This window comes from Lissotriton helveticus, chromosome 8 (assembly GCF_964261635.1).
Source record: "Lissotriton helveticus chromosome 8, aLisHel1.1, whole genome shotgun sequence".
Taxonomy (NCBI): Eukaryota; Metazoa; Chordata; class Amphibia; order Caudata; family Salamandridae; genus Lissotriton; species Lissotriton helveticus.
This window is the reverse complement of record NC_136069.1, coordinates 1097515070-1097587158: the sequence shown is the minus strand read 5'-3', so window position 1 is coordinate 1097587158 and position 72089 is coordinate 1097515070. Positions and strand designations below refer to the sequence as shown.

At 42.0% G+C, this 72089-nt stretch overlaps 1 pseudogene; it reads left to right on the top strand.

Moving 5' to 3' along the window:
- Positions 1–34408: 34408 nt before the first annotated feature.
- On the top strand, positions 34409–70006 carry LOC144773853 (low-density lipoprotein receptor 1 pseudogene; annotated as a pseudogene).
- Positions 70007–72089: the final 2083 nt, after the last annotated feature.

Below are 72089 nucleotides of genomic sequence, written 5' to 3'. Positions count from 1 at the left end.
GGATTATTAATGCTATAATCCTAGCGGGCTCGGGGAGCATGGTGCAATGTCGAGTTTGGTATCCCTGAACTCAGGGTTTAATAACGCATCCGTTTGTGTGGATGGTTTTTGGACTCTGTGTTTGAAAATAGCACTTTTAGAAAGTAGCTATTTTCTTGTCTAACTGTCTACCGGTCTCTGCTGGTTCTGGTGTGCGTGTGACAGGAGCTGGGTGGCTCCAGAGGTCTGAATGAGTCAGTGTGGGATGAGTGGGGCATTTGCATTGAGAGTAGGGGAAGAGTAGCTCCTGATAGCCTGCCCTGCCTGATACAATGCTGGCTCTGCCGCCCTGCCGGGCGGCTGATGACTCTGTGCCTGCCTGGGACTTTCCTTGCCCACCTCCTGCCGGGCACTTGATGGCCCTGCCCCTGCCAGTGACAATGCTGGCTCCGCTCCTGCTGGGCGGCTGAAGACTCTGCCCTGCACAGTGAATTATTTACAACAAGGGGTGGTGATGGACAGAGTCTCTGAATTAAGCAGAATACTCTCACCCAGTCAAGAGATCAGGGCTAGATCCAACACCGTTTTTTAGCTCATTGCACCATCCCAGTTTCAGAACCTGGCTGTATGCAAATTAGTCTGTCCCTGGCCCAGTGCATCATGGGAACAGGGCAGACCAGACTACAAAAGCCAATTCTTACACTGGGAAGGAAACAAGCTTCCGGGGACCGGTTTCTGGCATTTCAGCCGTCTTCGGCCCGGCTTGCTTGAATCCTGATGGTGCAATGAGCAAGGGACTCACATCTGAGTATACCCTTCCACGCTTAGGGTGGACAAAATTATTTACAACAAGGGGTGGTGATGGACAGAGTCTCTGAATTAAGCAGAATACTCTCACCCAGTCAAGAGATCAGGGCTAGATCCAACACCGTTTTTTAGCTCATTGCACCATCCCAGTTTCAGAACCTGGCTGTATGCAAATTAGTCTGTCCCTGGCCCAGTGCATCATGGGAACAGGGCAGACCAGACTACAAAAGCCAATTCTTACACTGGGAAGGAAACAAGCTTCCGGGGACCGGTTTCTGGCATTTCAGCCGTCTTCGGCCCGGCATGCTTGAATCCTGATGGTGCAATGAGCAAGGGACTCACATCTGAGTATACCCTTCCACGCTTAGGGTGGACAAAATTATTTACAACAAGGGGTGGTGATGGACAGAGTCTCTGAATTAAGCAGAATACTCTCACCCAGTCAAGAGATCAGGGCTAGATCCAACACCGTTTTTTAGCTCATTGCACCATCCCAGTTTCAGAACCTGGCTGTATGCAAATTAGTCTGTCCCTGGCCCAGTGCATCATGGGAACAGGGCAGACCAGACTACAAAAGCCAATTCTTACACTGGGAAGGAAACAAGCTTCCGGGGACCGGTTTCTGGCATTTCAGCCATCTTCGGCCCGGCTTCCTTGAATCCTGATGGTGCAATGAGCAAGGGACTCACATCTGAGTATACCCTTCCACGCTTAGGGTGGACAAAATTATTTACAACAAGGGGTGGTGATGGACAGAGTCTCTGAATTAAGCAGAATACTCTCACCCAGTCAAGAGATCAGGGCTAGATCCAACACCGTTTTTTAGCTCATTGCACCATCCCAGTTTCAGAACCTGGCTGTATGCAAATTAGTCTGTCCCTGGCCCAGTGCATCATGGGAACAGGGCAGACCAGACTACAAAAGCCAATTCTTACACTGGGAAGGAAACAAGCTTCCGGGGACCGGTTTCTGGCATTTCAGGCGTCTTCGGCCCGGAAGGACAGAAATGAAAAGAACGTTAATGAAAAGAACGAAAATGAAAAGGAATCTCCCAGTAAGGCTACTGATATGAAGAAAGCAAGGATGGCCCATAGCAAAAGGAAAGAGGGATACAAGATAACAGACTTCCTAATCGCAAAAGGGTCAACAAAAAAGGGAAGTTCAAGCAGTGCAACACCATTGACGGAAAACAAAACCAAAGGTGCATCTTTAATAAAACAGCAGTCTGATCATGAAAATAGAATGGATTTATGTTAGACCTGGCATCATTGGCATGAGTCTCTCCTCCATTTTTTCTGTTTGCCTCCTCTGTTTACGATGTTTTTGCTGGTAAATGCTTTGGGCACTGTGCCACTGCTGATCAGTGCCACAGTGCAAGTGCTCCCGATGTGAAATTGCTGTATTGATTGAATTCCATGTTTGGCTTATTTGGTTTACTGTCAGTCCCTAGTAGAGTGCACCAGGAGTGCCAGGGCTTGTATATACAAATGCTGCTAGTGGGCCTGCAGCACGTGTTGTGCCACCCACAAGAGCGGCCTAGTAAAAGTATGTCTGAAGGTCTACCATTGCTAGACCACGTGCAGTCTGGTACTATCACGCAGACTGTGAAAGTACACCTACTTGCCAGTCCCTAAACCTTCCCTTAACTTCATGTTAGTCACCCCTATGGTAGGCCCAAGGGCAGGGTGCATTGTAAGCATAAGGTAGGACAAGCCTGACAAGGTTGGCATGTCCTAATAGTGAATTACAGCCATATTCGTTTTTCACTATTGTAAGGTAACCTGCTCTCCATCAGTTAGAATGGGCTGCCAGGATTATTAATGCTATAATCCTAGCGGGCTCGGGGAGCATGGTGCAATGTCGAGTTTGGTATCCCTGAACTCAGGGTTTAATAACGCATCCGTTTGTGTGGATGGTTTTTGGACTCTGTGTTTGAAAATAGCACTTTTAGAAAGTAGCTATTTTCTTGTCTAACTGTCTACCGGTCTCTGCTGGTTCTGGTGTGCGTGTGACAGGAGCTGGGTGGCTCCAGAGGTCTGAATGAGTCAGTGTGGGATGAGTGGGGCATTTGCATTGAGAGTAGGGGAAGAGTAGCTCCTGATAGCCTGCCCTGCCTGATACAATGCTGGCTCTGCCGCCCTGCCGGGCGGCTGATGACTCTGTGCCTGCCTGGGACTTTCCTTGCCCACCTCCTGCCGGGCACTTGATGGCCCTGCCCCTGCCAGTGACAATGCTGGCTCCGCTCCTGCTGGGCGGCTGAAGACTCTGCCCTGCACAGTGAATAGGCCAGGTGCTTCGGCCTAGCAACACCCACAACAAACCCAAGATGGGGGGAAATTCCCCTGCATGGACAAAGGGATATAAGAGAAGGACCCCTGAACCAAGAATTTGGATCACTTCTGACAAGGAAACCTGAACCAAGGACAAGAAGCCTGCTGATCTAAGGACTGCCTACCCCTTCTGCCAGAGTGCTGTTTGTTGGGGGAATCCTGCATTGCTTCTTTATTTTTGCCAAGGAACCAGGAGAGAGGAACTGTGTGTGTACTCTCAATCTTTGCTAAGAAAATCTCCAAGGGCTGGAAGAGTGCCAGTCTCCTGTTGAAGTCACAGGGCTAAAGGACTTCATCTGCTTAAAGTGCTGTTTGCTGGAACTTGTGAATCCAGCACCTCTGAAAGAATCCAGCAATCTCGACGCCGACGGACGCCGCCGAATCCAGCTCGACATCGTGAGTAACGGCTCCAGTGTCCCGCTTCCTCGACGCCGGCCGCCGGGCCCGATCGACGCCAGCAACAACGCCAGTGAGTAGTGAGTTCGGCTCCAGCTCCAAGTGACCTCGTGTCTGCAACGCTGCTGATCGCATCGACTTCGAGCCCTCTCGACGCCGTGAGCGCTGCTCACTCTTGCAACATCGACATCGACGACGCCGTATCCTGCTTCATCTCGTGAGCGCTGCTCCTGCCTGACTTCGGTCGACGCCGCTGCAGATCGCCCCGACTCCGAGGCCCGATCGACGCCGAAGACGCGACGCCGGACATCTTGACGCCGCTGATCATCGAGTTCTTCACTTTTCCAAGGTACTGTGTTGTGGGGGTCTGTGCGACTCCGGGCTCGACGTAGCGCTCCTCGCGGTCGACGCCGAACCTTTGGACTAACTTTGCCTCGACGTCGTGTGACTCCCGTGTGGGTTACATTGTTGCCAAGAACTGTGTTTTAGAGAAGAAGAGTTGCTTTTGATACTAAAGACTCTGTGCTAAGAAGAAACCGTACTTGAACTATTATTTTTCCTTCCAAGAGTATTTATTAAGATTGTGGTATATTTTTGTCGTTATTTGGTCTTGTGCTAAGCCTTATATAAAAATCCTTATTTTTATAATACTATTGTGTCGTGTCCATTTGTAGTGTATTCACTTTATTACTGTATGTGGTCATCAATGCTTAACGCACTGCCTCTGAGATAAGCCTGTCTGCTTTGCCAAGCTACCAAGGGGGTGAGCAGGGGTTATCTAAGTGTGTGATCCCCTTGCCCTGACTAGAAAAGGTGTGTCCCTATTTGTCAGAAGTGTATACCTCTGCCAACTAGAGACAACCGCTTCTAACATTGGTGGGTCAGCGGTGAGGATTTGAACTTTGCATTTATGACCCATGTGCAGTGATTAGTGTGCGCTACATAGTGAAAGCATACCATAGCGCAGCCACAATCTGTTTTGGTTGGATATTCTATTTTTTTTTGTTCTCCGCTTTCCTGGAACTTGATTTTTGAAACTGCCAGTTTTGACCATGAGTGATGCCGGAGTCACTGCCCCTGTTGTTGTGGAGGAATTTGATAGGAGTAAGATAAAGGATTACAAAGCACAGCAGCTGAAACACTTTTGCAAGCAATTGAAAGTCCCTACTCCAGGCCTCTCCAAGAAAGCAGAATATCTCAAAGCATTGGAGGCCTGGTTAGAGGCCAGAGATCCCTCTGATGCGGTGGTGGTACCGCCAGGGGAAGGGGAGGAGGAAGTACCAGTGAATGGTCATGTGTCCTCTCCTGGCAGCAGTGTTTCCTCCAAGGGTCTTTCTCCTGAAGAAAGAGAAGAAAGGGAGAAAGAGCGAGCTTACAACATGGAAATGGCAAAACTAAAGATAAATGGGCAGTTGGAAATAGAGAATGCAAGAGGCAGGAGAGAAGCTGATATGGAGATCAAAAGGTTAGAGTTTGAAAGAGAGAAGTTAGCTTTTGAGCGTGATACCAGGATGAGGGAGTTGGAGCTCAAAGCTAAAGAGTTAGAATTGAATCCCTCTGGTGCCAGCATCCCATCTGTGCCTGTAGAAAGTAGGTTTTATTTTCCTAAAGATGTGATCAAAGATTTTCAGAAGAATGAAGATATTGGTCAATGGTTTAAAGCATATGAGTTAGCATTGTTGGCCCACCGGGTCCCTGAGAAGGATTGGGGAGCGGGGTTGTGGGGTCGCTTTGTGAATGAGGGAAGAGATACCCTGTTAGACATGCCTGTTGAGGATAGGATGTCTTATACTCATATGAAAGATGCTTTAATGTTAAGGTATGGCCTAACCCCAGAAAAGTACAGACAGGCCTTTAGAGAATGTAAGAAGTTGCCTGGTACCACGTGGGTGGAATATGTGTCATATTTTTGCAGAGCCATGGATGGTTGGGTAAAGGGCAGCAAAGTGGAAAGTTATGATGCTCTTTATGATTTGTTTGCTTGGGAGCACTTGTCTAATAACTGTTTTCCAGAGCTGCGCCAGCACCTTATTGATAGCAAGATATCTAACCCTAGAAAACTTGCTGAAGAGGCGGACCGCTGGGTCAGTACCAGGGTCCACAAGGGTCCAGTGGGAGACTCAGCCAAAGGTGGGCAAGGTCCCCAGCAGAAGAGTGGGGGGGACAAGGGTAAACAGAGGGAGTTCCAGAAAGGGCCCCAAAGTAATCCCCAAGGGAACCAAGGGAAGGGTTCCCAGCCTCCCCCAGATAAGAAAGCAGAGGCCCCGACAGGTAGACCTGTTCCTAGGGGCCCAATGACCTGCTTCGCTTGTAAGCAGGTGGGACACCGGTTTTATGATCCCCATTGTCCCTTGAAGAACTCTAGTGCACCACCCAGTGCACCACCACGTGTCGCCCCCCGTTAGTTGGCGAGTGTAGCCCTGGGAGGGGAGGAGATGGTTGCCCATGGTGGGGAGGGTCCTGCAGAGATGTCCCTGGTCTCTCTAGGAGACATGGAATTGGTCCCTCCACCCCCTCTGCCTAGTAACACTAAGAAATATAGGCAGTGGGTGACCATTAATGGCCATAGAGTGGAAGCTCTCAGAGACACCGGAGCGAGTGTGACAGCTGTCAAGTGTCACTTGGTGTCCAGAGAGCAGGTTGTTCCCCACGCATTCTACCCTGTGATAGCTGCTGACAACTCCCGGAGAGAGTGTGAGGTAGCTCAAGTTTCCTTTGAATGGGGGGAATTTCAGGTACTCTTCAAGTTGCTGTAAGGCCCGCCATGCCTGTTGATTGTCTCCTGGGCAATGATTTGGAAGACTCCCCTTGGGCTAAGGTGGAGAGGGAGACACATTTGAAAATGTTGGGTGTGCCAGAGTGGGTGTGTGCAACCACTCGATCCATGACAGCAAGTAAGGGTGTTGATGGGGTTCTGGAGCCTGAAAGTATGGCCCAGGACCCAGCTGTGAAGAGAAGAGGCAGGGGGCGCGGGAAACCGTCCCCCGTAGTTCCCGTGGTCCAAGAGGAGGCAGACCTTGAGGGGTATGCCCTGGAACCCACAGGTGAACAAGTTGCTGAACTGGGAGACCTGCCCGAGCTGACCCACTGGCAGCAGGATGGTGGTCCCTCCAGGGAGGAATTCTGTGCAGAACAGAAAGTGTGCCCTTCTCTTGTGGGTATGAGGCAGCAGGCCTCAGCCCAAATCTCAGGTGATCAGTCAGGGTCACATTTTGTTTACTGGGAGAACGACCTCCTGTATAGCGAGCCTAAGGCTGCTGAGCCTGGGTCAGCCCGTGTGCTGGTGGTACCCCAGCGCTTCAGAGCCTTCCTACTGGGTTTGGCTCATGACGTTCCGTTAGCTGGACATCTGGGGCAGGACAAGACCTATGACAGGCTTGTCACCCATTTTTATTGGCCTCAGATGAGAAGGGATACAGATATCCATTGCAAGACCTGTCAAACTTGCCAGGCAAGTGGGAAAAGCGGGCGGAAGCAGAAGGCTCCCCTCCAACCTTTTCCCGTGGTCAGTACCCCCTTTGACCGGGTGGGGATTGACATTGTTGGGCCCCTGGACCCCAAGACAGCCCTGGGCAACAGGTTCATCCTGGTCTTGGTGGACCATGCCACACGGTACCCGGAAGCCATCCCTCTCAGAACAGTGACGGCCCCCGTGGTGGGACGGGCACTGATGGGTGTTTTCTCCCGAATGGGGTTCCCCAGGGAGGTGGTGTCAGACCGGGGCACCAACTTCATTTCCAACTATATGAAGTCTCTGTGGAAGGAGTGTGGGGTAACCTACAAGTTCACCACTCCTTACCACCCTCAAGGTAATGGGTTGGTTGAAAGATTCAACCGTACCCTTAAAGGCATGATTATGGGTCTTGAAGAACCAATGAGGCGTAAATGGGACGTCCTCTTGCCATGCCTGTTGTTTGCTTACCGTGAGGTGCCACAAAAGTCTCTAGGGTTCAGCCCCTTTGAGCTCTTGTATGGTCACCCGGTAAGAGGACCTTTGAGTCTGGTCAAAGAAAGCTGGGAGCAATCTCCCAGGAAACCTCCCCAGGATGTATACAGTTACATGCTGGCCTTTAGGAACCAGACCAGGCACTTCAGAGATCTTGCTCAGGCAAATCTGGAGGCCAGCCAGGAGGAGATGAAGCGGTGGTACGACCAGAAGGCCACTCTGGTAGAGCTTCAGCCTGGACAGAAAGTTTGGGTTATGTCCCCTGTGGAACCTTGTGCGCTCAAGGACAGATGGACTGGACCATTTAAGGTTGTGGAGAAAAAGAGCGATGTCACATACATGGTGGACTTGGAATCTCCCAGGAACCCCTTGCAGGTCCTGCATGTCAACCGTTTAAAGCCCCACTTAGAAAGGTCCGAAGTGGGCATGCTCCTAGCTACAGATGCTGGAATGGAGGAGGAGAGTGAGCCTCTTCCTGACCTCCTGTCTGCAAAAGAGCAAGATGGGTCAGTGGATGGTGTTGTCCTCTCTGACACACTGACCCCTGAACAGCAGCAGGATTGTCGCCAATTGTTGGGACAATTCCCTGATCTGTTTTCCTTGATTCCTGGTGTCACTCAGTGGTGTGTCCATGATGTGGACACCGGGGACAGCACTCCTGTGAAGCACAAGGCTTACAGAGTGACTGACAAGGTCAGAGCATACATCAAGGAGGAGGTCTCCAAAATGTTAGCCTTAGGGGTGGTTGAGTCCTCTAGCAGTCCTTGGGCCAGCCCAGTGGTCTTGGTCCCAAAGGCTGCCGCGCCTGGTGCTTCACCGGAACTTCGGTTCTGTGTGGATTACCGAGGACTCAATTCAGTCACCAAGACTGACGCGCACCCCATCCCCAGAGCTGATGAGCTCATAGATCGGTTAGGGGCTGCCCGGTACCTTAGTACGTTTGACCTAACGTCTGGGTACTGGCAGATCGCCTTGACTGATGGGGCAAAAGAGAGGTCAGCATTCTCCACACCAGATGGGCACTACCAGTTCCGGGTGATGCCCTTTGGTATGAAGAATGCCCCTGCCACCTTCCAGAGGTTGGTCAACCAGGTCTTGGCTGGACTGGAAGATTTCAGTGCCGCCTACCTGGACGACATCGCAGTGTTCAGCGCCAGCTGGGAGGAACACTTGCACCACCTCCAGGAAGTGTTGTTGGCCCTGCGCAGAGCAGGCCTCACAATCAAAGCCAGTAAGTGCCAGATTGGGCAGGGTTCAGTGGTGTACTTGGGGCACCAAGTAGGGAGCGGCAAGGGGGCCCCTCTGCAACCCAAGATTGATACCATCCTGGCATGGGCACCGCCCAAAACCCAGACTCAGGTGAGAGCCTTCTTGGGTCTCACGGGTTACTACAGGAGGTTCGTCAAGTATTATGGTAACATTGTGCACCCCTTGACTTCGCTGACTTCCAGGAAGCAGCCACGACTTGTGATCTGGACTGACGCCTGTCAGACGGCCTTTGACACCCTGAAAACTGCAATGTGCACAGCACCCATACTCCAGGCACCCGACTTTTCGAAAGAATTTGTTGTCCAGACGGACGCTTCAGAGCATGGCGTGGGGGCTGTTCTAGCTCAGGTGAATGAAGAGGGCCGAGACTTACCTGTAGCCTTCATCAGTAGGAGGTTACTTCCCAGGGAACAGAGGTGGAGTGCGATAGAGAGAGAAGCATTTGCTGTGGTCTGGGCGCTGAAGAAGCTAAGACCCTACCTGTTTGGGACTCACTTCCGGGTTCAGACAGACCACAGGCCCCTCAGATGGTTGATGCAGATGAGGGGTGAGAATCCAAAGCTGTTGAGGTGGTCCATTTCCCTACAGGGGATGGACTTCACGGTGGAACACCGCCCTGGCACAGATCACGCCAATGCTGATGTTCTGTCCAGATTTTTCCGCCTTAGTGATGAGGACTCCCTAGGGTAAGGGTAGTTCTCCCCACATTTCAGCTGGAGGGGACACGTGTTAGACCTCGCATCATTGGCATGAGTCTCTCCTCCATTTTTTCTGTTTTCCTCCTCTGTTTACGATGTTTTTGCTGGTAAATGCTTTGGGCACTGTGCCACTGCTGATCAGGGCCACAGTGCAAGTGCTCCCTATGTGAAATTGCTGTATTGATTGAATTCCATGTTTGGCTTATTTGGTTTACTGTCAGTCCCTAGTAGAGTGCACCAGGAGTGCCAGGGCTTGTAAATACAAATGCTGCTAGTGGGCCTGCAGCACGTGTTGTGCCACCCACAAGAGCGGCCTAGTAAAAGTATGTCTGAAGGTCTACCATTGCTAGACCACGTGCAGTCTGGTACTATCACGCAGACTGTGCAAGTACACCTACTTGCCAGTCCCTAAACCTTCCCTTAACTTCATGTTAGTCACCCCTATGGTAGGCCCAAGGGCAGGGTGCATTGTAAGCATAAGGTAGGACAAGCCTGACAAGGTTGGCATGTCCTAATAGTGAATTACAGCCATATTCATTTTTCACTATTGTAAGGTAACCTGCTCTCCATCAGTTAGAATGGGCTGCCAGGATTATTAATGCTATAATCCTAGCGGGCTCGGGGAGCATGGTGCAATGTCGAGTTTGGTATCCCTGAACTCAGGGTTTAATAACGCATCCGTTTGTGTGGATGGTTTTTGGACTCTGTGTTTGAAAATAGCACTTTTAGAAAGTAGCTATTTTCTTGTCTAACTGTCTACCGGTCTCTGCTGGTTCTGGTGTGCGTGTGACAGGAGCTGGGTGGCTCCAGAGGTCTGAATGAGTCAGTGTGGGATGAGTGGGGCATTTGCATTGAGAGTAGGGGAAGAGTAGCTCCTGATAGCCTGCCCTGCCTGATACAATGCTGGCTCCGCCCCCCTGCCGGGCGGCTGATGACTCTGTGCCTGCCTGGGACTTTCCTGGCCCACCTCCTGCCGGGCACTTGATGGCCCTGCCCCTGCCAGTGACAATGCTGGCTCCGCTCCTGCTGGGCGGCTGAAGACTCTGCCCTGCACAGTGAATAGGCCAGGTGCTTCGGCCTGGCAACACCCACAACAAACCCAAGATGGGGGGAAATTCCCCTGCATGGACAAAGGGATCAAAGCCAAAAAGGGGTATAAGAGAAGGACCCCTGAACCAAGAGTTTGGATCACTTCTGACAAGGAAACCTGAACCAAGGACAAGAAGCCTGCTGATCTAAGGACTGCCTACCCCTTCTGCCAGAGTGCTGTTTGTTGGGGAAATCCTGCATTGCTTCTTTATTTTTGCCAAGGAACCAGGAGAGAGGAACTGTGTGTGTACTCTCAATCTTTGCTAAAAAAATCTCCAAGGGCTGGAAGAGTGCCAGTCTCCTGTTGAAGTCACAGGGCTAAAGGACTTCATCTGCTTAAAGTGCTGTTTGCTGGAACTTGTGAATCCAGCACCTCTGAAAGAATCCAGCAATCTCGACGCCGACGGACGCCGCCGAATCCAGCTCGACATCGTGAGTAACGGCTCCAGTGTCCCGCTTCCTCGACGCCGGCCGCCGGGCCCGATCGACGCCAGCAACAACGCCAGTGAGTAGTGAGTTCGGCTCCAGCTCCAAGTGACCTCGTGTCTGCACCGCTGCTGATCGCATCGACTTCGAGCCCTCTCGACGCCGTGAGCGCTGCTCACTCTTGCAACATCGACATCGACGACGCCGTATCCTGCTTCATCTCGTGAGCGCTGCTCCTGCCTGACTTCGGTCGACGCCGCTGCAGATCGCCCCGACTCCGAGGCCCGATCGACGCCGACGCCGAAGACGCGACGCCGGACATCTCGACGCCGCTGATCATCGAGTGCTTCACTTTTCCAAGGTACTGTGTTGTGGGGGTCTGTGCGACTCCGGGCTCGACGTAGCGCTCCTCGCGGTCGACGCCGAACCTTTGGACTAACTTTGCCTCGACGTCGTGTGACTCCCGTGTGGGTTACATTGTTGCCAAGAACTGTGTTTTAGAGAAGAAGAGTTGCTTTTGATACTAAAGACTCTGTGCTAAGAAGAAACCGTACTTGAACTATTATTTTTCCTTTCAAGAGTATTTATTAAGATTGTGGTATATTTTTGTCGTTATTTGGTCTTGTGCTAAGCCTTATATAAAAATCCTTATTTTTATAATACTATTGTGTCGTGTCCATTTGTAGTGTATTCACTTTATTACTGTATGTGGTCATCAATGCTTAACGCACTGCCTCTGATATAAGCCTGTCTGCTTTGCCAAGCTACCAAGGGGGTGAGCAGGGGTTATCTAAGTGTGTGATCCCCTTGCCCTGACTAGAAAAGGTGTGTCCCTATTTATCAGAAGTGTATACCTCTGCCAACTAGAGACAACCGCTTCTAACAATTTACATTTTATAAGCAATGAAGTAGTCACAAATGACGTACAAAGCCTAGAAATTGTCGCGGACGTCTTAATTCAGAAGTGCTCAATTCAGAAATGCCCAGTAATCACGCACACAGCAATAAACTCAGCCAGGAAAATAACAACAAATGGAGTAATTCACAATCATGACTCAAGTGAAACATTCTTTTTCTTCAATCTCAGTAATTGGGAAGAACAGGGGGAGGGACTCAGTCATATTCAGCAACAGGAGCCATTAAATTCACCTGCCCAAGAAAAAGAGTTTGACCCCAAATCATTGGAACTGTTGTAAACAACTTCTCCTTTAAGCATAAGGAGGACACTAAACTGCAACAATCAACAGACCCCATCAGTTATAGTAGAGGGCGTGTCACCTCCACCTCTCCAAGTAGAAGTGATAGTCGTGTGCAAGGCTGAGAGTCCTCTAGCTTTAGACATAGGGTCACAATTAAGCTCGCTTCTGTTAATAACGGAAACATTCAAGGTCTAAGACATCTTACAACAGCTGGGGGCCCAACATCTGGAACGAAGCAATCATTCCTCCCCAATCAAATGTATTCATCCAACAAATACTGAAGATCAAGCCCCTTCCAGTACTTGGGACGTCATATTGTCAACATTAGAGACAATCTCCACAGCTATTTCTCAATAAGCGGACAAACACGATATCCAAGTAGATCTATTAAACATAATGGGATATACATTGTTGGTATTGACAAGAAGCTACAGACACTCAACGATCTGATTACGGGAGTGCAACAGTATAACTACACACAGCAAGTCATTTGCAAGTGCTCATCGGCATGTGGAAATCCACTAACAGTAACAACCATTTTGACGGACATATTGATGGAAGTGAGAGTCAAAGATACCAGCTCATCCAAAAAAGACAGGGCAGTGGAGGTTTCGCCATCGAAAACAACAGGACTAGCACAAAAAGATTCAAACAACACACAAACCTCGCAAACATCTATTTCAGAAATATCCGTATTAACAGAAACAAGTGAAATCAACACTAAGGTAAAAGACATCAACTCAAGTGGAACAAAGGATAACAAAAATATAGAAATAGTGAAGGTTGAGCCCGCGCTCTCAAAGAAAGAAAAAAAGAGGCAAAGAAAAGCTCAGAACAAAGGGAAAGCAGACGAACAAAATAAAATATGGCCGTTATTTTTGCAATATAAGAATGGCAGGTCACGTACCTTCAATAACGACATAAAATCAGATTCGGAATCTAAACCGCCACAAACAATCACCCGAGAACTCAACCCTATAGGAAAGGAGAAAACAGCTTGCTTACCTGCGACAAATGATTCTGAAAATGGATCATCGTCAGCAGCAGCCGAGCAAGAGTCATCACCTAACAGGCAAAACTCTATGGCTCATAATTGTTTGGAATCCTCTACCACCAGAAAGGAAAGGAATACTAAGTCAGAGGGACAGGAACAAAGGAGATCAGGACTCAGGGTGATTACCAAAGAAGCAGTTAGAACAAGAAGTCCTCGCAGGTCGGAAGGTGAGGACTTATCACCGCTGCAGCCGCAAAGTCCAAACATACCAAGGGAAAATGAATTAAACAAAATAGTGTAACTTCCAAACTATATTTCAAGAGGTTACTTTGACACCCTAAACAGAGGTACAATCATAAAACTGGTAAAGGAAGTACGGGAAATAGCCTATACTTATTCTTCCAACTTACTATCGATTGAATTTAAACCACATCCATCCATGGATAAGAGAGAGGTAACGTTAACAACTTGGTCTTCACCGGAAATTGCAGAGCATATAATGACTCAACAGCAAAAGTTTAAGGCTTGGGGCATTGAACTTCAAAGGATAGAGGCCCCATGCTGCCCAGGTCCGCTTCTCCCCAAAAAGAAAAGTGAGGGATCTCTACGAGAGGTGCCATAGGAGCAGTAATAAAGCACAAATCCTTCGAGAACTTAATAATTACCAGGCCTCGGGCAACAGCCCAACTTGAAAGGGGTATAGATGAATTTAACACAATCAAACAAGTGATTAAAGACAATAGGAGGGAGCGTCAAAAACTTTGTCTTAACTAGCAATCCTGACGGATCAATGTACTACAAGAAATTCTGAAAGTTATCAACATTTGCTCTTGGAATACCCACGGTCTAGAAAATCTTATAGGAAAACCCGGTGCAGTGGAATTCCTGCAAGCACACAATATCATCTTAGCCCAAGAAACGTGGTGCACAACTCCGAACAATAACATAAGCTTTGCCGGCCATCATGAGCCAGCAAAAAAAACAGCAAAATTTGGACACCCAAAGGGCGGTTTGTCCTCCTATTTCTCGACCAAATTGGATTGGACTCTAGAAAAACTAACTATAGGGACTTGTATCCAAACTGGAACAGCACAAAAGCGATGGGTCTGTAACAATATTAATACTACTTAATGTTTACATCCATCCAAGTGAGGAGACAAAAGACGAGCACATGAATATGTTGTTAGGAATAATAAAATCACTACAGAGGCTGTATTGCCAGGCACAGTTCATCATTTCAGGTGACTTTAATACTAACTTATGTATTTCCCCAGGGAATATGAATAAAAAGGGAAACAACTTCAGACGACAACTTGAATCATTAGGACTGATTCACCTCAATGGAAATACAAAAGAAGATTCACCAGCGGCAATAACCTTTTTATGTGGGTCTAAAACCTCACCTGTCCATCAGACCTTAGTGAGTGAATCTGTAGCATGCCAACCAAGAAAATTCCTAATTGTACCACGCATAGAGAGCGATCATATGCCACAAATATTGCAATTGGAGCAATTCACAGCCAGGCTGACAGTAGCAAAAAATCTTTTCTCCACGCCACAAGCCTACAATTTAAAAGACTGAAATGGAGTGGAATAGGGACTGAAAAGGTGATGGCAGAAGTATACCTCCAAGCGGGTACTAGTGAAGAAACTTCAGTGGAGTCCGCAAGCCCAGATCACCCTCAAATCAGGGAGGGTGAAAGAGTAAGAGCTTGGAACACTCTAGCAGGATCCCTAATGGAATGCTTTTCGGATAACAAGAGTCAACATTCAGCTAGGTACCAGAGGAAGCACACCCGGTCAAGCAGTCACCATCTCTGGTTCAACCATGAACTTCGCAAGCAAAAAAGCCTAATAGTGCGCAGAATAAGAGCAATCTCAAACCAGCTAAAACAGGGGGAAAACCTGACAGAAGCCTGCTTAAAAATTTAAGAAAACAGTATAAGAAAAACTGTTGAGTAGCTAAATCTAGTTATCAGGTCGCAATATGGACCAAACTCCTTATTGCTAGTAAACAACGGAATGGAAAACACTTCTGGTCTCAGATAAATTCACTGACACTCGGAAAAAAACAGACATCAAAATGCAGGGATAAACAAGGAAGCATGGGCAGCTCGCATAATGAGTTTGTACAAAGAACCAAAGTTTAAATCAACCCCAGGCAGTCCATAATCAAAAAAGGACAGTAGGAGGCACATAGAACAAAATACACAGAGTCTCCCTGGGGGCATAAATGTGAATAACAAACCAATCTCCCCAACATGTAAAAGCTCCGACAAATTAACAGAAGTTAGCGAACTAATAAAAATCATCAAAAAGCTGAACTCGGAGGACTCACCAGGACCAAATGGCATCCCAAATGGCCTTTTCAAGGGAGAAGCTTCATATTGGGCCCATTATTTTTGCCCACTCTTTAATGAATTGTTTGAAACATACGGAATCCCTGAATCCTGGAGGGGAAGTATCATCCAGCTAATTTTTAAAGGGGGAAATTCAACAATGCCGACCAACTACAGATTCATTGCTTTAATTGATGTTGAAGCAAAGTTATACGCAAGTTGCTTACTAATCCAACTAAAAAAATGTTCCGATGAAAACAACCGCATCCCGAGATCTCAAACAGTGTTTCGGGTGGGAGCAGGAACCTTAACAAACCTAACGGCATTAACATTGTTAGCCGAAAAAGCTAAATTTAAGAACACCTGCCTGTTCGCCTGTTTTGTGGACCTTAAGCAAGCTTTCGATAGTGTGCCCCGTGAACGTCTTTAGGAAAAACTGGCTAGCTGGGGAATCCCCATAAATCTGTTAAAGGCCATCAGAGAATTATATTCACGTACACGGAGCCAGGTAAAGTTAGGAGATGGCCGGTGGTTAACAAAGAAAATAAACACCCAAAATGGCCTGAAACAGGGGTGCGTGCTAGCTCCTACTCTTTTAAATCTGTACATATCTGATCTTGAAGATGCCCTTGTGGAAATCAATAGTCACCCCCCACCGATAGTTAATGAGGAAATTAGGTGCCTTCAGTACGCCGATGATTTAGTACTCCTAAGTCAAACGCAAATCGGCTTACAAAGAGGAATGAATGCTTTAGCCAAATATTTGACAGCACAAGGGCTAGAATTGAATTTATCGAAAACAAAGGTCTTACGGTTATTAGATGCCAAAAACAATGGTAGAATGAAAATTAACCCACAAATTACAGCTCATTTTAATGAAGTCAAATCCTCAAAACCTGACATATGGCTTCAATGTATTATAAAAGAAATTAAGCTGTCCATCATATGGCAACTTATTAACAGTTATGCAGGCACAGTTATGGCCAACAGTAACCTATGGCACCAAAATAATTAAAGGGTGTGAAATCCTGACCTTGAACAAAATACAAACAAAAGTTTATAAAAAAGTCTTCCATATCCAGCAAAGCGCATCGCCTGCTCAGGTGCGCCTAGAGTTTGACTTATTAAACCAGGAATTTCGCAGCAAAGGTGCATTCATAAAACTGTGCTGGAGGTTGCGTGCTTCTGCAATTGGAACCATAGATCACCTATGCTGGAAAGAAATAGAAAGACAAAAAGAAAAGAAAGTGCAAGGATCGTGAGCCTAGATATTTGGAATCTTAGCATAGGAAAAAGGCATTCAACAAACTAATCAACATCACAATAAAATGTTTGGCTCACTCAATGGATGGGAACACCCTACTGCAAAGACAGAAGGCCTGGACGGGTATTAATTCATACGGGAAAAGGAAGCCTCAGGAATATTTATCAGCCCATTTCGCACTTACCCTAAAACATCAATTTATGAGGTTGCGTCTGGGCATGTGGGAATCAAAAGACTTAATCCCAGCATGGAAGGATAAAAGGGAAAATCGAGGCTGCAGACTATGCAGATATAAAGACCAATCTATTCAACACATTTATTTGTATGCCCTATGATACTAAATGAATGGAAGGCACTATTAAAATCACTACTGAATAGCATGAATATACGCTCATACAGAGAAGCTGTAACCTCCTGGCTCGGCGGGTCCTCAATCCCATTAGTATGTTGAGGGGTGAAACTTTTAAATGTGTATTTAAAGGAAATCCTTTGAAACTCTATAGAGAGAGAAAAAGATTCTCTATACAAAACTAATGGTCAACCAGAAAATTAAGAAGAGTCAAAGGCTGTTTTTAATAATAATGATGTTAGAAAGACATGATTTTTTAAACCATCATTTACAAATGACATTTTAAATATTTGACGCATACAAGTACCTTATAGATTAATTTTGAACGATTCTGCAAATGATTTTATGCGTTTATATGTAGTAGTACTATTTAAAAATTGTTATTTGGTGTAAAGGTTTTTGTTTTTAAAAAGACCGATCACCCAAAATAAAAAAATCTTGAAAAAAAAATCAACGTAATAAACACTATCCCACTGCCTCTGACTAATGGACATTTACGTACATGCAAACTCCCCAGCTTCTAAACGGATTTGGAAATCCAAACTTTACTACTTCTCTACGAAACTCCTACTTGCCCCATCACAAATAAGGAAGACTTCTCTATTCTCCCAGTCCCCATCAAGCCAAACAGAACATCCCAACCAAATTACAGAACGATAAACCCGAACAACCTCCAAACAATAAACCCTACCTCTGAAAATCTCGAGCATTCTTTAGAGAATGCCTCAAACCAAATCTCCTGCCTCCTTCTAAACTGTAGCTCAGCCCTAAAATCGCCAACCTCATTGTAAACCTGAAAATGGACATAACCATCCCCACAGAAACTTGGCTCACTGAATCATCCTTGCCATGCCGAGACCCTCCAAATTACAACATCATAAGACTAGACAGACCTCACAAAAAGGGAGGAGGCATCACCTGCATACATCGATCCGACATCTCCATCTTGAAGTTTTACTCCGAACCCCTGGATTCTTGTGAATACCGATTGATTTCCATAAAATCTTCAGATAACCAATCCCACAAACTACATATACTCTACCATCCCCCAAGCAAGAACGCAGAATTCACTGACCATCTTGTGGAAATCATTACAACAAACTCGACCCCTCGTTCCAATGACATATTCCTTGGCGACTTCAATCTCCAATAGGAAAACCCCATAGACACGCAGGTCAATGCCCTCGAAATCTTCCTAGCATGCCTTTCCCTGATCCAAGCCATCTAGAAGCCCACTCATTCCAAAAGTACTACTCTTGACTGGATCATCTTTAAAGAAAAAATTATGGAATTTATCTTGATCAGCCCTTGTGATTGGTCAGACCATCAAAATATTATCTGGAAACATACCGCTACCTGAAGGGCGTTTGTTTTTTAAATTGCACTGAAAATTGGTTTTAAAATTGTATGAATTTGATGTATTAGAAGGAAAAGATACCAAATACCTACGTGTGGTTCTCACGGAGTGGGGCTCCCTAGCGGTCTCTACACACCCCTCTGCTTCGGTCAACCATGAAGGGTGGGGGAGGAGCCACAGGTGAGGAACCTGATTAAAAGGCAGCTCAGACGCAGGAGCGGGCACTTGGAAACATACCGCTACCTGAAGGGCGCTTTTTTTAAAATTGCACTGAAAATTGTATGAATTTAATGTATTAGAAGGAAAACATACCTAATACCTACGTGTTGTTCTCACGGCGCAGGGCTCCCTAGCGGTCTCTACACACCCCTCTGCTTCAGCGAACCACGAAGGGCGGGGGAGAAGCCACAGGTGGGGAACCTGATTAAATCGCCACCTTGTCGTGGTAGCGCAGCGACGTGCGCACAAGCCCGTCTGCGCCCGTCGGCGCCCGGAGGGGTCCAGGGGCAGGGAATTATGCCCAATGTATTAGCTACTCCGCGGAGGAATGCAGGGACATGTCCCAATTATTCACCCCACTTGGCCACGTCACGATTGTGTGATTGAGGTCACTCGGGATCTCTGAATCACAGATAGGCCACCCCGATCTACCTAAGCACACCTCACATATGCATAGGCAACCAATTACTCCTGAAATCAAAATCAATACCAGAATGTTAAGTATATAATATCTAAATACACGATTGTTAGTAAAACATCAATTAGACATTTTCTCGCTACTATCAGCCGATAAACCAGACATTCTGGGCCAGATGTAGGTCGGTCGGTAACGGCCGAAAATCGGTATTTTCGGCCGTTACCGACCGGTATTTCAGAAATGGTATGTAGGGCCCTTAATTTTACAGAATCGGTAAATTTACCGATCGGTAAATTTACCGATTCTGTAAAATACCGAATCAGTATTTTTACCGATTCAGTAAATTTGAGATGTAGGTGGGACTCTTCTGAGTCCCACAAGCCTTACAAAATCGGTATTTTACCATCAAATCCAATTTGATGGTAAAATACCGATTCCGGTGTGCATGCACATGTGTGCATGCACACCTCTGCCATATGACAGGCAGACCTGCCCTTGGGGCATGTATGCCTGCCACATGGCACCCGAGCCTGTTTTGGGGGGGCCAGAGGGTGTCAAAGTGACACCCCCTGCACCCTTGAGAAATTCGGTATTTACCGATTCTGTAATTACAGAATCGGTATTGCCCATTGATTCCGATGGGCTTCACAGCCCATAGGAATCAATAGGAAATACCGATTCGGTATTTCCAGATTCGGTAAATACAGAATCTTAAAGAATACCTACATCTCCCCCCTTCATATTTACCACTTCTTAAATACCGAATCGGTAAAATTCGGTATTTAAGAAGTGGTAAATAAGAATTACCTACATCGGGCCCTCTGTTCCTAACAGAAACATGGCTGAAATCTGACTCCACACCGGATATTCTGGCCGCACTATCCAATGATTACTACATACTTCACGTAGACCGGCTTGGCAAAATGGGTGGGGAAGTTGCAGAAATCATTCAGCATGACTATAAATTCACGACAATTACCCCTCTTGGTCTTCCTGATCTGGACAACTTGGTCATCCAGCTAGAATCTAAAGGCCAGATGTAGGTAAATCATATTTACCGACTCTTAAATACCGAATTTTACCGATTCGGTATTTAAGAGTCTGTAAATATGAAGGGGGGAGATGTAGGTATTACAGAATCGGTAAATACCGAATCTTTAAGATTCGGTATTTACCGATTCTGTAAATACCGAATCAGTATTGCCCATTGATTCCTATGGGCCTTGAAGACCATAGGAATCAATGGGCAATACCGATTCTGTAATTACAGAATCGGTAAATACCGAATTTGGCAAGGGTGCAGGGGGTGTCACTTTGACACCCTCTGGCACCCCCTAAGGGCATGTCTGTCTGTTACATGGCTAGGTGTGCATGCACACATGTGCATGCACACCTGAATTCGGTATTTTAACACCCAATTGGATTGTGTGTTAAAATACCGAATTTGTAGGGCCTTTGGGACTCAGAAGAGTCCCACCTACATCTGGGAATTACCGAATCGGTAAAAATACCGATTCGGTATTTTACAGAATCGGTAAATTTACCGAATCGGTAAATTTACCGATTCTGTAAAAATATGCCCCTACATACCAATTCGTACATACCTGTCGGTAATGGCCGAAAATACAGATTTTCGGCCGTTACCGACCGACCTACATCTGGCCCTAAATCTGGCCCATTAATCTGTGTTCAGATTTATAGGCCCCCACAGTATATGCCTCAGTTTCCTTCACAGCTGAGCAAGCAAATGGCTAATATCGCAACTAACTAAATTCTGTTAGTGGGCGACTTAAACTACTGGTCGAATGACCCACAAGGAGGGCCCCATTCCATGGAACTAACTGAACTTTTAACAAACTTGAACTTCTTTCAACATGTGACCACAGCTCACATAATAAAGGTCTCATTTTGGACCAGGTCTGGTCAACCAATATTACAGTATCTTCCCCTACGATCCTACCTTGTTTATGGTCGGACCATCACTTACTTAAACTATCAGTAACTATGCCCATTGATAAAAAGACCCCTTCGGCTGAAGGTGGCATGATCAGGGCATGGGGTTCACTAAATAAACAAGAATTTCTGAACACCCTTACCAACCAGTCTGACCTCCTAGAAGCCAATATCTCGACGTGGATATTGGCAGCTAGCGATTTACATGTTCCACAAAAAAACTTAAACACCGCTATGAGGCACACAAATGGTTCTCTACAGAACTAAGAGAGCAAAAATTAGCACTCTGCCAAAAAGAACGCATGTGGCGACGACACTAATCCAGTGAAGACAGGCATACTTACTCCCTAGCACAGAAGGAATATAAAAAAGCTATAAGTATAGCAAAGGCCTCACACTACTCTTCTAGAATTCTCAAATCATCCAACGGGTCAAGGGAAATTTTTGCTACTGTCAATGAATTATCTAACACAGACAGAATTTCACCTTCTCCCACTCTCACCCAAGATCTTTGGAATTCTTTAAATAACTTCTTTCTGGATAAAATAGCTACTATCAAAGCTGTCATTCCTAAAACAAATGCTAATGAGACCTCCCATGACCTACTTACTAACTCTCTTACCTTGGATGCCTTCCCGGCTATTAGCAATCAAGGTTTCCTGGACCGGCTGTCCAAAGCAAAATCTGGCTCCCCTTTGGACTGTTGCCTGCCATATGTCCTAAAAGACATATTTTTTGCATTACCAACTGCCGCCATAACTCTCCTTAACGAGTATTTACTTCAGGGCTATGTCCCCAATGTGTTTAAAAACGCGATCGTGGTCCCTCCCTTAAAAAAGCCTGGAGCGGACCCTTAAATTTGTTAAATTACCGTCCGATTTCCCTGCTCCCCTATCTGGCGAAATTGCAAGAAGCACATGTGGCAAAATGCTTGTCCAGCTTCATGGAACTGTTTGGTTATTTAGATTCTCACCAGGCGGGCTTTTGTCCTGACCACTCGACAGAATCAGTGATACTGGCAGCTTTGGATGACTAACACAAGAAGGCGGATGAAGATATTCCACAGGCCCTGGTACTATTAGATCAGTCAGCCGCGTTTCACACGGTCGACCATAGCATTCTGGATGACTGGGTCAGGAAGGCGGGCATCCAGGGCCCACCCTTCTGATGGATCAGTTCCTTTCTTAAAGACCACACTCAATCAGTGCGTCTGGCCACATTCATAGCCCCAAAGCTAACTACAACATGTGGGGTCCCACAAGTTTCCTCGCTTTCTCCCCTTTTGTTTAATCTATACCTCCTCCCTCTGATTCAAGCACTGAACAAAATGAATGTGACAACTTTCAACTACGCCGACGATCTTCAGTTAACCTTTACTATTGATAATTCACCTAAGTCAGTGGCTGAATTCCAGACCACCATGCTCTTTGTCCATCAATGGATGGATCAAAACCATCTAAAGCTCAACCCTAGTAAGACGGAATTACTACTTACAGGCAAGAGCAAGACATTCTGGGGCCTACAGAACTGGCCTACGGATCTTGGCTCCCCACCAATACCATCTGCCTCGGTAAAGAGCCTCGGGGTCATTATAGATAGTGACTTATCATTAAAATCCCAAGTAGGTTCAGTGGTTTCCAAATGCTTCCATCAGTTACGAAAGATTAGAAAATCAGTCGCATGCTTACTCATGCAGCACTAGTACAGGTAACAATGGCTTTGGTTTTATCGCATTTGGATTATGCTAACTCAATCTACCTAGGGCTGCCACTCTTCCTCACTAAGAGGCTTCAAATGGTCCAGAATCAGGCGGCCGGGCTGATCCATCAACAACCTAGATGGCAATCGGCCAGACCACTGCTGAAGAAACTACACTGGCTCCCGATATCTCAAAGGACAGAATTCAAGACGGAATGTTTGGTCCTCAAATCATTACACGGCAAGAGCCCCAAATTTATCAATACTCTTCTAACTGGGTACATCCCCTCCCGCAACCTTCGTTCAATGCATCTCCAGCTACTGACCACTCCTACCTGTAATCGGAAATGGCAAGGTGGACGACAGTTTGCATACTTGGCCACCAGACTTTGGAATTTATTCTCTCTGGAGCTCCGTTCCTGCACAGACCTACTCAAATTCAGGAAGTCGCTTAAAATGCGGTTGTTTATAAAGGCGTACGTATAATCTCCCTCTGTTCTCGGTATGTTCCAAACAGCGCCATGAAACCCCTGTGTGTACGTGCGCTTTATAAGCAACTTGTAACATAACATACCATAACATTTTCCAAATCCCCTCCGCTAGAAAGAAAAGTTGCTCGCAGCAACTCAAGCCTAATCACTGGATAAGAGACACGAAAAACCTCAACTGAACCAACCTAGCTTCCCACTGTGAGATAGCTCTCACTCCTCCCAATAACATGTCAGACGTTAATGACCTCACCGCTCACTAAACCTCAAGGATGACCATAGTCTTTGACCAAGTAGCCCCACCAAAACTCAAAAGAATACGGGAAAAAGAAAAAAAACTTGGTTCAATGGAGCCCTAAATGAAGAGAGATGTAAACTAAGACTAACTGAGCGGAAATGGGGACAACATCTCTCCCCCCCCTTCAACTCAAACTACTTAGGAAATCTAGAAACTCCTATACAAAAGTATTCTACAAGCAAAAAAAAGACTTCTTCAGATCGGAACTAAACAATGCCAAAAGTAGACCGAAGAAACTCTTGAAGTGCTAAAACAACAATCTAACAAATTGGCCAAAACCGCACTCTTGACTTTCAAATCACAGGTTAGTAGTGAAGAATTTTCCTCATTCTTCACAGCAAAAAACAACATCCTCCAACTAGAGCTAAGGACGGCAGCAATTAACTCAGTCACACCAAAGAACACACAAGCTGAGTTTCCTAAACAACTTGATCTACCTTTGCCCAAAAATAACTCTCACTGGTCTACCTTCAAACTTTATGATCTCAGTGTCATCACTAAAACATTAGCAACTATCAAACCCAACAACTACTTCAATGACCCAGTCCTCTCAAACTGCCTACCCCACATCTACCATAACATCTCCCCTCTCTGGACCAAAGTCATCAATGCCTCACTAGCACATGGTCACATCCCAGATTGCCTAAAAACTGGTTAAGTCACCCCTATCCTAAAAAAACACCAGCAAACACCTCTGATCCTAACAATTTCCGACCTATAATCAATTTTCCCATGCTAGCCATGGTCCTGGAAAAATGTGTTCAGCAACAACTGATCCAACACATCTCATATTTCAAACTGCTGAATGACTGCCAATCGGGTTTCAGACCCACCACAGCACAGAAACAGCCATTCTGCATAAAGTAGACGACGCCCCCCTCGCTCTCGACCATAATGAAACCTGCCTACTAGTCCTGCTTGACTTTTCATCAGCCTTCGACACGGTCAATCATGACAAAATTCTAAGAAGACTAAAAATCAGGATCGGTTTATCTGGCACAGTACTTCAATGGTTCAAATCCTTTCTGGAAAACAGAATGCAATCGTTCATGGTGAACAAAAATCTTTCCCCCTCTTCACCCCAAATACTAGGAGTACCACAAGGCTCAACCCTATCCCCCGCACTATTCAACCTCTATGTCGAACCACTCATCGAACTAATACAGCAGGCAAATATTTCTTACCATATGTACACGGACAACACTCAACTTTACATCAAGATCTCTTCCATTGAAGAGATAAAGATGATGAATCAAGCTCTTGAAAAGACCGTCCACTGGCTAACGACCAACGTACTCAAACTAAACTCGCAAAAATAGAATTTGTTTTAATCTCACCCCTAAACACTTTCTGGAGATAAAAGAGTGGACCAAGATGATCGCTGCTCTGAATTGCACGCTGACACTGGTGGACTACACCAAATTGCTTGGAATTACACTAGGTAAGAACCTTAACATGCAAACACACATCAACCTGTTGGCTAAAAATGCCCGCTTTCACCTCAGTTACCTCAGAAAAATGAAACCATTCATCGAGAACAATGACCTCAAAACTGCAGTTCAGGCCTTAGTCATCTCGAGGTTGGAGTACGGATGTACTACCTTCTCAGGGCTTCCCAAAATTTCAACAGCCCCTGTAAAAGCCTGTCTCAATGCAGCAGCAAGACTCCTAACATGATCTTGGAAATTTACCACATATCGCCACACCTGAAGGCACTCAACTGGCTACCATATGAAGCTAGAATTCACCTAAAGATGGCTTGAATTACTCATAAAGCCCTACACCACAATACCCCCTCGTACCTATCCCAAAAACGTACTTTATCTGGCGGAAACAGACACTCTAGGAGCTCCAACAATCTACTCCTGAAACCCTCTCATTTCAGCAAGAAAAAACTTCTGACAGAGCATTCTCCAGAACGGCACCAAGAATATGGAACTTGCTACCGCCATACATCAGAAAAATCTCTTCTACACCACTATTCAAAAGGGAAGCAAAATCATTCCTGATGAGCAAATTCCTCCCCTAATTCCGCACATGCCTCACTATATGGGGCCTTACTGCCACACCAGCTTCTCACTGACTTGCAAGGCACTGAACCAGCCTACAACTCCAAACTTGTTTCTTCACTCCTCTTAATGACACCTTTGACTTAATGACTTACATGTACTAGAACTTGTTCATACTGCTCCAAACAAATCATCTCCTTTTTGTTCCTGCAACCTACCGAACCTTGTTAAAATATTTTGATACTTTGTCTGCTCTGTTTTTGCAAAATGTTCTATACTTACTCTTGCTTTCTTTGTCAGTTCAGTTCATACGTCTTTATTTTGAATATTTCATCATAAAAGACACAGACATAAAAACAGCAGCATCCAAAGGTACACAACGGAAGAAATTATTTTTGTTAAAAAGCATTAAAATAGCACAATATAAACACATAATACAGTTTTATACCAAAAATGCAAAGGTGCTACTACCGTGAAACATTACTTCAAATGATGAAATATAGAAAGTAATACTCTTAAAATATCTTAAAACACAGCAGGTTGATACTAAAACAACCCCATACCTAATGGTTGGTCCTAATAATCCACATCCAACCAAGGAATTTTGCCACCGCAATTACAATACATTCCCTAGTATCAGTCCTAAGAATCCTTAGAGCCTCCAACCCCACCGAGTGCCGATGTTTTGACAAATAGGTTTAAGCCATTTTGTTTGGGGGCTGAATAGGCAGGACATACAAAAAATATATGGCCAACAGACTCCCTTTGGTCCGTACACCAAGGGCAGAATTCATCTCCCTGTCCTTTCCAATTTTTTGTAAACGTTCTTATGGGCAAGGAACCGATCCTAAACTGGTGGTATAACTTCCTATCACTCATCTTAGTGATGGTGTCCCAGTATTCTTCTAGGGACGGATCAAGTTTGTGTTCTAGGAACAGTCCTGACAGGGATGAAGTATTCATCTGTGCAATATGTTTTTGCTGGACTGAGTGCCAATATTGATCTTTAAAGGCTTTTTTCGATGGGAAAGGGTTGTTTACTGGATCGGTCCACAAATTACTTGAACCCATATCCAATAATAGCAATCTAACTTTTTTTAACCAGGGTATATTTCCCGAACCCACGATAGATCTAACATCCATAATTTCCTTGGCAAAGAGTGCCAGTTCGGGAGTAGTCCAGATCCTCCTCCATAAGGCCACCGGTTTAAAACGTGCCACATCATCAATTGAGTGGCAACCTAAATCCATTAAAAGCGTCTTCAATGGACTAGAACGAGGAAGGCCTGTTATGTTTCTTAAAAATTTATTTGAGATTTTACAATTTGGGACAGGTCTGCAAAACCCCAGAGGTCCGCGCCATACAGGATCGCTGAACTAATCCTGGAGTTATAAATCTTTAAGGCAGGACCTATTCTTTTTGTTTGTGAGGACCTCTGTTCTTTGACTAAACACCCCGATAGCTGGACAAACTTGAGCAAGAGAGTGTCGATCTGGGGCTTCTAGCTAATCTTATTCTCTAAAACAATCCCTAGATATGTCATAACGTTGGTCTGCTCAAGCAATATGCCATTCATTGTGATGTGGCCCACCACTGGTCGATTTTTTGTAAGAATCATACATTTTGTTTTTGCTACATTCACCTGTAGATCATTGATTTGGCAAAATTCCTCGAATTTGTTTAGGGCAGCCTGCAGGCCATTCTGGGTTTTAGACAATATAAGGGTGTTGTCCGCAAACATAAGTAGTGGAAACTTAGTGCCACCCAAGACTGGAGCATCTGTTGGAAAAGCTGGAAAGTACTGCACAACCCTGTTAATAAACAACAAAAACAAGGTTGGTGCTAGTACGCACCCTTGTCGCACACCCCGGGACACAGGAAATCTCTTAGTAACCTGCCCTTGCTTACCCCAGCGCACCTGCGCAAAATTATCATTATGCAGCTTGATCACTAGATCCAGGAGCTCCTACTAAGAGCCCCCCATAGCTTTGCCCTAGGAACCAAGTCGAAAGCAGAATTGAGGTCCACGAAGGCGGCGCAAATGGTACCACCTCCCAAACTAACAACTCTCCAGTAAATCAATATAAACCGGAGCACCTGCTCGATAGTACTTATGCAGGATCTAAACCCAGCCTGCAGAGGAGACAGGATATCTTCAAGTTCTATCCAGCTCTGTAGTTTAGCCAGCACCATCCTTGCAACAATTTTCTGTACAGAGTATATCAAACTTATCGGTCGATAGTTCCCCGGGGTGGAGCGGTCCCCCTTTTTGCGTATTGGCAGGATCTCTGCTCCACGCCAAGAATCTGGAATACATGCCCCCTTCACAATTGCATTGCCGAGAAAGGCAATGTATGGGACCCAATTTGTTAAGTCATGTTTAAAAAGGGCTGCTGGAATGCAGTCCATTCCCGGGGCTTTTCCACACGGAACCTTTCTTAGAGCATCCTCCACATCTTTACAATCAAACTTTAAAACTTGGCAGTTGGGCAAAGGACTTATAACCTGAATAGAGCAGATTCTTTCCAGTTCCAGCCCCCTAAACTGAGACTTAAAATACCCAACCCAGTCCTCAGGAGACACATAGTTACAGGGAACTTGAGAATTAGGAGTGTTTCCCCACTTGACTATGTGCCAAAACTTGGTCTGGTGTTTCAACCTGCTAGCTTCTAAAAGCTCCTCCCAATGTTGGTCATCCCACTCTTTCTTGGCGAGACTTTGTGCTTTACGATAGTTAATCCTAGCCTTCCTCATGTCTGGCGTATTTCCTGACCTTATAGCTGACGCCAGTAAACCATAGGATTCATGGCAGGTTTAATTATACCATGCTTTTCCAGAGGTTTGAATATTGGGCCTTTGAGGTATACTGGATTTGGAAAAATACGATTTTAACTCCAGGAAAAGTGATTCGTGGAGTGCAGTTGTCTTACCAATTATATCTTCCTGAGTCGGAAGCGATCGCAGGACACACAGAGTCCGAGACACCTCCAGATTAATCTTAACTAAGGCCTCGGAATCTTCAATTATCCTAGTCCAACGAACCCTGCACATGTCATTAGTAAGCAGGGAATCCGCAGTAGATATCTCAGTGTGATTTGTACTCCTTTCACCTCCATTTAAGTTTAAACTCAGCAAAAGTGGGTTATGATCACTCTCAGGGCGGTCAAGAATCAGCATATCATCAAGTGTAGACCAGTACTCAATCTTGATGAGAATATAATCAATACGGCTTGTAGATTTTCCATTGTCGAATGTTGCCTTCCCATTTTTGTCAGATGTGGAGCGCCCGTTTACTGCCCTAAAACCACGCTCCAAGCAGAAACCCATCCACTGCATAGCAGCTTCTGTCCACTTCTTAATTGGCTTCACATCAAGTGGAGGGATATTCCATTGTGCATCCTCCTCAACCAAGAGCATTTCCCCATCATGGTTTAGGGATTCAAATGAGCAGTTTAAGTCCCCGGCTACTATCGTGTAGCAGTCTAACCTGATGGTGTCAAAGAAGATGTCTAAATCTAGGAAGGTTGGGGATCCCCTCCCTCCCGGCTGTCCTTTTACATGCACATTTACAATGAGGATATCTGGATAATCAGGCCGTTTCAAATTTATGATGAGGATATCCGGGCTGTCTACAATTTTTTCCAATGACCTATAATTGGTAGATTGCCTAACCCAAATGGTTAGGCCCCCTGATGGTCTGCCTTTTTTACCTCTCACAGCCGCTTTGTGAAAGTTTAAGTACCCTGGGCGGTGGATGGGGTCCATGACCCACGTCTCCTGAATCATAAGGATATCATGTTCCTCCACAAATTCGATCCACTCGGCTATAGACACTTTACTCATTAAACCTGCGATATTCCAAGACATTATTTTTAACTTGTGCATTACAGTGTCTTGTATAGAGTCATTGGAGACCATAACCATTTGGGAATTCTTGGTGGCCACCCCGCCCATGTTGATACCCCCATACTCATGGTACCCAAGCCGGTCCTCCGGGAGCCCCCCACTGGATCCACAACACAGAGTTCCCCATTACTCGATATGGGGTTCCTGGTGGGCGAACCGAGGCCCTCGCTAGCCAAGAAGTTGTCTCTGACTTTAATCGCCAAACCTGAATCCGCTCCCTCCTCCCAACGATTGTTTTTTCTGATGGTACCCTTGCCCAAGTTAGGGATTACATTTGCCATACACTGATCCACTAGATGACCTTTAAGATTATGCCCCAGTCAGTCCACCCCCTCCAGTCCAGAAAGAATGTCATAACGGTTGGACAGGGGGGGGGGCAGAATTCTTGCCATCAAACAGGGTTTGATCCACTAAATTGCTTATCTCGCCAGATTTGCGGGTTGGTTGGCAAGCGGGGAGATGTACGAACATAGAAGTAATTCAACTCAAACGATTGAATTCCACCCTCCAACCCAACCCTGTCCCATTACATATACACCTTACCACCCTAGGGTCCCAGAAATTCACAATTATGCAATCCCAATCTTTATCCTTCGGTCTACACCCCAACCAGCTCACCTTCTAACATATAAAATCTCTGCATTAGTGTATACTGGGAGCGATCTATTCCTATTCAACCAATGGATGACCTTATTTTTCAACTCTCTATGGGTTTCCAATATGTGATCTCGTAGTCCGGAGACCCCTGTCAATATTACCGTACAGGGGACAGACTCGGAGGGAAGATCAATGCAGGGAAACTTATTTTTCCCACCCTGTTTACCTAAAGCATTATTCCCTTTGGATTGTGCCACCTCATCCACAACGGGGGACCCTAGCTCTATTACTTCATCTCTACCAGTCGGTTTTGTACCCTCACTATTACTATGTGTTTTCATTCTAGTATCTAAGCAACTCTTAGTACAAGATTCAATTTGGCAATTATCCACATTACCAACTAATTATTGGGGGGAGTCGATAGAGGAGCTTACTGGAACAGAGGCCTCTTTGTGATGTACTACGGGTCCATGACCATGTATGCTCTCCACGACCTTTTCCAGCATGCGAGAATTCGCTGTTGCGACTTTTTCTAATTTCCCCACGTTTTCATTTAGTAGTTTTATTCTTTCTAACAGTGGTAACATCAGGGATTTCACTAACTGCTCAATTTGTCCCAAGAGGCCCTCATTACTAACCCTGGGCGAAGCACTACGCTACGCTCGCGTAGTTTGCGAACGTTGCGCAACTTCGCACTACGCGAGCTGCACTTAGCACAGTGCGAACACGCGTAGCGCACCGTAGCGTAGTGCAGCGGTCATTTTTTGCTTGTTTGCAGTCCTCAACGTCATGTTCGCGACCGCGAGCAAGCAAAATGATATCCCGGTGAGACTCTCAACGCTGGGAGGTCAGGTTTCACATTGCAAGTGGTCGGGCATGCTCGCGACCGCTCGCGATGAGAAACTACCTGTTCGCGTTGAGAAAGCTGCCGCTCGAGTAAAAATCTACTCGAGCGGCAGAAAACTACAGCTCGCACTGTGCAAGATGCAATTTTCAATGATTACACAGTGCAAACAAGCATCCGGCACTGTGCAATCATTGAAAATGCATCTTGCACAGTGCGAACATGCTACTACGCAGCTCACGTAGTGATACGTGAAGTTCGCGTAGTGCGAAGTGCACTTCGCGTAGCTTCGCGTAGCGCTACTTCGCGAACTACACCCAGGGTTACTCGTTACTTCCTATAACAACTTGATGACTAGATGGTTGATTGGGATTCCGATTGCTTTTATTAATAACGGGGGTAAAAGATTTCTCAATAGTAGGTGTAGTGGGTATTGGCCTAGTGGTCTTGATAACTTTGGCACATCTACCCTTTTGGGCACCACCCCCACGCTTTCGTTTACCAGTGCACTGTTGGGCTTTGGTGCCTTTCCTAAGGTTCGTCTCAATAATTACATTTGTGCTGGTCGGAATTAATGAAGTTGGCAAGATTAATTCTACCCGCCTGTTTTCTATGGATGGTGTACTAACATTTGTAGTGTTCGAACCTACAGACCCTACCAATTCTGGGCTATTGCTCAGGCTAAGATCTCCATTAGGTTGATGAAGAAGATACTGCTGAGGTGTAACAGCAGATCTAATTGTACCCAACGATGATCGTTTAGCAAACAGAGAATCTAGAGATAGTCTTTTTTCAGTTAATGCTATCTCATGCTCTAATACAACTGCTGCCCTTGTAATGAACTGATCATGAGTTCCAGTCACTGACCCCCCTATAGTACCAGTCCTAACGTTTCTACCTTTCCCTGAGCAAAGCGCCCTTTACCCACATGCACTAAGAATAAATATTATAAATAATTTAAAAAGTGCAAGGGCAACTAGTTGAGTAGTGGACCAAATCTACAGAGCATGTAATAATCCCACAATATATTGCAATCAAGGATTATGAAGCATGGAGACTCACTATTGGAATCACGAGTTAAGGGGGGTGGCCCCGCCCGCCGTCTATCGGCCTCGGACGGTCCCGCCCTTGTCCCGGGCTTCTCCCGGCGCGTGCCCGCGCGCTTGCCACACAACGGAAGCCCTGGTTAGTTTTATACAATCAGGTAGGGAGCGGGAAGAGGCACACAGCTGCACGAAGTTACGGGGCTGCTGGTCCTCGCAGTCCCGTCCCGTCAGTCCTTTCACCACACCTGAGTTCTGAGTCCAGGGGCAGCTTCAGCAAGTAATGTCCAGGAAACGCCAAAGATATTGTTCCGAAATTGCCAGGGTTTAAAGAACTACTGTGAGCGGCTCCCGCGAAGCGGGGGCCGCGAGTAGTAAAATATTGGTGAGAGCAATCAGGCAGGGGGCGGGAAGAGGCACACAGCTGCACGGAGTAACGGGGCTGCTGGTCCTTGCAGTCCCGTCCCGTCAGTCCTTTCACCACACCGAGTTCTGAGTCCAGGGGCAGCTACAGCAAGTAATGTCCAGGAAACGCCAAAGATATTGTCCAGAATATGCCACGGTTTGAAGAACTACTGCGAGCGGCTTTCTTTGTCAAGCGCTATGATACCCTACCCTGGGTCTTGTTCACGCTATAGAAAACTCTATAAATAACATAAAAACAGAAAAATACATTTTTATAATAGTGAAAAAACAACCACCAAAGTGCAGCAAAAACAAGCAATGCTCGTAGACATAGAAATCACACTATGGAGTTAATACTCGAAATGAGAAAATAGAGATACCAGAAAATTGTGGAGGTGTACATAATCGAGAACACAATACATTGCACTTAATTGTCTGGATTATACGATGAGTTTTTCCGGTTAAAAATATCAATTCAAAAAAATGATTAATCATCAGAGATCATAAATATTCCAATCTAGCTAGCAGCGTGACATTCAAACAGATGAAAAATGACACAGTACATTGATGAATTCTTAAAGTGCAAGTTCTGAAATATCAAAGTGCTAGTGCTGAATTGTCCACTCATACTTGAATCAATGTAATAAATAGTACTTAGATGAGGGAAATACGCTGTCAAAATTGATAAAATACATAAAAACTCTGATATAGATGAAATGACAGTAGTTATAGCAGAAAAACATAATTTAAAAAAAATTCAAACAACAGTAGGAAACCCCTATTTTAAATAGTCATGGAGAAAAGCTATAAAGTGAGAGTGCTAAACAGTAAAACCACCATAAAGTGCTATATATTGAAGTGTTATGGTGTTGTTCATGAAAATGAAACAACTAGTAAAAACCTGAAGCTGCTCAGAAGCTAAAATAGGAACCTCAATTCTGAGAAAGAAATGGCAAAAAGGTCATGAACATAGCAGTCACATTGCCTAGAAACTCATGGCGATGCTTGATAAAGCTATCACTCGAGAGTTGCCATAAACAATGTGGGAGATTACAAATTAATACAGAACATTACAGAAAATGTTACAGAAAGTTATGAAGGTCCTCGCTGGTATTTATTTCATTTGGCATTTTAGTATCAAGTGCAACAATCAAATGGGACTCCAACGGTCAGAGGTGTTTTTCTCAGTTACCACCTTGACGTGATACAGGGACAGCACCAATTAAGTAGGACCTAAGCTCATTAAGAGTATTGTCATGCACTAGCTTAAAATGACGGGCCACAGGATACATATGGTCAGAATTGACCACTGCCCTCAAATGTTGTAAAATTCTGTTAAAACCTTGAAGCTTGGTGCTGCCCACATATTTGAGCACACAAGAACATTCTAAGATGTAAACTCAGTGCGACATGTATAATGTCCCTTGATTTTGATGGATTTAGTGCTGAATCTAGTAGTGTATTCAGATGTATTTACACCAAACTTGCAGGCTCAAGAAGAATTCCACTTAAAAACCCTGTTTTGCTTGATAGCCATGTTTGTGTGGGAATAAACTCCAGGCTGCTCTTAACTAGGGAGTCCCTCATCGATGTAGCACGTCTAAACGTGATGGAAGGATTTTGGGAGAATTTGACTTAAGGTGATATCAGTCAAGACAATTGGCCAATGGGAATTGATAATGCAATATAAACTACATTTAACTAATGTTTTTCGGCAGACAATTGAAAATGGCGGCAATTATCACAATGGTTTTCTGGATAATTTTTGATGATTAAAAAGATCAGTTTGGGAGACGGATGGCGATACGCACTGAATTTATTGGAGACGGGCAATAATAAAGAATCTTTTATTTTATATTGGTTTGCGTATTGAGTCTTTTTATTGAGACTAGATATGAGGCGAGTATTTGAAGCTTTAGACCATTTAAAGATGGCGACGATCGCTGTGGTTTGAAAGAATAGGGGCCTTGCAATACGTAATGATGCACAGGTGCACCTCTGGCTGGGCTATTTAAACGCTGCTTGGTTTGGCAAACTTTTGGAAGCAAAACACCGCCGTGACGCTGATATGCTGAAACGCCGCTCGAATGGGTGCTGATACACAGGTAAGAACAGGGAGTTTGGGTGACCGCCTTTCTTTGTTTGGTGCGCAAGAGGTAGTTTTTTATCTGCGTTTTTTATAACTACTGTTTTTAATACCCATGGGCTTTTTTGCTAAGGTTTTGGTGGTAGAGGAGCCTTGATCGTAATTTCTCGAGTTTACATTTCATGCGTTTATATTATACCGCCTTAGGACAGGTTATTCCTGCATTTATGCATCACGCTATGTCAGATATACACTCTTTACAAATCTATCCGTATTTATAGTTTATGGAAAGATTATGTATGGGGTTAATATCGTAATGTTTAAACCATTTAAAGATGGCGGCGGTTGACGCTCGTGAAATAACACAGGCTTATGCAGTGCATTATGGTGCATTTTCGTGCACACCCTTAACAGGCAGTTCAAACGTTGTTTAGTCTGTATAGCTTGCCCTAATGAGGTACCGGTTTGCTATAGCGCTGACGATATGTTGCTTGAATGAACACGGGGCCACCGTATGATTATAGATCTATGATGTGCGCGGTCGGTCTTTTATATCTTTTTATAGACTGATCTATGTCATCACTTTATTGACTGAATATAAACAATACTTTAGTCGAAATAACCAGGTTATATCGGAGGTTTTGTAACAAATGGCTATTGATTCAAAATATTATGGTTTCCAATTCTTCTAGGTTTTGAACATTCAAAACACAGCATCATTAATACTGTTGGACCTGATTACAGATGATGTCATTATATATACGATGTATCTGAATTATTGATCGTTCTGAGGTACGTGTATATAAATAGAAATCATGGCATGTGCCCTTTTAAAAGCACTTTAAAAACAAAACTGATTGATATTCTAAATACATTTTTCCTTTTTTATTTTTCTATTATTCACATTTACCCTATAGGCCACTTCTGGAATCCATTTCAAACTTCTTTTTGGTAGCTGTTACATCTAGAGACCATCTAGGACCTGTTACATGAATATATTGGGTAAGCCCATCTTTTAAACTGCTCAGATCAATAGATGACAAATACCATATCTTGAGATGTCTCCTGGGGTACTCTAAGTTGTACTGTGTTTACACTAGCACTGATCTGTTGGTTTACATAGACCTCTTTTGCTATGGTTGTATGATACAGTGCCTACTTAATTTTAGCTTGTGAATGAGTTTATATAAAATTGAACTGGAAAATAATTGAAAGGTTTGTGTAAAGGTGTGACATTTATCTCTCTCCAGAATGTCTTTGCTTAATGAGTTGTTCAAATACAAAGGAAAGTCTACCATAATAGTTGTGATATGTGCTTTTTTGACCCTCCTTCCCCCATTCCCTTTTTTTCTTCTCACTCTCACGTTCTCTTTATATTGTAAATATGGACTTACATTTTGTTTTTTTGCATTTTCAGGTCGTAATGTAGCATAAAATATAGATGTGAATATGAATATATTATTTTTTCTGTAGGCCACAATTTTTGTCTCTCAAAGAGAGTATCAGTGTATATAATTAGTGATACGGTTGACCCTCCTTGTTTTTATGTTGTATGCTTAAATAATGTATAGGTTTGCACAAATGTACTTATTATGCTTGTAATATTGTGTTGTATATAATGTCTAAATTGTGTTTGTATGTATCTGTTTTGTAACCCTGAAGAACTCCGTAAGGATGAAACGCGTTTGCTACTTCCTGCTTTTATTACTACGTCAACTGTATTTTTTAGAAAAAAGAAAGAAGAATTATGAATAAAGAAATCATACTATGACCTGCTTCTTTGGTTCTTGAGGATTTTTCTCTGTATATATTTCTTACACTGTTAAATGGAGTGCTGGACCACTATTTTTTTTATTATTGTTGTTTTGTTTGTTTCATAGGGAACGGAAGGGTATTGCGTCCTAGGTCCCGCGCACCCAAGCCAAATAATATACCTAATTTAGGAATAGGTGCAGTCGTCTTTGCCCCATACCCTGTGCGTGTATTTTATTATATTTTGACATTGATTCCAGTAGACTCTTTCTAGCTGAGATGACGGGCCTCCCAGGAATAGGTGTAATGCCTTATGAACTTTCAGAAGAAAATATAGGACTGGTGTGATAGGATGTTCGTTTTTGAGGAAATGTACTTCATTTTTTATAAGGAATCCTGATCGCTTCCAATAGTTTAGATGCTCGAACACAGTCTCTTTGACTTTACTTAGATCTTGTGTAGATGTTTTACGATAGCATAGGGTATCTCCCAAATGTCTGTTACCCTCCTCCAGATATTGCTGTCTGGGCCATAGAACGATGGTTCTGCCCTTATCTGCCTTAGTTATGATGATTTCATGATTGTCGCCTAGTTTTTTCATGAGATTTAGATATTGCAGATGTAGATGTTTTGTACGCCGTACTTTGTGATTGATGGTATTACTGAGTTTTTTAAGATGTTCAATCACTATAGCACTAAAAACATCAATGGCATCGTTAGGCATAATGGGGATACATTTGGAGGAAGGGCAAAAAAGAATACTGGATGCTTTATTGATAGTGATACCCACTGCAGAAAGATCTTGTTGTGTGGAGGTAGAAAAAACATCATCAGTAGCCAAAGAATGTAAAACCCTTAACATGCTGACATCTGTTGCTTGCAAATTCGAGGCTACAGTCCCAGGGACAGTGTCAGCTATGGTGGTAGATGTGGAGTCCTTTAATTGACGGAATGTAATAATCTTTAACTTCCGAATAAATTTGAAGACATCAATACTTGATTGATTGTATTTGAAATTGCTCTCAGGGTAATAAGGGTGCCCAAAGAGAGTATTTGAGATTCTGCAGCTGTTAATGCCATGTCAGTCAAATTGATTACTGTGTTGTCCATTACTCCATTTGCCGCCTCCACTTTTTGGCTTGTGTCCCCCTGTTTGTGTTGATGACGATTCCTTCTCCTCCTCTGCCTCCTGCGTTGATTCTTCCTTCGTCTTGTTTTATTTGGGGATTCCGAGGCCATAGGGTTTGTTGTCAGTCCTGGCACAAACAAATGTAATTCTTCTGCCGTTGTGAGGTTAGTTATCCCTATTTCCTGCATGCCAGATGAGGATGCCATACTTTCTTCAGAGTCACAATTGATGGTCATGGAGCTTACATCAGAGCTTAAGGTAGCTGATGAATTGCCTACTTGTAATGTTGATTGCACAGCAAATACCTTATTGGCCAAAGATTGTCTTTTAAATGTATCACATTTAAAAAAAATGTGAAGACTCTATCGGTTTCATAGTCGTTCATATCTCGGGCAAACTTGAAAACCTTCCTTGCCTTAATGACCTCCTCATGCTTTTTGATTCTAACATCTATTTCTGCTCACCCTTTTGATACCAAATCTCTTTGTTTGAGTCCATCCAGGAGACCATTGACAATGTAATGGGTGATGTAATATGTGATGTTATCAGAAGTGCATTAAGGGGGCGTGAGTTATAGTTAGTTCAACTAACTATAACGGCCGAATTACACTGGTTTTGTACGAGTGAAATGTCCAACTAACTATAACGTCCCTTAAACCTGTGTTTTTTTATGTGAATTTCCAAGGTTTTCTAAATGCTAATTTCTAACTATAACGTTCCTGAAGCTATGGTTCTTTCAGTGAACTTCTGAGGTTTTTTAAATGCTAATTTCTAACTATAATGTCCCTGTAACCTATGTTTTTTTGAGTGAATTTCTAAGGTTTTTTAAATGCTAATTTCTAACTATAACATAATAGTCGTGTTTGCAGAGTGATGTAGAAAGGGGCCTAGGCCTCCGACCAGCGCTCAGGAATTCCACTGCTTAGGACTTACAGGAGGTAGCAGGAGGGCTACTTGGCTGCCAACGTCCCTCAGGCGTAAAGTGTACTTCAGTCCACAACCAGTACTGTGCCAGGAGGAGCATTTGCAGAGTGGTGGAAAATGGTGAGCATGGCCTTATAAGACCTCTTAGCAATTCCACTGTGTGGAGCTTACTAGAGGTAATAGGAGAGGAATGTGTCCCCCAAGGTCAACCTTGGGGGCCAACTACCTCAGCTATTACCTCCCACACAGCAGGATTGAAAAGTTCTCATAGCAGGCCACGCCCCCTTTCCCCACCACTTCCCAAACGCACTTCCTGGCATGCTCTTGGATGGGGATCAAAGTCCCCTTCACTGCTGGGTGTCCTTAGGGGCCAAATAGCCTACCAGATACCTCCAGTATGCCCCAGATAGTGGGAAGTGAAAATATGAGTTGGAATAATTTGAACCTACACCCTGCCTGCTCTGCTGAGGAACAGCGCATGTACCATGGATGTAAGCCGACAGTCTCAGGAGCAGCGAGGATTCTGTGGTGGCAACAAGCAGGTCCTCAATGCAATACCCATTTTTAAAGATTGTGTTACCGCATGGATGAGATACATCGACGACATCTTTTGTGTATGGAAAGGGAGTATCAAACAAGCAAATCACTTTGTAAAGATACTGAATGAAAATACTTTACATTTAAAATTCATCAGTCAGATGCGGAGAGAGACCATTGATTTTCTGGACTTGAAATTGGTTGTGGCAGACAATATGTTGAAGAGTCACTTATTTAGAAAAGAAACGGCGGGCAACAGTCTGCTGCACGCAGAAAGCTGCTACCCCTTGACCCTGATAAGCAGTATACCTCTAGGTGAACTATTGTGACCTAAGAGAAACTGCAGTAGTATAGAGGGTTTCAGGTCTGAAAAAGAAGTTATGATCAATCGCCTCTACACACAGGGCTGCATTAGGAAAGCATGTGCAGAAGTGGAAAAAAGAGAAAGAACTGAAGTCCTTAAGGTAAAAACCATTGAGTCCACCAATAAAGGTCTAGAAAACAAGATAAAAAACAAGATCAGATTTAATACAACCTACTCCAGCAAAACTCAGGAAGTCAGACAATGTCTCACTAAATTCTGGAAAGTACTGAAAACTGATAAAGATCTTTCAGCATTGTTAGAGCACTATCCGCAGATTACATATAGAAAGGCAAAGTCCCTCAAAGACATTGTATGCCAGAGTACAGTTAGTGCCAACACCAAGATAAAGGAAATTAAGCTCCAAGGGTTATTTACGTGCAACAAGCGTAAGGCTTGCAAACACAGTAAAAACTGTAAACAAGTCATGATATCAGCTAACTGCAAACCTTTTACGATCACCAAACATGTATCATGCAACACCGATCATGCCGTATATGCACTTAAATGTCCATGTGACAAATATTATATCGGCAGTACCATCCATCCAGCCAAAAAGAGAGTGCTGGAACACCTAAGGGCTATTAACCCGTTTCATGCGTCAGTGCTGAACGTTCTAAGAAACGGGTGGTAGTGCTCGCAACGTCCAACGGTCGACGGCAGCACTAAAGGGGTAAAAAAAGATGACAAACAGTACCCGATAGCAAGACACTTCAAGACATTACACAAACAAAATGCTAATCTTTTGTCTTATTGTGTCCTAGACACCATTCCATTGAGAGAGAGGGGAGGGGAAAGAGCTCTGGAATTAAGACAGCTTGAGTCAAAGTTGATTATTGAATACCAGATAGCTCAGCCACTAGGACATAACACTGATGAGGAGTTATCAGTGCACCTGGGCAGAGCAACCTGCCATAAGATCCAGGTTTTATTTGAACTGCAGTATCTATGATATATGTCTGATTTGTTGTATAATATTTTTAATGGCTTTTTTAACTCTATTACGGTTCTTGCTTGTTGTTGTTTTTTTAAACTAATTTATATGCACTTTATGTGACACTATTTTGTTTTATATGTGTTTTCTTACAGATTTTATGGAATTACAGTGGTTGTTTTGCGAGTGGGGAAGCGATACCAAGGTTCAATCAGCTGTGGAGCAATGAGAGTAGTCATTTGGAAATGTCACATCCCACTTTATTTGAGAAATTGACAAGAAAGTGTATTTCTAATCCATTACACATAAATAGAGTAGCCAACTGGGGCTGGAACAGTGTCTGTGTAAAGATGTATGCAAGTTAAAAAACATTTACGTGCACTTGCACAGAATAGTTTTAATTGAGTTGAATTATGTTTATATGAAGATGGCCAAGCCAAATGGTTCTGTCTGCAAAACCAATGTTTGCAGTACACTGGCAAACGTGATGAATTATGCCCTACCTATACGCTGATTTGTGTGAAAAAGCAGCTCGCCTAAATTAAATGAGTAAAACACTGTGATATAACAAGATATTCGGGCATTTATACTTGCCGAGTATCAGCCACGTGAGCACTTGCTACGCAAATAGGGAGTTCAATGTGACTAATAACGTTTTGTTTAAAAAGGTTTGGCGGAATACGTACCGATCAGGCAGAAACACCACACTTGATTTATTGAGTGATTTCTCCCATGTATGTTTTTTCACCACTCTGGCTGAGACAAAGTTTATGTGCACTTAGTGAATTTAGAAACCAATTTGAGGCAATATTGTGTTTTGATTACGAAATGTGCATTACTTTGCAAAGCAATTTGAAGTCTGTTTACACTGTTTATTCAAAGTCATATGATTGTTTATTTAATGCAATACGAAACACTCTCTCACCACTCGTGAACAAGAGAACTCGTGTTCTCGAAACGTGTTGAGTGAGCATTTGCTGGAATAAACCAGCTTAAAGCAATTGGGTGCCATGGATTGCCGTTTTTGGAATGCAATGACAGATTTTGGATTGAATGGGTTTCGGTAACAGGCCACGGCCCGCCGTCGCATGAGGCTCAGGTTGAAGCAAAAACCCGATTAGGAATATATAATATATATATATATATATATATATATATATATATATATATATATATATATATATATATATATATTCACTGAAAAAACCATAGGTTATAGACCATATATAGTTAGGAATTAGCATTTAAAAAACCTTATTTTACTCACACAAAACCATTGAAATTCCATATATAGTTAGTTGTACTAACTATATATCGCGCACCCGCAATCCACTGCTGATCATGTCACATATTACATCATTCATGACATGGTCAGTGACATCACTGATGACATCACTGATGACATCTCAAATGACATCACTGATGACATCACTGATGACATCTCAAATGACATCACTGATGACATCACTGATGACATCTCAAATGTCATCACTGATGACATCTCAAATGACATCACTGATGACATCTCATTTGACATTACTGATCACATCACTGATGACATCATTCATGTGATAATACGATGAACTCTAATACAACCTTAGATACACTCAGTGAAAACAGACACTCACAGACTGTCACTCATCCATGGAGTTACTCACACACCTAGTCAGTCATGCAAAGAATCAATCACACCTCCATTTCCTCAACTATACAGTTATACACACCTTACTTATTGAAACATATACTAACACATATTTACTCACTTATACAATCCTGGATACAAGTTCACAATGATCCATACAGCCACTCACACATTCACTGGCTCTTATGCACAGTTATTTATATATGTCAACTCTCACATGTACTGTGTTTTACATATGTACTTACTTTGACATGTAGCACTGAGATATCCATTCACTCACCAATGCACTCATGCACACAGTCAACCGCCCATACAGATGTTTCCACATGCACTTTTAAACCCATACACCTAGTGAATCAACTGCTCACACATCTATGCAGAGAGTCATACACCTCCCAGCCACCCATAAACACTCTCAGTCTCCCATACAAATACTTGGGCAACCAATCAATAACCCATATAGTTAATCATATAGCTTCTGATCAACACATGCAGCAGTTTACAGAACAACAGACATAATGATGCACAAATTAAGACAGTTTAGTCACTAACCCATGCACTCAGTGAGACACATTTAATCACTCACTCATACAGTCAGTCATGCACCTACTAAATCCTTTGTTCAGACACTTATACATCCACTCATTCTTCAATATGTAAGACATATTTTAACTTTACAGAAACATACAGTCACTGGATGTAGTCATCAGTGATGTCATCAGTGATGTCATCAGTGATGTCATCAGTGATGTCACTGACCATGTCATGAATGATGTAATATGTGACATGATCAGCAGTGGATTGCGGGTGCGCGATATATAGTTAGTACAACTAACTATATATGGAATTTCAATGGTTTTGTGTGAGTAAAATAAGGTTTTTTAAATGCTAATTCCTAACTATATATGGTCTATAACCTATGGTTTTTTCAGTGAATTTTCAAGGTTTTGTAAATGCTAATTCCTAACTATATATGGTCTATAACCTATGGTTTTTTCAGTGAATTTCATTGGTTTTTTAAAAGCTAATATCTGTAGCTGTAAAATGTATTCTTCTTTAAATCCAAAAATATATTTTATATGTTTATTAATAATTTTTTTTTTTATATATATTTTTTTCTTCGCTCCCGGTTCGCGAACCGGGAAGCTTCCCGTTAGCTCATCTTGATGCCGCGACCCAGTCCGCGAACCGGTAAACGTTCCGTTTGCGCAACTGCCGCGTTAGAAATCAACATCGTGACGCGTCGCGGAAGCGCGACGTATCACGTTGTCGCGTAATGCGTCTTATGACGCGCCGCGTTAGCGCACCCGGAAGTGCTCCGGTACGCGAACTGAGACGCGAAGCGCAGCTCCCGGGAAGCGATCCGCGGCGCGTCGCGAAAGCGCGACGTATCGCGTTGCCGCGTAATGCGTATTATGACGCGCCGCGTTAGCGCACCCGGAAGTGCTCCGGAGCGCGAACCGAGGCGCGAAGCGCAGCGACCCGGAAGCGATCCGGGGCGCGTTCCGCAGCGCGTAACTTAAGCGTAAGAGGTCATGTGACTTGTTAATAAAACTTTTCATTGGTTCATTTCACTTTTGGTTTCATAATGATGTAAGGCTAGGTCAGGTGACCTAAAAATAACACTTTTCATTGGTTTAGAACTATTGTTTTTCCCAAATGATGAAAACCCCTCCTTCTTTCCTCACTCTGACTTTCATCTTTGTGAGAGGAAGACCTTTTTTGATAGTTGAGCAATGGCTTCATTAGTTGCTTCAGCTGGTGCACCCCCACCACCACCTCCACCTCCTCATGGGAAGAGAGGACCACCTCCCCAGTTCATCAGCAACACAGAGGAGGAAGAGGATGAACTAGAGGAAGAGGAGACAGAAGGACCACAGTTCTTACAAGAGGTGCCCCGGGTTTCCCATCGGAAAGCCAGTTTTATTTGGCAGTTTTTTTCAATCCCTCGAGGGCAGAAGAAAGTAAATGCTAGGTATGTCACCTGCCTCATTTGTAAAGACCAGTTATCTAGAGGCACTGATAAAAAGTATAGCTTCGGTAACTATACCATGCATCGTCACATGAGCAGGTGGCATCCATTGAACTACAGCCAAGCAGAGATGCGTGACCTGCAGGATAACCCAACAACAACTCCTGTGGCCAGGTCAACATCACAGATATCGTTGACAGGAGCAGAGGCACGGGAAACCGTGCCAAACATTCAGGAGAACTTTGTTCATATCAAATTTACCTGCTTGTATTGCGGTGCATTGCTATCATGTGGTAACATGAGCATTAACTTAATCAACCTAGCTTATAAAAATCACAATTGCCCTAACCGCCCCAGACAGTAATTTTTTTTTTTGCTCCTGTTGAGCCCTTTTCAATGCCTGTTTTTTGTTGTTTCCCCTCCATCAAAAACAAAAAAAAACCATAAAACTGTTCAAAAAATACAAAAAAACCAAAAAATGTTTAGAAAAAAAAAAATATATATAAAACAACAAAAACATTTAAAAAAAAGTTATTTTCAGAACTACCTCCCCTTTCAAAAAAAATTGCTAGAATGTTTAGCACTCTGGCAAGCTCTATTTCTTTTAGTTCGCTTCCCCGTTCGCTTCCCGGTTCGCGAACCGGAAGCGAACCAAAAAAAAAAAAAAAAAAAAAAGAAGAGTAAGTATAAGGGAAGTAAACAGAGAGTAATGTTAAAAGAAAGACAGCTATAGGGAGTAAACCAGAGATACTGTTTAATAGATCTATTTACCGAAGAAAAGATGGAAGAGGGTATAATTGTGAAAAACAAAATAGATAAGGAAGTGAAAGAAAAAAAAGAGAGTAGAACAATAACAAAGAAGAGTTTCTTGGAGAATGTGAGTGAATGTTCAAAATAAGATTAAAACATGTGGAATAACAGAGAGAAAAAACAGAAAACAGAAAAGAAAAAATAACAGAAAAAGATTAATTGAAACAGCAAAGAAATGTAAATAACATAGAGCCATATCATCAACATAGGCAATAAAAGTTTTGCAGCTTTTATCGGCAGAAATGTGTCGCTAAAGCCGCTTTTGCGGCGGAAAACTGCCGCTAAAACCACTTTTGCAACAGTTTTCTGCCAATAAAAACAGCAATAATTTTATTGGCTGTGTTCATAATATGCCCCTCAGTGTGCTTCAACTACACAGAAAAAGCATAATGAACAAGTAGTGAAAGAGTGATCAGTCAAAGACACTAAGAGTAATAGAGACGGAGTGAGTGAACAAGAGTGAGGAACTATGAGAAGAGAGGGACTGAGAAAAGGAGTGGAAGGAGTAGAGTAAGTAGGTAATAGAGAAAGGAATGAGGGAAGTAGCAAAGGCAGGAAACTGAGGGTTAAAGAAATGAATCTGTCGAACTACTAGTAGGTGAATGTGATAGAAATGTAACAAAAAGAGTACAAAACATTTACCTTATAATTGTCGTTAACTTACTCACTTTTTGTTTTTATACTTTCAATCTGTGAAAGAGAGAACAAACATTTGAAAAATATTAAAACATGTATTTAAAAATTAGAAAAGACAAGGGAAAAGATTGAAGGACAAACAGAGTTTCTTTTCCTCCTTTCACAATCACATCACCTGTGTTGCCTTTGGTTAGGTATCTCATAGTGCAGATGGAGTCTAGCATATCAAAGAGTACATAGAAGTTGAGCAGTATATACAACAATTTTGACATTTACAGAAGACTTAGCTTCTTATCTTGTTGGAGATGAAGTCAGGCCTGTCTTGCAACATGGTGCATCTTTTGCATCACTGCTGCATCGGTTTCATGTGGCACGGGTTTTTTACAGCATGACACATCTGCCTAGATGCATCAATTTGTAATTTTGTCGCCTCATAGCAAATCTTTTGCACCGCCGCTGCATCACAAAAGTGACGCACAGTGGCGCAAAAGAGGCATACACCTATCATAAATCTGTCCCTAACATTTGAAATGATTGATTCAGGATGACGATAAGGTGTGGCCTCTCCAGAGGTTTGTTTAAGGTGAGGCCTACTCAGGATTGCATATCAAATTTATGCTTGTTGAAGAATACAGAGGAGATAATACATGTGAAGGCCTACCAATGAAGTAAGTCATGTCCACTTCACTCTTGAACAAAGGCCAGACCTCTTCTGTGTCCGTGGACAGACCTAAACTTCATCTGCACAATGTCATTCGTAAACTTAGGAAACACAGGTGATGTAATTGAAAAATGTGGAGTTTCTTTTCCTCATTTCACAATCACATCACCTGTGTTGCCTTTGCTTAGGTATCTCATAGTGCAGATGTAGTGCAGCATATTAAACAGTACCCAGAAGTGCAGCACTGCATGCAACAACTTTGACACTTACAAAAGCTTCAGCTTCTGCATGCCCCCTACACAGTGCTAATTATATACATTTTAAACTGATGGTATCTTGCTGGAGATGAACTGAAACCTATCTTGCAACATGGTGCATCTTTTACACAAAAGTGACCCACAATGGAGCAAAAGAGGCGCACGGCCACCATAAATCTGACCCTAACATTTTAAATGATTGTTTCAAGATGCCAATAAGGTGTAACCTATCCACAGATTTGTTTCAGGTAAGTCCTACTCAGGGTTGCAGATGGAATTTAGGTTTGTTGAAGAATACAGAGGAGATAATACATGTGGAGGCCTACCAACGAAGTGAGTCATGTCCACTGCACTCTTGAACAAATGTCAGACCTCCTCTGTCTCCAGGAACAGGCCTAAACCCCATCTACACAATGTGATGTGTAATGTTAGGAAACACAGGTAATATAATTGAAAAACGTGCAATTTTGTTTTGCTCATTCCACAATCATATCACCTGTGTTTCCTTTGCTTAGGTATCTCATTGTGGAAATGTAGTCTATCATATGAAAGACTACGTAGAATATGAGCACTGTATGCAACAACTTTGACACTTACAGAAGCCTCTCCTTCTCCATGCCTCCTACACAGTTCTAAATGTACATCATAAATGCAAACAGTACAGAATTAATTATACATGTTAAATGGTTTATTTTTGCTGTTCTCAGAATGTATCAAATTTCACTAAAAACAGTGACTTGAAGGTATTCATCATATAACAGCGGGGAAAAAAAAACACAATCAAAATGATTGTGTTTAAAAAACCCATACAACATAACAAATCAGAATTCAGAACTCCTTAAAGTTAACTTACTTTCCATGACGTCGAAGGATGTCCTATGAACAGCTTACACTCTGTTGTGCTGTTATTACTTTCAGACTGCCACTTTCTGAAAGAAAACCTCCATCGTTTTGAAAAACATGTTACATACAATAAATGACTTCTTGCTCTCTACCACACGTTTCCACAAGGCCAAATCATGTCAGAGCCATTTATAACTCTTAGAATTCTTGTAAGCCAATCCCGTCATGTTGTATTTCCGCAACTTTCACAATTAAAATGTTGAAGATCATTTTCACAATCCTGGACTAGTAATATCTTCCCCTTCTTGCTCAGTCATGTTCTACATTCCCTATGACACTGATACTGCTTACTATGAAGCAGACTTACACTATCTCTATGACTACTACAATTATTTAATTCTCTACATCACTTTTAATCACAAAGCAATATAAAACAGTAGACAGCATTGCAGACTTACATTCCCTCTACTCCATGTTTTGATTGGCTGCTTCAATTTGCTTATAAAAAGAAACAGTTTTTCTGAATTCATTCAAAGTGCAGTTATTTCTCCATGACGTCCAGTGTTATGGTAAGAAGTTATGTCTCTGTACTACACTTATCCTCAAGGCCAAATTGTGTAGGAGCCATTAGAACTTCTTGAAATTCCTCAGAGCACATCCCGAGATTCTTTCCCTAAAATTTTGGTTTTAAAAACACCAGGTAAGAGTTTTTAAGGTCATACGGCAATTTTTTTGTGAAAATTAAAACAGAATCATTGCAGAATGACCAGCCATTTCTAGACTTTAAATAAGCTGTGTAATGTCCTGATGTTATTGAAGGACCGTCATGATATATAATTGCTGCAGTTACAAAAGTCCTTCCTGATATTGACAACTGTGAAGCCACAAAATTTTTAATTAAAGTTGTCAATTTTGTTCCATCAGGCCTACATCGTTGGAACATTAAAATAACATACTGGCCATATGTTCGTATAAATAATGTGGACATCATTTCAGATTTACATTGGCTACACTCCATGTTGTGATCAGCTGCTTTTACTAGTTTATTAAAAGAGACTGATTTACTGTCTGGCAAAGTTAAATATATAAATCTTTCTGAGTCTACACTAGTAGTACTTGATACCCTACAGTTCTCGCAGTCATGCTGCCATTGATAAGAAAGCCCAAACAGGTGATCTACATCTACACCTTCAGCATGCAGTACATCAAGCATATACATTAAAACCTCCTGACAATCTTGCTGAATATTTTGAGAGAATTGTGTTTGGCCTGAACATCTGTCTAACAGATTTCGAATTTCAGACACACTTTCTATTTTTGTTCTATCAGTGCTACATTTCTCTAACACAGAATTTAACAAACTGCAAAATCTTTGATCAGAATTGACCACAATCTCTTCTTTTACATTTTCTAGAGAAAACAAAACATTAACCACTACATTAGCATAGCAGTTGACACCAGAACTGTTTTCAAATTGAAAACCAACAACATCGTCAACAGAATCCTTTTTGTTTCTGCTTATAATTTCAGGTTCATCGACTTTTCGTCTTTTTGCTACAACCTCCCCAGTATTGGTCACATTTCTTCGTTTCCGGCCTACCACACGTTTCTCAAACAAAGGATATTGAGGCAAATGTGGCGCATACTCTCTTCTTAACCTATTGTATTCCTTAACACAATCTAGATCCGCACAAATGTTTGTGACATCACACTCAATCAAGTACAATCCCGATAAAGTTCTAACTCGTGACAATGCCACATATGCCATACCCTCCTTGAACACAGAACTGCCAATATTCACCAATGCACTGTCTACACTTAAACCTTGCGATTTATGGATTGTCACCGCATATGCCAAGCAAACAGGAAACTGCTTACGGCGAACATATACGTCTTTTACAAGCAAAAATCTAGCAGAACAACGACCAATTAGCTGTACTTCCTCAATGCCATCAAATTTAATTTTTAAAAATTCAATTCCATCTCTATTTCTGTATTTTACAAAATCAACAACATTACCCATTGATCCATTTACCAGACCTCTTTCAACATGTAAATTCCTTCTTAAAATTATACGGCAGTTTAAGCACACATTCAGAGTCTTTTCAAAACCTGCAGTTTTAGATATAGTCTTCTCTAATGAATCCAATTTTGTTTTCAAATTCTCAGACAAAATAATTGTTGATCCCATATGCTCTACTCTGTCAATAGCTTCCAGTTTCACAATCTCTTGCTTTTCTAAATGCAACATTTTGTTGTTGAATTTGGCACATTCTGCAAGAGTTGGCATCAAACATATTCCAGATTTCTTCTCAGTAATTTTCTGAAAAATATTCTCAGGCACAACATCTTGTTCTGGATATAAATTTGACAGTAATCGTGCATGTAAAGCTTCTTTCCCATGCTCGGTCACTTTTCCAATTCTAACATCTTGTAGAATAGTCTTATAAACTTCATCCTTCGCCTGACGCATATTTTCATGCAGTTCAGCATAATTGAAGTTTAACCATATATTGACGTTGCCAATGCTCCCTAGGCACTTCCTGGTATCTTCATGCGTGAGCATTTTGAACACAGGTTGCCCTTTCACTGGCGTCAGCTGCAGAAGATCTCCGAAAACAATGATGTGTTTGCCACCAAATAACACATCATACTCAATTTTGAGAACTTCTTGCATTCTCAAATGCACAAAGGCAAGCATGACATTGGAAACCATGCTTACTTCGTCAATGATAAGAAGTTTCATTTTCCTCAAGATTCTTGAAACTTCACAACAAGCATCTCCAGATAGCTTGTGATATTGTAATTTGTTGTCATGCTCCACTGGCAGCATCAGTAAACAATGTAAAGTAATCCCTTTAATGTTATGTGCTGCCAGTCCAGTTGGAGCGGTGACAACACAAGACAGCGATGACTCAGTCCTTTCCTGCAAATAACATGAAATTGCTTTAATGAGGAAACTTTTTCCAGTTCCCGCTTCTCCACTCACGTACAGTCAGACAGGCTTCAACGACGTACATGAGCACTCTTTCTTCTCATGACTTAATCCATGATCAATTTGCATGGTAACTTCGTCATATATTTTCCTCTGCTCAACGTTGAGTTGTCTTTCCAACTCTTCTAAGTTAACCGCATCCTCCTGAGCATGTGCCATGGCTCTTTCCACTTCATTCATAGCAGTGGCAGCTTCATTTTCGATAACAGGTCCTCCTAGTGGATCCTGACTCAATGAAGCAGAACTCTGACTGTCCTGAGAACTGTCTCTGGCAATCTCGGCTGCAATCGTTGCTTCCTGCTCAATTTCCGCATTCAACATTTCTACATATTTGGGAAAAGCAGGACATTCTATGGTCTCCTTGGCAGCATTGAAAGAGTCTTCGTAACAGAGGAAATCTCCAAGCAGTTCCTCTTCTGCACGCCAAGGCTTGAAAAGTTGCAAAAGTGCTAAATAGAAAAACTCCTTTTTTTCAGGAGATTCGCCACTCAATTTTCGATGGTTTACCAAGTGGCATTTTCTTTGCTTGACCAGACATCCCTCACTTCCTATTACAGCATACACTCCTTTCTCAGTATCTTCTTTGATGTTCCTCTTGAATATGTAATTTTGAAGAACCTCATACAGACAAACATTCTTGAGGTGACTGCTTCGATTTGGATAATATGTATCCAACATGTTGGTCTTCAAAATGTCGGTACTGTTTGGCTCCTTTTCCGCCAAATACTCAATTTCCCGCACAGGTTTCAGAACTCGATTACGCGTTGCAGCAAGACCAAGACTCGCCCAAACGATACTCCTGGATTTGGCATAGAGACTTGCTGAAGACAACCGGTCAGAACATTCGTAAGCTCCGATTTCTCGATGCGACAACATCTTCAGACTGAAACTGTACAACTTCTTGCTGAGGCTCTTTTCATGGGAAATGTCCTCCCACATATCCTTCAATTCTGTCTTCTCTTTTTTGGTGATGTAAGATGTCACATACCGAGCCACAGCCATACAGTTATCAGCCACAAACTGTATATCCATGTTAGCATTCCACATGGACAAAATCACCGGGTTGTAGTCGTTGATGTACTTGGACTCTTCGTTCCTCTTCAAATTGTATGTGTTTTTAGGTGATTTCTTCATCACATTATGTCGCAGCGAAGACATCAAACTGTTTACTCTTCCTTTAGAAATCACCGGTCGTGGAAAGCCGAAACGACATTTGGTGTAGAACTTGTCCTTGTTTCGGAATTTACGACGACAGTACTTTCCACATCGATGGCTTTGGAAACGTAGAACTTTTTCTCTTAGGCTTTTCTTCTCCTTTGCGTTTGGAACAGCACACGTAGAATACTGTTGTATGAAACTCATCACTGAGTCTTCTGGATCCGTTCCAAATTTAGGTGCATCCTTGATCCACAGCAGCATATGTATATGAGGAGCACCTCTTGCTTGGTACTCCTTTCTCCAGAAGAAATCCAACACCTCTCCAAGAGGTGGATTCTTCTTATTCATGATGAAAGACATCATAGCTTCAAATCTATGATTGAAGTACCTGCATACATTGACTGGATCCAAAGAGCACAGTTCTCCGGGTGTCTTGAATTCGATGTTTTCGATGTTTCCATTTGCCTCTCGTAGAAATTCAAGTAAGTCTTCCCAGCCATACTCGGCACAGCTCAGAGTGAGGAACCATGTGGGAGTTCCTAAGTTCCTCAGCATACATTTTAAATCACCATGACGACGGTACCAGTACTCATTAGTACCACGCTGACACGCCATGAGATTAATCAGGTGAGAATCCAAAATACTGTCCTGGACATTGACTTTATCCATAAAGTCACTTGCCGAGATGTTTTGCATGTGTATACCACTTTTCAAGATGTGGTTCACTGCATATGACAGTCCAGACAGATCGCTTTCAAACAGGAGATGAAACAAATAGGGAATGCATTGTCGAAACCTAGCATCTCCTGCATACAATCGCAAAGTCCGGTATTCAGAAGCAGGAATTTGATGAGGTCGCTCATCATATCTTCCTCCCTGACCTGTTGGAAAAAGCTGTGGGAAACACCGAGCTTCCAAACTTTCCTCCCAAACACTAATGGGACTCCCTTTGGCTTGTTTCATTTGAAACAACTCAATAGCATTCCCCATGACTTCCTTGGAATGCAAAGGATGAACACTATAATGTTCATATATTTCTTCACTAGTACAGGGTTCTACTTTCTCAATTTGACCAGCACACAAATCGCTATCCTCTTCCTCACTTACTTCCTCTTCTGCAACATATACATTCTTATAGTATTTATTATTTTTTTTCAAATACAATGTTGCCTTTTTAACTTTCCTAACATCCACTAAATCTTTCTATTTTTCTTATTCTTTGTCGGAACCCCATTAAATAAGATAACCAGAGGTTCCTCTTCCACTTTTTCTACTCCAATTGTGTTAATGTTTTTCTTCAAATCTAGAGGCAAATACACAACTCTTCCCTTTAATCCTCTCTGTAAATCTGATGGAGGCAATTTCCCTGTCTTTGGCTCCATTCTTACAATAGCCTGAAAGGGATGGATACTTTGAATCAAAATAGATTCATAAGTATTTAAATCCTTCAATTCAGAAGGAATCTCAACCAATTCCAGATTATTATGAACTGCTCTAGCAGGCATCTGGTTTTGATTTAATTTGTTACAACAATAAGTACACACACGTTGATCCAATCCCAAATCAAAACAATTTTCTACCATCAAGTATGTTGTGAAATCCTTCCATTCACTATTATTTTCCCTTTCACTTTTTGCATATAAATCCACTAACTTAGTCTGATTCTTATAATAAGTGCGTCGACAACACACACAAGTGAAATTTGGCCTCTCACTTGATTTCACCTGAAACGTCGCAATTTCCCTCTGGAAATTATCTGTACTGGAAACCTGTACACTATCTTCCACATTACCCTCTTCTTCTTGGTCAATTTCAACATTCTCCTCTTTACTTCCAAAGTAACAAAACTCAATTTCTTCACATATATTCTTCACATCTATTTCAGAACCATGCAAAAGAGCAGCGCATAATTGTTTAAGCATAATTGCTGGACTCTTAGCATAATACAACATTCTAACAAATTTCCTCACTTTATTATGATGCACTGCTAGCATCCTGAAATGATGAAAAACACTCTGGAATACTCTCCTGGAAAGACAAGCCAGTGAATGACCATGCAAACCTGTCACTTCTCTCACTCTGCAAGGATCTAATTCTTGCAACAACTTCATTTTCTGCTTCAAACTTTTCTTATTAAATGACCGTACAAAATCACAAAGCAAATTGATGGAATCCTGTCGCACACTGCAAATACTACTACACTTCCAGGTGTACACAGGACCCTTAGGACGTCTTCCTAAAACCTCATTACCTAACACCTCTTCTGTCTCTGTTGTCACAAGTTTTTCTTTTTCAACTGGACAACCATCTTTCACTTCATAAGCTCGACCACTGGTGTCAACTGCATGCACCAAATCATTATCCTGGAAATAACTCTCCTCATTAAAAAATGCCTCACAGCTTGAACTATGCATCCATTCTCCAGAAAAAACTTCACAAAAATTACTACGATTAACTATTCTCTTCCATCTACTATTTCTTTTGAAATCATAAATTGCCTTGTTTAGCTTCCTAATTCTATTGATTATCAAAATAAATAACTTACGTTTAATTTCAAATGCCTGATCAATAACTTTCTCAACTATTTTTTTTCTCTTATAAAAAACCACTTTCTGTTGACCTTTCTTAATATTTTTTAACAAATTGCCAATTATCCTGTTGCGGAACATTCGTTTACGAATGTCCCTAAACTGTTGTTTCCTTCTACTATCATGCACAGAGTTATCGCTTGCTCTAGCAGTAACATTTTTCATTGGCCTTTCCTTTCCGTTTAAATTGCTTCTCTTTTTCTGGACTGAAACATTTTCTGTAGTAATATTTTTTTTACTACAGATATTTCTTATGAATGTTTTTGTACTCTTACCCGGTGCTTTCTTGGTGACTTGACAAATCTTTTTGTTAGAAGACTGCTGCTTTTTTTCATTGACCTGCTGTCTTTGACGTTTTGCAGCCTTTCTCAGTCTTACTTTGGTTGGCATGCTGAAATCTTGAAATGATCTGCAGTTGAATCTGTGGTAAAATATAATAAAAAATGTTATTAACCACTATTACCAAACAGTAAATCAATAACAGTCATCAAAAACTTAACACACTACTTGACATTTTTACATAGAAGATTTTTTAGTGCTTGGCAAATTTAGAATACAGAAATAGCAGAAAAGAAATGGAATTTATATTCATTTTACCTGTGCTGTTTTATATGTGAATCTGATCTAATTTTATGAGCATATTTTAATATTTTATTGAAGACACTACACATAACCTGTTTTTGAAGGTGTCTTTATTTTTAAATGAAACGGTTTACATTTTTACTTTTCATTTATTATAAATTTTTAAAATAAATGTTTATAGTTCCATAGGCTCAAGCACGTCAGCTTCCCATCCTATGTCATACAATTCTGACAAATCTGCATCCTCATCACGTTCTTCTTCATCCTCAGGATTTAAATCATCCAAGGGATCAACATCCACTGATGTTTCAATTACGAGTTCAATGATGAGGTCGAAATCAACTGATTGCTGATTGTCGCTCATGTTGATGTTGTCTTTATCTTTAAAGAAAGATAACAACAATGAGATGTTGCAGAGTAAGAGACAAATCTCAGAGATTATAATAGTAAAATTGTTTAACAAGAGTAACATTTTGCAGCTATTATTTAGCCATGTCCAGCGATGCTGAGGAGGTGAAGCCTATGTCCAATTTTTCAGTGAACAGGACTCATCTCTTCTTAACCTTGGATAAGCCTCACCGACTCTGTGTCCCCTGCACATACTTAAATGTAAAGGGGCAGATTTATGTTAACTGGCACATCCCCAGGGATGCACCAGTTAACGTGCACCGCTGCTCTGCCACCCATGGTGTGCCGCATTTACAATCAGATAGGACAAAGCTGCGTCAAAACCCTGCGCCTGCTTGAAGCAGGCATAGGTCTTGACGCAGCATTGTGGAGATGGGGCACCCCTGAGCCTTGCTGGAGCTGCATCGCACTTGCGATACAACTCCAGCAATGCGCCACCTTTACGGCACAGATGCGTCACGCATCTGTGCCGTTTTTGCCCCATGGTGCGCCGCATTGTAAATGCAGCACACCATGGGTGGCGGAACAGCGGCGCAGGATGACTGGCACATCCCTGGTGATGCGCCAGTCATCATAAATCTATCCCTAAGCTTCTTATCTTGTTGGAGATGAACCGCCATATGTATCATCAAACTATTTTGCATTTCCTAAATAGCGAATTTTAAGGAATCGCTATTTAGGAAATGCAAAACGGTATGTATGTACAAAATCGGTATTAAATAGCGATTCTTTACCATTCCTAATTTGCGATGAGCAAATTGCTAATTGCAAATTACCCATTCATTTCCATGGGCCAGGAGGCCCATAGGAATGAAGGTGCAATTTGCGATTAGCAATTAGCTAATCGCAAATTAGGAATTTTTCCAAGGGTGCAGGGGTGTCTCAAGAACACCCTGCTGCACCCCCTGAAAAAGAAATTTGGGGGCATATGGCGCACATACATGCCCTAAGGGCATGTATGGGCGTCATATGGCACCTTTTGTTTTTTGGAAAAAAAGCTTTTTGAAAAGAATTTGCAAATTACCACCAACTAGAAGTTGGTGGTAATTTGCAAATCCTTAATGGCATTTTTTGCATATTTTTTGTTTGATACATTGCATTTAAGGAATCGCAAAATTTGCAAATCCTTAAGTGCAATCGCAAAATAAGGAATAGCAAATTTTGCTATTCCTTATTTTGCATCAAACTTGTTTGATACATACCATTTGTCTAATTAGCATTCGCAAAGGCCGAAATTCGCAGAATTTCGGCCTTTGCGAATGCTAATTAGCTTGATACATATGGCCCCAAGTGAGGCCTGTCTTGCAACATGGTGCATCTTTTGCATCACTGCTGCATCGGTTTCATGTGGCACGGTTTTTTTACAGCATGACACATCTGCCTAAATGCATCAATTTGTAATTTTGTCGCCTCATAGCAAATCTTTTGCACCGCCGCTGCATCACAAAAGTGACGCACAGTGGCGCAAAAGAGGCATACACCTATCATAAATCTGTCCCTAGCATTTTAAATGATTAATTCAGGATGACGATAAGGTGTGGCCTATCCAGAGGTTTGTTTAAGGTGAGGCCTACTCAGGGTTGCAGATCAAAGTTACGCTTGTTGAAGAATACAGAGGAGATAATACATGTAAAGGCCTACCAATGAAGTAAGTGATGTCCACTTCATTGCGCCAGTCATCATAAATCTATCCCTAAGCTTCTTATCTTGTTAGAGATGAACCGCCATATGTATCATCAAACTATTTTGCATTTCCTAAATAGCGAATTTTAAGGAATAAATAGCGATTCTTTACCATTCCTAATTTGCGATGAGCAAATTGCTAATTGCAAATTACCCATTCATTTCCATGGGCCAGGAGGCCCATAGGAATGAAGGTGCAATTTGCGATTAGCAATTAGCTAATCGCAAATTAGGAATTTTTCCAAGGGTGCAGGGGTGTCTCAAGAACACCCTGCTGCACCCCTGAAAAAGAAATTTGGGGGCATATGGCGCACATAAATTTTAAAAACATTCCTTTACCTCAAAAACGATTTTCAAGTCATAATTTGAAAACACTGCCCACGGGGAAATGACTTAAAATGTCCTTAAGACACATGAAAGTGTTTTTTTATAGCCTTTGCAACTTTTTTGGGTCACTTTTAACATGGCTATGTAACTCAAACAATCAAAATCTAAATTTGCCAAGCACAGGTGGGAGCATATTTACAAGGAATTTGCACCACGGGGAAAGGTCTTTTAATTTAATATGGGAAAAATAACATCAGAGACACTAAAATGCCTTATAAAGAAGCATACACCATTATGTCCTTGTCATAAATTTTAAAAGCATTCCTTTACCTCAAAAACGATTTTCAAGTCATAATTTCAAAACACTGCACATGGGGAAATGACTTAAAATGTCCTTAAGACACATGAAAGCGTTTTTTTAAAGCCTTTGCAGCATTTTTGGGTCACTTTTAACATGGCTATGTAACTCAAACAATCAAAATCTAAATTTACCATGCACAGGTGGGAGCATATTTACAAGGAAGTTGCTCCACGGGGAAAGGTCTTTTAATTTAATATGGGAAAAATAACATCAGAGACACTGAAATGCCTTATAAAGAAGCATACACCATTATGTCCATGTCATACATTTTAAAACCATTCCTTTTCCTCAAAAACGATTTTCAAGTCATAATTTGAAAACACTCCACATGGGGAAATGACTTAAAATGTCCTTAAGACACATGAAAGCGTTTTTTGATTGCCTTTGCAGCATGTTTGGGTCACTTTTAACATGGCTATGTAACGCAAACAATCAAAATCTAAATTTGCCATGCACAGGTGGGAGCATATTTACAAGGAATTTGCTCCACAGGGAAAGGTCTTCCATTAAAATGGGAAAAATAACATCAGAGACACTCAAATGCCTTATAAAGAAGCATACACCATTATGTCCTTGTCATAAATTTTAAAACCATTCCTTTTCCTCAAAAACGATTTTCAAGTCATAATTTGAAAACACTCCACATCTCCTATGCACAAAAACACCCTGTCAGTACTAATACTTCACATTTTCTCCAATTACAATTTCTCAAAGAAACAAAATCTATTTGTAAAACACTTGAGACAAAGCAACATTTTAAAAACACAACTTTCTTCATAATTTTCTCCTTAAAGCACACTATTCTCTATCTAAATTAAAGAAATCTTTTCTCACCTTAGCAAATACTTTATGAGTTTCAAAACAGTCTCAGAAACACACCAATTTGTCTTCAGCAGAGCAAAAGGTATGCACTCCAGAGTCTGCAGCTATCAAAAGCACAGAAATGCTGTAATTCTTCACACATATCTCTCATGTCACCCAATCAAAACTCTTCCCTCACTTTTTTCAAATCAAAACCCTTCCCCCCTCTGCCCTCTCTGCCTTTTTTGCATAGCAACCACCTCTTGGAAGACCTCTGGTGTTTGCAAGTTCACACAACAATGTTTCAATTGAACTCTGAACTCTCAGTGCACCTGCATATCCAGTGCAATCTTTCATTTAATGATTTTTTATTGACCATTCAAAATACATCTTTCAAAGAACTCATCCATGCACCCTAACTTTCTGTTTTCAGCAATCAAAATCAACCAATCACTGTTACTGCTTCATTAACACAGAAACTCCACAATTTTTTTCATTTTAAACTCTTATTTTTTCAACTGCCATTTCATTGCCACACTTCATCTGACTGCAGCAGAACCTTCTCTCACCATGTTTTCTGTCTGTATTGTTGGACATAGTTACATCTATTGGGCTCAGAGGTATGCTGAGAACAGAAATTTACCTAACCTCAATTTACAAGATGTGGAAATTAAGTGGTTTGGCCACAGAGGATTAAAATGTCACCAATTGATACCATTGGTGAAAACCTTTATGCATTTGCCAAAACCTGACCTGTTAATTGTGCACTGTGGAGGTAATGATTTGGGCACTTTGACTGGGGTAGGTCTGGAAATGCTTTTAAAGGACACCTTTGAGCAATTGATGGCACTTTTTCCTCAAACTGCCTTGGTATATTCAAATATATGCCAAAGACAGAAATGGAGGTGGTCAAACCAATTTTGTCCACAAATTGAGAAGTCGAGGAAGCATGTAAACAAATCTGTTTCAGCTTACATGAGAGACCATGGAATGGGCTCCATGTACAACAATAACTTGCGTTTCTACATGCAAGATATCTACAGAGGAGATGGAGTTCACTTCTCAGATGAGGGCAACAGAATTTTCATTCTGAATTTAAGACTGTGCATTGGTACCTACTTATAAGTACCTAAATGTACCATAAACCCAAAAGCTCTTCTCAGAGCTACCCTACATCTGATCACTCACAATTATTATTTTTCTCTAACTTTTTTCACAAATTTTCAACAAAGTACGCTCCCCGGGGCGCTACCCGGTACGCGAACCGGAAGCTAACCTTGCGAAATTTTTAAAAAAAATGTTTTTTTTCGCACATATAAGCCTCCTCAGCCACCCTCAGAAAACCTAGGGGGTCAAGATAAGTCTACCGTGCCCCCTTCCACCCATTCTGAACATTATTTGCCCTCCATCTTGTATCTTAAGTCGACCGAAACACAAAATGGTGGACTCCCGTTACGCTTCAGGTTCGCGTACCGGGGCGCTCGCCAGTTCGCGTACCGGGTCGCTCCCTGGGAAGCGCACCATCAAAAAAGGTGGGAAAGTAATTTACAGAAAAACGACTGGAGACACTCTCACCAAATATAGATTAGCTCATACTACATACCAATCCCTATCATTTTCACAAATTTGATTGAAATTCCATTTAGCCATTTAGCCTGTAGACCTCTCTAAATACCGTGAGGTAAATTACTTCACAAAACACATCTGAAGTGTTGGAATTGACAACCAATGAAAATGTTACTTTCATTTTCTACTTTTTTTACCTGACATTTGATTCGTTATATACCTGAATATATTTAAAGGAAGAGAAGGGAACACAGCCATTTTGACTACTACTTCCTGGTGTACATTTCAATTGGATTTTCACTAATCACTTCAACTTCTTTGTAAAGGTAAGTTGTTATTTTAAAAACTGAAGTATATTGTGCACTATAAGTTAATATGGTAAACTTTTTCTGATAGTTATATACTATCCCTCTGTAGTAGTTATAGATTTAGATAGACTTCTCTGTTATTGTTATGGATGGAGTTAGGCTTCTCTTGTATAATTATGAATTTACTTACGTTAAATCACATACACTTTTTTATATTCCTACTTCCACTCTGATACTATACACTGCCCAAAGATAAATTCACTGATAAAAACTGCCTATCTAAAATTAATCCCAACAGTGCCCTATCTCTACTAATATATATTTTTTTATCCAAATTTCAGGCAAAATGGAAGGCGAACACAAAGTTTCATTTCAAATTGTCCTGCAAGAGAGCAGCCAAGAAATAATTGATCCAAATTATATAGAATTTATGGATGAAACTTGGGACCAAGTACTACTGCAATGTGTACAAGCAGTAGATGACCTCCTTCAAAATGAGGACATTTTACACCCTCAGAGATTACAAACTATGTTCAATGAAAATAATGACATTTCAGACAGTGAAATGTTAGAAAGTTTATTACATTTTGAAACACAATCACAATAATAAATAATTGCTTAAAAAATAAAGAAATTAAAAAATAATCAACAAAACCAACAATCAATTAACATACAGTATTTGAAAAGTCTATCATTCTTTTTTCCTTCTAGTACGCTCCCCAGAACGGGGCCCTTTTAAAGCCTCCACATCAAACCTAGGGGGTCAGGGAGGATCTACTATGCCCCCTTATGGTCATTTGCCCCTTTGTTTTGGCCTCCTCTTGTCTCTCGATCCTACCGAGAGACAAGATGGCGGCCGCTCCGGACTGTTTAGAATGTTGACAGACACCGGAGAGCCAATCAGCTTCGCGAAGTTCCGTTACGCGTCAAGTACGCGAACCGGAGCGCTGCCCAGAGCGCGCTTACAGATATATATCTTTTTTTGAACGTTAATTTCTCAAAATCCACTGGAGCACATATATTGAGACCTAGCAAAGGCACATCGGGCTAACAGTCCCTACAATTTTGCCAAGTTTGGTGCAAATCCATTCAGCCGTTCGGGCTAAAAGTGAGGCCAACCGCCCTATGGAAATTAACATGGGAAAAACACGTTTTGGGACCCCCCTTTTTTCTCGGCCCCCCCTTGACGAACCCCCCCCCCCAAATTTTCAGGGGCTGCTCAGAAACAAAATATTCCATTTTCCTGAAAATTTCAGCCAATTCCGTCCACAAACGCCAAAGTTATTAGACATAGAATTTTCAAAAATCCCATAGGGAAAAAATCCTAACTATATATACCTACTGGCGACCGCCAGTAGGTAATATATATATTCACTGAAAAAAACATAGGTTTAAGGGGTGGTATAGTTAGCTGGACATTTCACTTGTACAAAACCATTGAAATTCCTCCGCTATAGTTAGTTGTACTAAGTATAACTCGCACGGCCGCAATCCACTGCTGATGATGTCACATATGACATCATTCATGACATGGTCAGTGACATCACTGTGACATTTCAGTGAATTTCTAAGGTTTTTTAAATGCTAATTCCTAACTATAACCTGCTTGAAACCTATTTTTTTTTCAATGAATTTCTAAGGTTTTTTAAATGCGAATTCCTGCCTATAACCTGCTTGAAACCTATTTTTTTAGTGAACTTCTAAGGTTTTATATATGCTAATTCCCAACTATAACCTGCTTGAAACCTATGTTTTTTTCAGTGAATTTCAAAGGATTTTTAAATGAGAATTATAAAGTATAACTTGATTGAAACCCAAGGTTTTTTCAGTGATTTTAAAAGATTTATTCAATGACAATTTTTAAATCTATTAATTGTTATATTTATTTATTTGATACTGATTTTCAATTTTTTTTCAAATATATTATATTTAGAATATATCTTTTTTTAGATTACATTACACATTTTTTATATATTTAAAAAAAGGTAATATATATATATATATATATATTTGTTATATTTATTAAAATATTTTAATATTTTCATTCTATTTCTTGAAATAATTTTTTGAGCAGTCCCGCACCCATAGCGCACCTCTCTCGATTGCTACGCAGAACGTAGCCACCATGTTACAATTCTAAAAAAAAGAGATTTCATTGGTTTATAACACTTACTTATAACTATTTAAAAACCCCACCCATTATAATCACTCTTCTTAGACCTTCCTTAAGAGAAGACCTATTCTGAGAAAAACCTCACTTTTTCGTCATTGGAAAAATTAACTTCTTTTTTTGGATTCAAAAATTGCTACACCACTACAAGAATCATCTGATGCTAATGATTTTGTTACTGAACAATTTCTACCAGAACCTCACCCTCCCAAAAGATATACATCCATTGTACGGAAAAATTTTACTTTTCCAGAGGGACAAAAGAAATGTAATGCCACCAAGGTGACATGCAAGATTTGCCAGGCAGTCCTCTCCAGAGGAGATCTAAACAAGAAATACTCCTGTGGCACAGCTAGTATGCGCAAGCACCTCCAATCCCAGCATCCTGTGAACTATGCTCACGAAGAATGTAGAAGACTGCGCCAAAATACACCTGCACCACCGGCAATACCAAGTACCTCTGTGGCATCACCTTTAACATCGCCACCAGACATACGTCTCCAATTTGTGAAAGTTAGAATGCACTGCGTGAAGTGCTTTAGTTTAATTTGTTATGGGGAGCAATAAGAGACCTAGTTTGCAGAGCAATTGATAACCATCAATGCTAGTTTTTTTTTTTAATTCCCTCAAAAGTGTATGGTTTTGTTCGTCCTGTTGACTTTTTTCTTTTTAAAAAAAAGATGAAAAAGAAAAAAACGTTTAAAAAATAAAAAAATATATAAAAGTACAAAAAAACAAAAAAATAGTTATTTTCAGAACTAACTACACTGGCTAAAGAAAGAGCTAAATTTATATGCTAGTGTGTGAACGTTATATACACAAAAAGAGGGGTGGAGAGGAAAGAAAAGCACATAGGAGAGTGTATAAGCAGTGACACATTTGTGTATAGTGAAAAACTGCCCTCACTCACACACAATGTGTGTGACATGCTTCATCATCGGGTCTGCTGCGACGCCCAGGCGTAGCAACGCACTGGGCGGAGCATAGGGAGGGGAAACAAATAATACAAAAAACAAAGTGCAACACAAAACTGAGAGTGACAACAATGTTCACAAACAAACACAAACAATCCAAGACTGGGTACAGTGATAGAACAAAAATTTGAAGTAGGGAATAGTGAGGATAAAACAGGCTCCTGGATACCAAAAATAACTTATTTAGTAGGTTCCAAGGTTAGGATTTAAACTAAATAATGGCTGGTAGTGCTAAGGTAGGATATTAGGACCACCTAGCACCCCTCCTTTACTGCTACAGTCAACATGTTTCGACCTCTGAGTGCCCTCAAATGATTGGTCACCTCGGTCTTCTTCAGGACGTCTGACTGTCCCAGTCTCATATAATACCCCCCTTACCTTAGTTTGGTGCTATAAGGGTAGTAGTCACTTTTGATAATCAATGTGGGGCAATGTGGAGGGAGTTCCGCCAACATGGGTGACATAAACGAGTTTATTGAAACATACCACTCGACCTGGCGTCTGGAGGGTGGGGTCCCAGGGAACACAACTGTTCCGGTCGATGACTCCAGCACTACTTGTGCCCCTCTCAGTAACGCCGCTGAGCTACTGCCGAAGCACAGAGATGCAACATATGTACATAAATATGTTGTAAGTCTGTCCTTCCCTCTGCACTGCTGCTTAAACTGCAGGCATGTGGTGATACAGCCACCCTTGCACCATGGTGCAAGAATATCTGTGTTGTGTGGAGTTTGTTTTTGTCCAGGAAGATACACCTTCCTTTACAAAATCAGTGAAGGCATTTTTCTCCTACAATCTATGCTGTGCATTGTAGCATATATTGAAAGAAATAAATTAGCAGAAATGAAAACAATTCTATGGCAGAATTACAAGCTCTCTGCGCCACCAGTACGTCACTTTTTGTGACATACTGGTTGCGCAGGTGCCTCCTCCATATTTACAAAGAGAATAAAAGTTACTTTGTGCGACTTTTCCTTTCCTTAGAAGTATGGCCCCTTCATACGCAGCTCTTTACGTATATATATTACTTCATTTATGACATGGTTAATGACATCACTGATCACATCACTGATGACATCTCATATGACATCACTTATGACATCACTGATGACAACATCCAGTGAATGTGGTTTGGTTTGTTATTTAAATATGTATTATATATATATATAACAATCTGCATTAAAGAATGAGTGGATATAAAATATCTGGATAAAGGGTTTAGTAGCAGTGTGATTGATTGTTTAATTGACTCATTTATACTGTCTCATTAAATATATTGAATAGTGACTAAACTATGTGAATATTTGTATTACTTTGACAGTTGTTCTGTAAACTGCTGCACCAGTTGGTTACTAGCTACGTGAAAGTCTATATTACATATTGATTACTTAACTAAGTATATGTATGGGAGAATGAATGTGTGTGTGGTTCGGTGGGGGATGTGTGACTGCCCAAAGATGTGTGAATAGTTGATTCAGTAAGTATATGACGTTAAGACTACATGTTATAACAATTGTTTGGGTGAGTTAACATCTTTATGGGTGTGGTCATTAGCAAATATATCTCTCAATGGTACAAGTGCAATAAAGTACAAAAATAAAAGGCAACGTATGTGACATTTCTTGTATATAAAGAAGTATACATATGACTCAGTGATTGCATCAGTAACTGTATAGATAACTGTATACTTGTATTAGTGATTTTATAACACTAACTATGAGTAACTATCTATATAAATAAATGAAGTTCTGTCTGTATAAGTGTTAGGGGTAGTGTTCTAGGGTTTAGGGTAATGTAGTGGTGTTTGTGTAGTGAACGGGTTATGCTGGGGATAGATTTAGGGTTTATAGTAGTGCATAGGTCTTTGTCTAGAGTAGGGGGTCGTGTTGGTGGTACATTTAGCGTTTAGGGTAGTACACTGCTGTTTGTGTAGTGTAGGGGGTTCTGCTGAAGGTAGTGTTGTAGGGTTTAGAATAGTCCAGTAGTGTTTGTCTACTGGAGTGGGTAGTGTTTTAGGGTATAGAGTAGTGCAATAGTGTTTAAGTACTGTAGAGGTTCATGCTGGGGATAGTGTTTAGAGTTTACGATAGTGTAGTGGTGTTTGTGAAGTGTAGGGGTTGTGCTGGGGGTATCTATTAACATTACACTATCTCCACCCTCAACACAATTGTCAGTAGTAACCAACCAAAAATTCCAGATGAAGTTATCAGCAGAATGCTAGGAAAATGCTTATCAATATTAAATGCTTCTAATCAAGTAAAATTCAAATCACCACATACAGTGTGCCACAAATGGGATTACCACAACAGTAAGTTTCCCCAACTTAGATTTAAAGTGCGAAAACATGTTTCATCTGACAGACCCATAGGCCAACACTGCAGCTTCCACATGCTTCAACACTCTCCACATACTCAGCAAGACCTTCAAATAGACCCACCCGCAGAATTAAAGAAGACTATCACCCAAGCACTCATCACCAGCAGGCTGGACTACGGGAACATCCTCTATGTCAGAATCAACAAATCTCTACTCCACAAACTTCAGACTGTCCAGAACACCGCAGCCAGAGTTATCCTCAGAATGCAACGACAAGACCACATTACTCAGCATAAACGAGAACTGCACTTGTTACCCGCCGCAAAAACAGTGACCTTCAAGCTGCTCACACACACCTATAAAGCCCTCCACAACACCGGACTCCAATACCTCAATCTCCTTCTACACCCACAAAAGAAACCTCCACTCCTCTGACCAGGTCTTGACAGAAATCCTCTGTATTCACATAACCAGACAGGAGGCACACCCTTCTCGTACATCATGTCCAAGACCTTGAAAGAACTCCCCCTTAGCATCAGATGAACCCACACTGAAAGCATTCAGAAATAGCCATAACACCTGCTTTTTTGAATGACCAAAGCTGCACAAATCCCCCCCACACACTTCCCCAGCGCCTGGAAACCCTCACAGGTGAATAGTGAGCTCTATACATCCCGAATTGATTAATTCAAACGCCACCACAGTTTGTGTTTGAGTGTTATGAACAGGCCCTGCCATTGGTATGGCTGTCTCTAACTCTTAAGGGTAGTGAAAAGAACAGAACTACCTTCTTTAATATACACAGAATCTCTGAGATTGGTTTGGTTTGGCTTCACCTCTGAGAGCCGCTTTCAGGGTGCTGGTGAGCTACCAGTATCTCCCGAGCTACTGGTTGGAGACCCCTGGTATGTATAGTGAGTGGGGAATTGTAGTCCTCAAGCTTAAATATAAAGGTTATTAAACCACTACATGCCTAATACATAGCACTTTGAATTGCTGCATTCCCTTATGCCTGCCTCACTGCATGAGTACATGCTTACTGAGTGAATGATTACATTAATATAAGTAAAGACACAGAGTGAATTCTTAATTGGTTCACTTTTACTTTACGGAATGAATTACTACATGGTACCAAAGAGTCATTTTCAAATTGCAACAGGAGTCACACTGTGTTAGCTGGAGTATATAGATACTGACTGGGGAATTGTAGGCCTGAAGCACAAATGTGAAGGTGGTTACACAACTACATGCATAATGCATAGGAGTTTGAAGCACTGCATACCCTAAAACCTGGCTTACTGCAAGAGTATATATACTTATGTAACTGCAAACACATCAACCAACCAACTTAATCTCTCTCAATTTTGCCAAATAGACACTGATTCATAGTGTTATTCTACACAAATAACAGTATCTCTTGCATTGTATAAAGAAAGATTAAAAATATTAGATAAATAAATGTATTAAAACTTGTGGTAATGGAATTAAATAAATTAACACTCGGATATAAATTAGAATACTCAAAGTTTAATAGAGAGCATCTCTTGCACGGGATGTAGGGAAAATAGGGGTTTAGGGTAATGATGAATATTAAAAACAGTTTTACAAAAAAAGTGAAGTTACTAGAAAAATAAGTCGGAAAAAAAGGGGAATGAATGTTAATACTCTATTAAAAAAAGTAACCTATAGAAATGCTTTATTAGGAAAAACGAATATAAATAAAGCATTTTAGAAATTATACGGAAGTTAAAAAGTATGGAAAGAGGCACGTTTACATAAACACGTGACACACTAAAACAGTGCAAATGAGAACACCTGTCAACTGAAAAACGTGACTTAAAAGTGTGAGGAGCAATAAATTGATCCCATAGACTGTTAAGTAATCAAATAGTATATAAACCACAATGGTGGGATAATTAGTTTCGTTTTAGAGAATCAATAAGGGCGAAGAAACTACGAGCAAGGTAATGATTCGGGACTGCGGAAGCATCTTGGAATATCTTTCATTTTCTCAGAGGGAACATATTGTTAATGTATATTTAAAAATACATAAAACATTATGTCCCCTCCAAAGGAGTTGGGTGAATTTCGACGGAGGAAGGAAAGAAAATCGAAGAGATGTAAATTATCTTAATGGGTATATGTTTTATATATTTAAAAAAGAAAGCAAAAATATTTAAATGATTATAGAATGTGGTATGATTACGTTTAAATAGAATATAATAACGAGTTCACTAAAGAACCATTACAAGAAATATCGGTTATTTAAGGAATTACTACGTGCAAAGTAATTATTAGGAGCGATGTCGTAATCTTCAATTTATCTTTCATTTCCACAGAGGGATCATATTGTTAATGTATATTTTAATTTATATATAACTTAATGATCCTTCAACTAGAGTTGGATGACTTACAACAGAGAATTTAATACATTAAAAATTAATATTATTTTAGTATGCAATTATTTCTTAATGATTGCAAAATGTACTATAAATAAACAATCGATGAAACAACGAAATACTTTGGAATAAAAAAAATACTCTTTATCTTCTAAAATGAAAATGGGCTAAACGTATTTATATTGAGTAGTGCTTTTCCCAATTTTCACTCGTGAAGAACAGGAGGATTATCTTCGCAAGCACTTTTTTTGAAAAAAAATAATATAATTGTGGCTTCAAATGTTAATAATTCTTTCCATTTTTAAAAATGATTGTTAAATTTAATAATGACATGAAATGTACAGAAAAAAAGAAATATGAAGTAGTGAGGGAGTGTTTGACGTAGCACTTCTATTCTACTTTATCTAAAAGTAAAAAAAGCCTAAATATTTATAAAAAGATGATGAGGAAACACTTATATAATGTAAACATAAGGAATGAGTGCTTATGATAAAAAAAATAAGATCCACGCGTGATACCAATGAATGTAAAAGAATGTTTGCATTTCACCCATATGATGAATATAAAAGACTCCATAAAAATATTTTGAAAACATGAGTATTTTTCTTTCAAGGATGGTTTGTAGAATTATACATTTTATAAAAGAACATAGTACTCCACGCTAAAGTAGGAAAGTCAGCACAATTATGATAGAATAGAAAATAAAATAATATTTTTAAATACCATTACAGTCCACAAACTTGTAAGCACAGTACACAGTTTAAGTTAAAAACACCCTACCACAACTAGTTTTTGAAACGCATACTACATAAAGTTCGTCACAAAGTGGGCTAAGTACATGGTGAGTGTATTGTAACATCACATAGAAAAAACAAGTCAATCAACATTAGGATCAGGAAGGTAGATTTAACCACACAACAGCCAATCAAATGTTTTTCAAAATCTGCGCAAGGAAAGGGATTGGTCACTAATACGTCTTCTTACAATGCTTCACAACCAATCAAAAAGAGGTGTAGAAAGTTTCTGTTTTTAACCTACGAGCTAATCAGATAACCTTGCAAGTACACGCAGCAAGAGGCAATTAATAAAGATGACTTGCTTTCGCAAGATTTGGAAAGACTTCTTCCCGAATAAGTACGCATTTCACTGCCAGACCCCATTTAATGATTATCCAGGTTCTCAAGCCTAAACACTTTGCAAATCATCTCTCATCACTTTATCTTCTACCACTTTCACAGTGAAAGTGCGTGTCTCCTTCTCCTTTAACTCCTTTCTTTTTCATAGTAATTGTTACTCATATACTATCCGGCAAATACCCCACAGACGCAACCCCCTGGATTTGCAATAGTAATTGTTACTCATACACTATCCAACACATACCCTACAGATACACCACCTTGGGGTTGGAATATTTTTTTTTAGTGATTCACTATCCAGCACATTCCGTACAGATGCACCCCCCTGGGGTTATAATAGTAATTGTTACCGCTACACTAACCTGCACTTACCCTACTGATGCACTCTACTCTCTATTTCAAAATCCAAACCAGATTACAACACCCTTGCACCACTTTCGCGTCACTTTTCCCATCTTAAAAGTGATGCAATAGTAACGCAATGAACTTGTAAATCTACCCCATGCACATTACGAGCAAAACAAGTACACAACTCATTCACTTCTTTATCGATCACAATTAGACAGTGTTGTTTCACAATTCACAATGAACAAACAAGTTCAAGTGCCGAAGCGGGGAGTGCATCTCCATGGACCAAGTCTGCAACAAATACAAGGACTGTCGCGACTGGTCAGATGAACCGCTGAAGGAGTGTGGTGAGACCGAGTGCCTGGGATGAAATGGAGGCTGCTCACACATCTACAAGGACCTAAAGATCGGCTATGAGTGCATGTGCCCCCCTAGCTTTTGCCTTCTCGACAGCAAGCGATGTGAAGACATAGATGAGTGCCAAAATCCTGACACCTGCAGCCAAATATGCATCAACCTGGAGGGAAGTTACAAGTATGCCTGCAACCAGGATTACCAGATCGACCCGGTGTCCAAAACATGCAAGGCAATTTGCACCGTGGCCTACCTCTTTTTTACTAACCGACATGAGGTGCGGAAGATGACGTTAGACGGCAGCGAGTACATGAGTCTGATCCCGTGGCTGAAAAACGTTGTGGCTCTCGACATGGAGATCGTCAGCAAAAGATCTACTGGTCGGACCTGTCGCAGAAAAAGATGTACAGTGCCTTCTTAGACAAAGCCAACAACTTCTCTCACCACTGTGATCGAGCATCAAATCAAAGCGCCCAACGGCATCGCCGTGGACTGGATTCACGGCAACATCTACTGGACCGACTCCGACATCAGAACCATCTCCGTGGCCAACACCGTCGGCGCCAAGAGGAGGACACTGGTGAAGGAGGGGCTGGCCAGGCCCAGGGCCATTGTGCAAAGTGCATCCTTCACTTTCATGAGCGCAATCCCTGTGCAGTTCCTGTGACCAGGAGCTTATTTCTCCTCGTCTGCTGCTCTGATCGGTCTCTGACCTTTTATACACACAAGAGGCATGTGAGCTCGTATAGAAGCTCCCCCGTTTGTCCCTGCCCACCCTGCCCTCCCTGTCTTCCCGCCATTTACCCACTATGATGGATAGCTCACTCAAGGGACCCCTGCGCCCTTCAGCGTGATGGCATATTAACACACACATGGTCACTGGAGACAACTCTTTTGGCACTTTACGCAGCTGTAGTATAGAAAAGCACTATACATTTACCCAACGAGGTAGCACTTCTGGATGAGCCAGTAGAAAGTTCTCCAGTGCAAATCGCAAAAAAATCCGCGAGTTTGCGGGAAAATCCGCGAACTTGTGGTTTTTTTTTGCGATTTTGCGTGAATTCGCGGACCGCAGATCCGCAAAATTCGCCCATACTTACAAACAAGTTAATGTAAGTAGAATTCCTCAAACATATTTATGTTAGATCATTAGAACAACTACCCGTTTGGAAGGGAGAAAGGAAAACATATGATTAATGCAGATGGAGAGGGGAACTTGGATTGGAGTTGGGCAACAAAAATATAACACGTCAGGGAGCGTCGGGGAAACCAGTCTATTTACAAGGGGACAATACATTTTTGTCCACAAAGATGCATCAGTCAAAAAGTCAAGTGTCCTTTTGGTCATCCTCTAACACCACAATGTCCGGATCCTCTGAGTCTGATGCAGGCACACGGCTGGTCGGAGCAGGAACAGGCACCACATGGGCTCGTGACCCACAGGGGGTACGGGGGGAAACAGTGTGGGCCAACGGACAGGGGGAGACATTGACGGTGTTATGGGAAGGGAGTTGGGAAACAACAGACGACATGGCTGTGGCCAGGGAATTGACGTTGGTGATGAGGGTGGCCAGAGTTCTGACAAGCTCCGCTCACATCATGCGTATCTCCAGACACAACTGCAGCATGATGTGAGCAGACATGTCTGGCTGAAACTCACACATCCACCTCAAGTCTTCTGGGACAGCCACAGGAGGAACAACACAGGGAGGGGCCTGGTTGGAGTGGAGGGATGTGGTGCCTTAGATCCAGAGCCGATGTTGTGGTCGAGCAGGCAGCTACAATTAGGGGGACTGGTTGCAGGGGATGCAGCTGGAGTCCCAGATGGAATGGGAGCCTCTGGAGGTAGGGAGTAGCTGATGGCAGGCACATGTTGTATATTGGCCTGCCCCGAGGACACCTCGACCGAACCCACAGGTGAATAGTCTGTGGAAGAGTAGCACTCCACCCCCCCATGGCCAGAGGTGTCAGGCTCCCTCCCCACTTCAATGTCCACAGCCTCCACCCGGGCTCTAGCACCAGATCTGTGTTCCTTGTCAGTACGGGTGGGCGCAATCCTCTTGCCTCCAGTTGTTGAGGGTCCCTCCTCATCCTCTTCTTCCTCACTGGTCGAAAGAGTTCGTAGCTGCCGGCGCACTGATGGCCTCCCCCTCCGTACCTGGTCCTGCTGTTTGGCCATTTGGCCAGCTGTGCCTGCTGAAATGTAGGCAAATTGATGATGTAGTGCTTGTGTTAGTCAAAACCGGACTCATACATAGATGAGCCAAGGTCAGACTTTGTTTTCCTCTGACCACACTATACAGTTGTCAGTGTTTATGAGCTTACATTACATGTATGTTCACGGCCATCTCCTGAATTGAGTCTGACATTGATATCTCTCATGAATATTTGTGGCTTACACAACAGTATTGTTCAACCCTCACCTTTGGCATTCTAGTGATTGGTGTGTCCTGTCACTCCTACATGTGCAGGTTACAAAACCAGTCCAACAAAGGGGAACAGAGAGAGTACAGATTTGATCAAAATTGCCCAGTGATATATAGTTGCAGCTCTTTGACATCTGGACAAATGTCATCTGCTATATAGCATTGTATGGGACAAGACAAATGCCGAATGTGGGTCACACATCCACATGGGTCTGGGCTATTTGTTTTGCTACATTGTGAGTCTAGCCTTTTGATGTCCCCTCACAAAATCTGATAGTCCAGTGCCACATATTGGTTTTGGTGACTGATAGGGTAGTGCAGTAC